Genomic DNA, 60,181 nt, shown 5'->3' with positions numbered 1-60,181 from the left:
TAGCTGCTGACCACTGGACATAATGTACAGTTATTGTATTAAATTCAGCATCATTTTTGCACATCATTATATTCTTAATAAAACTTCAGGGTCCTCTTAGAAAAAAGACCCTTTTAAATCATGGTTCTCAGGGCCAGGGAGTTGAAATATAAGATGTTCTGGGCATGTAGGGAGCTCCCAATTTCAACAGAAGCCAGGACACGAAGGTGATCAAATTTCCAAGTATTCTAGCAGCTTGTATTTTAGACTTCAGGGTCAGGCCAGCAAGCAATGTTGACAAAGCATATAGGGACTTGATGAAGACACAACATTTATAATAATCAATATTTAACTCAGGAAGAAAACAAGTTGAAGCCCAAGTAGACAGTTCACTCATGATTTTATTTTTGCAGCTAAGAAGTACTACCTTAATGAAGGTTTTCACTTGCTATTCTATCCACTAATTTAAGGTCTATGCTTCAAAAACTAACTTCAGTAATATGACTTGGTACATTTTAACATCACAACCTAACACCTCCACAAAACCATTTTCAATGACTGTATTGAAACTTTATTGTTTCTATATTGTGAATAGAGTGTCACCAGATTCATTTTTCTCAAACTGTCTGTATTATGCTCTCCAAAAATATAAACTGAAAATGTAATTACAAATGATGTAATAATAGGACATACAATCTTTTACAATTATTTGTTTTGCAAGCAGTGGGCTGTTTTTACCACTAATTTTGATTATCATTATATAAGTCATCAGTAAACCATGGCCATTTAAGCATGGGAGTTTACACATGAGTATGTAAACATACATACATATATACCAAATGCACATGCATCCAAAGATGCCTTTGCTTTTGCACTGTATATTAACTTTTGAAACTAATTAGCATGTGGTATTTAAAGAGGTTCATCCCTTTCTAAAGTATCATCCATCCATCTATCACCCTGCTCAGCAAATTTAATTAAGTGGCTCTTATGTGATAGGTGTTGACCTAGGCACTGGGTAATTTGCTTCCCATTTATTCTTTTATGTTCTTCCGTCAGAAGACTTACTAACCTTTACATTTCAACCTAACAAAATAGAACCATTTTCATAAAATTTCAGTAGAAGTTCATTAAAAAAAGGTAAATTTCATAATTGAAAATGTGCTGAGATAATTCAGTCCACCTAAAAAATTAAAAAAATCTTTAATTGCCATATAATATGTAATTTTGAATTCAATATATTAAAGATTCTGGTCACAAAAAATATAATTTAACTTATAAAGACAAAATACATCAAGTTTATTTGTGTTGAAGAACAATTTTACATGATGATGAGCTGACATTTTGTTGAAAAGGTTTTTTTTATTTCAAAAGGTTTTTCTTCTACTGTCATAATTAAATAACTGATAATAGGCTTATTTTTTTTGCATATGAAAACTATAAAACTAGAAAAAATATGGGGGCCAATTGTTTTAGAACTCTGACGACAAGTAACATAGTACATGATCCTGGAGAGAAGGGAAACTCACAGGTGAGTGACAAATTTGCCTCAGCTCCCTGCAATATTTCATTGCATGCAAATATTTCTTCAGTAATGAAAAAATGGAAAAAATATGCACATTAACTTATTTTCTATATTTTCCAAATGGTATGAGGGTTTCATGGATGACATAATCCATGGTCACAGAGCAAAGTAATGTGGAAACCAGAAGTATGTTTCTAGTTTGAAATAAAACATTCGTTTTAAGTACTTTTTTTTTTTTAACATAAAGAAGAGTAACTCTCAAAAAATTCTTAGAAAATTCACATTGTGCCCATGGAATATATACTGATGTGAACTGATTTATTATTCTTGGTCCAAGCTGAGATGACTCAGCTGAGGAGATAAAAACCCAGTTCTGGCACATGGCTATAATTGACCTTTGTGGGAGCTCTATTCGAGTTCAGTTATTGGGAATATTCCGGTGCATTCTGAAATGATTGGAGGTTTCTGGAGGACTATATATTTTTTGTCTACCTTCATCTTAATTCTATTATAAACTAGAATAAAAGAAACCTCAAAAAGAGTTACTTTCATTTAATCTATGGGTAGGTCTCCTTATGGTTCAGTAGTTCCTAAATCTCCATTTCCCTGTCCAGCAAGAACACACCTCTCTGTGTTATATGAGGAATTTATATTAGGAGAACATACGGGTGATGTCCCCGGGGTTGGTGCACTACCTAGCCTCTCCTTCAAGAAACTTGTCTATATATACTTTATTTGGAGAATTTAATAATCAGAAGCCCTAGATAAGCTGCTACTTTATAGTAAATTATGCTTATAGAGGTGGAAGGTAATGGTGGACCTTGTTTTTTTAATACCACTTTAAAAAATGCAGAGTATTAGTTTGCCAACTTACACCAACCAAAAGTAATTGCTGAGCTCCCACGTGATAAATCAGAAAGAAAGAAGTGACCTAACAGGCCAAGTTGTTCTCAAGTGAAAACTGATACCCACAACAGTATCAGTCATCATTTTCTTTGCCAGTAAAACATGTGTTTCCTGTTATATGGGGCCAGCCCTTAACATACAGGATTTGACATTTGGTAGGTACCCAATAAGTGGAGAATACATCAATGTCAGTTACACTGAATAAAATGGTTTTATGAATAATAGTGCACTGAGCACTGGCCAGTAATCACTTGCCTTTTTAAAATCCAGCATGCAGAGCTTGGCTTTCTCTCCAAATTGCCACTTGCACTGCGTGTTTGCATCGTATAACTGTCCCGGCAATTTCTCAGGATACTTGTATTCTTTCACAGGCTTTGGCTGATCAGCAAGGCATGTCGCTTGGGCAGTGCTAAATCAAAGAGGAGATGCCAAAAGAATTATCAAAGAGGTACATTCAGTTATGCCATTTCTTCTCATACAGTTTACCACATATATTATATACAGAAGAGGAAATTTTTCCCTGAAGGTCCAATATAACCATTATCTTAATTAAATTTCAATATAGGGGCCACATTTTCAGAAACTGTTCATTTTTCTTTTTCCAGGAAGGCAATTTGTTTTTTCTTAGATTACTCAAAATCTTCATGGGGAAAAGCGGAATGGAATAATACAACCAGATGTTCAATGTGAAAAGCTCCTATTACAGACCACTTTTATGTACACTTCTTGCCAGGAACAATCAAAAGATGGAAATGGGTATTGTAAAAGGCAAAACACAATCTGCCAATTTCAAAGATTAAAATGTATTTTCTCTCCCTGCCTGTTTCCCTTTCTTTCTTCCTTCTTCTCCAAGGCTAGGGGACACCTGGACAACAGATTATAGCTTCCAAAGGTTCTGTATGAACCATTGCAACACTTTCCACCAGCAATGCTCTATACTCATGCTAATTTCTTACTAGACTTCGAAGTCCAGGAGGAAAATAACTCTGCTTAAGTTTACTAGCAGATGGCTAAAGGCCAACTAATAATTCCTTCCTCCACAAATACAGTATCCCCTTCCCTACCAGAGCTGTACTTCGGTATAATGTTTGCGTTGGAGGGAGGAGGGACAAGTGTTTGCAAATAGCAACCAAATCCTACTTGTAAATTTCAATAAGCCAAAAGGGGGAAAAAAGCCCTCTGTAATCACAATAAATTAATCAACAGCAGATCTGCTCATGCATCTCCAACCTTTTCTTTGTGTGCTTGTTCACCTTGATTGGAATCTTTCTGGCCCCAGTCTTCAGGGCCCTAGTCCCAGATTCCTGTGCCTTGGAGCCCACTGATGCATGACTTCAATTAATAACCACACACAAAAAACATGAGGGATGGCACAAGCCACTCTGCACGAGACATTAATCCTACATGCAATGAGGTCAGAAGTTTTTCAGAGCAAAACAAGAAGTAGAGATGATGTTAAATGATAGGAACGGGCTATGAGTAGTGACTGGCTCACTATATGAGCTCAATAAATGATTTGTCTATTACTGTTACTCTGAGCATGATGCAAGGGCATATTTATAAGTAAAGAAAAATGAATAAAAGCATAATTAACACTTCAAGACAGGAGTGATTTGTCAAATTCACAGCTCCTCTCTCCAATGGATCTCAAATGATTTCTGTATACTAGTAAGATGTCTCAAATTATTTCCCAAAGTTTACATCAGGGTTGGCAATATTATTCCCCGTCCATGGGCAGGAAACTAGGTAAAGTCAGCTATACTGATTGGCTCATATGAGAGATTGAAAAATTATAAAGAGGTTCACAGGTTCAGGAATTTTTATAGTTTGTGTAAATGTAACTTGCTATTTATAATTCAGCCTTAAAATTGAAATCAAAGAGAACTTCCCCTTCTAACTATGGTGGACTGGCATGTATCAAATGGATCCTTCTGTGGGCATCAGAAAACTATTAAACTAAAAAGGACACAAGGAATGAAAATGTACAGAGCAAAGGGAGGCACAGAGCTGAGTCAAACACCCAGTTTTGTTTTCCTCCTCAAAAAGGGAATTTGTTGAGTCATAAGTATCTGCTAGGAAGACAAGTGGCAGAGTAGAAAGTGAAAGTTGAGGGCCTGAGGAGCTGAGCAAAGGTTTTGGCAATCTGGCGGGGCTGGGAGATGAACATTGGAACGGAGGCTCTGCCGGAAAGGAGGGGCCCTGGTACACCACAGGATTTTCATTGACAGTACAATAGGCCTAATTCCAGGAGTGAGAACAACCTCAATAGGCCAGTTTATAAAGTGAATGAGGATAAACTCCAACCACCCCATCTGCTAAAAAAAAATCATTACTTTGTCTTTAAAGGTTTCATAAACAATGTCCTCATTTATCAAAATTAGTACGTTTACTAGGAGATAAGACCAAATGATCCAAGAGAATATACACATAATAGAGGCAGACTCATAGGAAATTCAGCTACTAGTATAATCAGAAATAGAATTCAAAATTACTGTAATTAATAGATTCAAGAAAATAAAAACTTTCACCAAAGAAATAATACATACAAAAATATGCATATGGTGTATTGTAAAAAGTCATAATATTAACAAAATTGGAATCCAAAAAAAGAGAGGATAGGAATAATGGGACAGAGTAAATATTTGTAAATAAAATGGCCAAGAATGTTCAAAAACTGATGGGGCACAGCAAACCATAGATTTAAGCAGTTCTAAAATCCCAAACAGAAAGCATACATAGGTACATATAGGAATTCTACAGAAAACCCAAATCACACACAAAAAAATCAAAAGCTACCTGAAGAAAAAGAGACAAGACTGACAGCTGTTTTATCGAAAGAAATGACAAAAGCCAGGAAACAATGAAATGATAGCTTCAAATTACAAGAGAAAGATAACTGCTGAACTAGAATTCTATTCAAAACCAAAATACCCGTTACAAAGAAGAGTAAAATAAAGACAAACATGAATATGCCACTAAGAAGCCCACAATAAAACAAACAAACAAACAAACAACACTCTAATGGGACTGGTTCAGACACAGAGGAAATGCTCTCAGATGGAAAATGGAAATGCTACAAGCAATGAAGAGCAACGTAAGGGTAATTATGTTGGTTACAAAACCACAGAGAAAAGCACATGGTGGTGAGGATGAGGTCCCTGCCTGGTCAAGAAACACACAGTGCACAGACTGGGAGCCTGGAAGAACCCCATAGATGGGGAAGATGCAGGAACATGCATATCAATGCCAGGATGTAAAAGTCAGCTCCTATTAGCATCACATATGAAGAGCTGAAACTCCATGTGTTGAGCTCATCCCTTTCAAATCTGGTTAGGCTCATGCTTGGACCTGCTTGCTCCTGCCCTATTGGCCTAATCAGGTCACACAGCTAAGCCCAGAGTCAGTGAGGCAAGTATAGGGATCCTCCAGGATGTGAGTGCAAGAAGGAAAAACATGACATTTTATAAACAACCTACCAAAATATCTACAAGGATAAAATAGGTTTTGACTCTTTTGCATGCCCTGCACCAAAATCAGGTGGCTTGCATGTGACAAGCAAAACAGTAAACATTGTAGGACAGAGGTCGCCAACCTTTTGGACCTCACGGACCATCAGTGGTCCACAGACCACCGGTTGGCAACCGCTGTTGTAGGAGATCATGGGACAGACTATATGCATGACTTTAAGGTAAGCAGAGTGTTTTTTCAGCAATGCACCAAAAAGTGCTTCTACTGAAGGGGAAATATTGATAATGTGGACTCCATTAAACTTGTGTTAAAGCAAATGAGGCAAGGTCAAAGGTACCACAACATGTCAACATCCTTTTCCCACTCTTATTCATGAACCATAAAATATTAAACAGCCTGAGAGATCTTTTAGTTGTATTTCTTCCTTTTCCAAGTAAAAACTCCAGGGTCCCCAGAAAAGGTTATGTCTCTTGCCACCATCAGGACCTTCCCAGATATAAGTGATAAAGGTCTGATCAGCATGTAAACTCTGTTTCCCTCTGCTGCTCTTTCCATCACATAGTGGTACCTATTTTCCAGTCTTCACGTCACATGAGCTCTGCAGAAACTGCAACATGCTGTGACTTGCCAGTTTGTTTTTCTTAAGACGAACATTATACAGTGGAGCAAAATGTGCACTGAACTGTACTATTTCCATTAAACCCTAAAGCAAGCATAATCAACTCTACAGTCAAATCACAATTTCTCATTGACAGGGTATAGGGTATGACAGGGGACCCATGCACCCCTCAAACTTCCAGTTCTGGTCACCTTTCTCATGTACTGATTTGGACTGGTGTGGTCAGAGGGGAGGCATGTTCAATGATCAGTAGTACATGACTTACATTAAAAAAAATAAATTGAAGATGAGTCCATGTTGTCATTAAGTTTAAAATAATGAGCTAAATTTTCCCTAAATCCTAGACCTCCAGGATGCAGACATGAGTAAATGTGATGAGGCCTGTGTCTGCTCATAGGAAATGACACATTACTTTATTGACTAGGTTGATGAATGTACTTCTAACACGCAGCTGTCCTTCTTGACTCTACCAAGTAGGGAGAAAAGTTGTGCTGACAACTTTAGGCCAATTGAGTTCCTTATTATATGTTTTTTCCGTGTACCACATGCTAAATTGCTAATAAAGGAAACTAGATTCATCGTTAAGAGTTTGCATTTATCCTTACTCATTGTCGGGATCATATCCAGAGAGCCACCTAAATTGGTGGAGAATGTAGCAGTGTTTTGATTCCTTGGAAATCAGGAAGTCAGCAAACATGTCAAAGAAGACCGTGTCAGATTCATTAAGCTGATGAAAAGTCAGTGTTAACACGCTGTAGACATGTTCAATTTATAACTGGTCATCTCAAGTAAAGTAAACCTTCATAGTGAACTTGATATTGAATGTCTTTTTTTTTTTTTTGAAAATTTAATCTTCCAAGAAAACAAACTTATGAGCATGTAAACTCTTGCATATTTACTTATCATCATGGGGTCCAAGGAAATTAGAAAAGCCCCTGAAAATAAAGGCCCATTACTAATTGCAACAGAAAGGTTTTACTGATTGGCACAAAAACAAATGAAGATACTTCAGATTACATTAAACCGTTCCAATAACACAGGACAAAAATGGCTTTGAATTCCAGAACCTTAATAATCATTCTGAAAAACATATTCTGATTTGAAGATTACAACCCATATTTAGTGTCATCAAAATAAGTATTTCTAAGGATATAAATATTTTCTTTCCATGAATTTACCTATACTTTTTGGCAGTTAAAACACTTTTTCTGGAAACTTTTATGATGCTGATTTTCACTGCACATCTGAACTTGGCACCCCTTGTTTCCCAAGATGTCAGTGAGCATTTATAAAAGCTGAAAATATTTATGTTATCTTCATCATAACTAAGAGGATGAAAAAGCAATACAATTTTTTAAAAAAGACTCTAAAATTATAGAAAGAATTTGAGATATAGAAAATTCCTAATTTTTCTTATTAATAGAAGAGTACTGAGAGCCTTAAAATGAATGTTCTTTATTACAGTAAGCAGAATTCTTCACACACCCACATACACATACCCATACTGAACAGCTACAAGAAAAAGCTAAATATAATACTAACAATCCCCAACTTGCTTTCATGAAAATACTGTGTAGGGAACAACAAATGCTAAAAGGAACCCCTGTGTGTGTCATGCCAATTGTAGAATAATGTTAACATTGCCTTTTTAAATAATAAAAATAGAAAAATGACCAAGTGTATATCCCTATTATATAGGCTTATATTACCAGTATCCAGATATTGTCCACAAAATTCCCACTCTTCCTGGGTGGCATAAACTATGCAAAGCAGTCACAGTCAATATTTTGCCTGCAGTCTTAGAATAGGACTATGAGGAAGGGATCACAAGCTGAAGGCTGGAGTCCATGCAAGCTGGTGGCAGGATGCTGGCTCAGAAAATGTGTTATGAGGAGAACTGAAGGAAGAGGTAGCAATCAAGGTAAACCAGCCATAGGTTCACTGATACAGGTGGGCATGGAGGAGCAGTCCATCAATAATAGACAACAAATATTAGTAAAACTGACTAAAAGAGTTCATTACCATACCGGAATGGTGTTCTAGAAACAAGACAATGTAAATTGTGCAAAAAAAAAAGAAAGGAAGAAAGAAAGAAAGAAAGAAAGAAAGAAAGAAAGAAAGAAAGAAAAGAAATAAATAAAAGGAATTCGACTGAAAAAAAATAAGAAAGAGAGAAAAAGAGAATGAAAACCTGAAACCCAAAGTAAGGACCTCAGTGAAACTGGCCAGAGAGTCCAGTAGAACTGTGAATGGTATCCAGAGAAGCTAACAGGGATGACATACTTTTGTACTTAATTTTTAGCTTGGAGTAACTAGTTCTTAGTTTTGACCACAATAATATATGTTACGAAGACTTGGAAGACAGCTAGCTTCCTGCTAGTCTGGCACTTTTTGGGTGCTGCCAACCTGTTTTTTCTTTCATCAACTCTGATCGAGCCAGTGCCAGTCATGAGTTCTGCAGCTGCCTCCCCATGTTGTGTTGCCTGTTCAGTTGCTGGCATCATATTGTAGTAAAACCAATAAAAGTACAAGAAAAGTGTTCCTGGTGGCTGTGTAGACTGACCCAGGATGGAATCACTCCAGAGTTGGGTTTAGAGGAGGGTAGAAGTGGGAGATCACACATATGTAATCAGGTATGGAAGGGTACAGACAGGTAACTTTATATCAATGGTTTTCTTTTCTGTGTTTGTATTAATATTTATGAATACATACTATATAACATATAAATATAATTTTATTGTTAAAAATTTGTAAAATCTATTTTATATATCAAATGTATAATATATAAAGTATTATGTAAACATAAAATATATTCATAAAGTATAAAGAAACATTTTATAAGTACATGCACATATGTAAATCTTTAGTTATTTTTATATATACATATGCATAGTTCTATTTATTTTTAAAATTATGTGCTGATAAAAGCTTTGCTTTTCTTCAAATATTGATATTTGCTCTATTTTATGTTAATACGAACAGATTATATCTCCTTTTTGTTGCTTTGGTTTCTAGAAAGATCCTAGACCAATTTTAAGCTTCACAATCACAGCTAAAAATTGTCCTTTAGGATCTATAAAATTGTTTTTTTCCTTGGTCTTCATTTTTTTTTCCATTTGCTTTTCTCTGCATCTGCTTGTGAATTATACTATTTTTTGTATGCTAATCCATTCCAATTTCTTTTTTTATTTAATAATTTTTATTGTGTTCATATTTATTGTTAGTCTTTATTTCACAGAAAAGATGTAGTTGCCAAGGCATTCTAAATATATAGAATAGTTTCATTTTTCAATACTTAAGCTCTTAGTGCTGGATGATTCTTTGGAGATTGTGATTGTTTTATATTCACTCAGCCACCCAGAAAAGAACATTCACAAAGGTCTATGTTTCCTTATCCAAACCTCTGGTGTTAGCATGTTTTTAGGCTTGTTCAGATTTTAGAAAACTAATACAGTGCATATACTGTATATTATATAACCCCTCCAGCAGGGGCTAGAGCAGGACCCTGTAATCAAGCACATAATGTTTTTATAGCAAAAAAATAGGAATCATCACTTTAAACATATTCTGGAGCAGTGAGAAATTATGTTGAAAAAGATGTGTCTTATACTTCCATCTTTCTTATTGTACAGGTACTTTTCAATTACTAAAGAACTTTATTTCCCTAGGCCAGGAATTTTTCTTTCTGGATACTCTGTATTTAAAAGAAATTGTTTTTAAAAATCTGTAACTACTACATTCTTATTTTGTGTATGTAATAAAGAATATAAATTGGAAGAAATAAATCTCTCAAATTAAAAAAAAATAAATTCTTTAAATTCAAGGTGTTTATAAGCTAATGTATGTCAGCTAGTAGAGTACACATTGGTTAGCTTTAGGTAACTTTACCAGGAAATGAGTTAACCAACCCCAAAATTCCAACAGTCTCTGTAATTTTAATACAGTTTTTACAAAATGTTAACAAATAACTTCTGACTATCTAGGCAAATCAGATTGAGTCAAAATCACTTAAAATACATATGTCGTTTTTTCCCTTATTTTTTTTTATTACAATTTCTTAAGGTAAGGTGGTTTCATTTGTTAGCTTTCTACAAGAATATACAATTGAAATGGAAGTGGTAATTCTTATATTTTCTTTTACAAATCTAAAAAATATGAATGTGTTTAGTTGAGAAGTACTAGAATCAGTAGATAATTGTGAGTCTGTGGGTTGTTAGCAAGCAAACACAATTCTTCTGTGTCTGGTAAAATACATTTCTGATGAATAAACAGGTCCTTCATCCTGAATAAGAGCAGTTCTCCTTCCTGGGAGCTAAAGAAATAATAATGTTCCCATTTTGGGTGTGTCTTCCAGGAGGAACAAAGATATCAAACCATAGTCTTATCCAGGTATCACCATGGTCCTCAAAGATTGTGTTCAGAAGGGAAGAAAGGGATGGTGAGAAGTTCAGGTGGATCCAGCATCTAAATTCTTATGCCCATGTAATCAGCTGTCTATGTTTATTATCAGATATAAGTCATCAAGAGTTAAAAGCTACTTTCTAAGCAAATAAAATTCTCCCTCATCTTTATATTTGAGCCAAGTAATTTTTTAAAGAAACTACATGTAAAAACAAAATAAATGTTTTGAGTTCAACAGAATTGCTTTTCCTTGGCTCTTTAAATATATGGTTCTTGGGGTCAGTAAAGTCAGGTCTAAGGTTCAGCATTCCTAGGTTCTATATTCAATTCTGCCACTAACTAGCTGGTCCCTGCAATCTCAGCTACTTTACTTATAATGTGATTTGGGGCTGGTGATACAGCACATGTTCCTTTCTGTATGAATCCTCTTGTTCTTTTCCTCCAGAGCACACAAGTAGACATCTCTTAGTCCCACTTCACTTTGGAGGGCCCTCAGCTGAATTCTCAGTTCCAAAAATACAGCCCCTTTTCTGACATCCTCTAGTACTGTCTGTTGCCAGCCACCAGCTAGATGCAGTAGAGAACAAGATCCTAGAAGAGGAAAGAGCCACAGGGTGGAAGGAACCTGGGTCTCCGAATGACTACATGGAGCAGAGATCTCACCAATCTACACTGGCATGTGGTGCAAGTCAGAAATAGTTATGGTTTAAAGCTTAAGCCAAACTATAAATGCAAATTCATTGAGATTTGGGGAATAATCTAATGATGTTTCTTAAGGTCCCTTTCTCTAAAATTTTAAAATATAATGACTATTGTTCAGGAAGTCAAATCCTACCTTCCAAATATTCTATACCCTAAATCTGTGGTCAGCAAACTGTGGCTCGTGAGCCACATGCGGCTTTTTGGCCCCTTGAGTGTGGCTCTTCCACAAAATACCACGGCCTGGGTTGAGTTTATTTTGAAGAAGTGGTGTTAGAAGAAGTTTAAGTTTAAAAAATTTGGCTCTCAAAAGAAATTTCAATTGTTGTACTGTTGATATTTGGCTCTATTGACTAATGAGTTTGCCAACCACTGCCCTAAATGAATTAGTGCTATAATCAAATTTCCTAAAAATAATAATTAAAATAATAGACTTTTACAGGCAGGTTAAGGTTTATATATTCAAGTTTTTCCTCCTATTAAGAAATGAATTTTGTTAAAAAAATTTATGTGTGCTTTACCATTGTGTGCACTGATGTATATTTGCCAATCTTCCCATTCGAGGACTGAAATGTCTAGTTATAGACAAGATAATTAAAAAAAATAAATGTAGACAAAATATTTTGGCTTGGTATCATATGGACTTCTTTTGAGTTTAAAGGTTGAATGATGTTGGATTAACCTTTTGCACTTGGATGTCGAGATTAAAATTACTCTTTGAATGTATCAATAATTTGCAATATAAAAAAAATCCAAATAAATAAGTTTGTATGAAAAGAAACTCCAGTTTTTTTATTCTACTGCCGTGCTTTGTAAAATCTGGGGTATTTAAAAAATTAAATCCCGAGTAGAATAAAGGAATCGAGAAAAAAGCAAGTGAGTGCAAAGGGTTAAGCCTACAGGACTCCATTCTCTAAGGAAGTGTTTGGCAAACTCCTTAGTCAAATAAATATCTCAAGACACTTTCAAATGGGATCTACCTTGGGAAGTCACACCCAAAGCTTGGGGCTGCTTGGACAGGACCAGGCTGACCAGATACTGACCATCAAAAGCACCAAGAGATATACGACCAGCTTCAAAAGTTCATACCTTAAAAATTTGTGCAGGTACTGGCGGCTGCAGGGTGACCAAGAGAAGACCCCATTGCGTCCTGCTAATGTAGGGGACATTATGTTGCCCTCAGACTTTTTGCACATGTTCCCTTCTCCATCATGGATCATGCCAAAGCTACGAGAGAGAGAAATGGTTCTTTCAAAACAAAGAATGGTTTAAATTGTCTAATACACTCTAACAAGCACATGTAAAAACACTGTGAAGACTCCCCTATTTTTGTGTGCTAGTCAGGCAGAGAAATTATGGCTTTAACAGCCAAATTGTGGAGACGAGGCACAGATTCATAGACTTTTCCTGAAGAACTACCATTCACCGAGTTGTTTGAAAGGACTCACAAATATCAAATCAGAGCAGTGTCCAGATGTTGCTAAGGGCAGATGCTTTCTTTATAAAAAAGAATTTCAAATGGCATGGGTGGGCCATTTGTTTGACCTTGGTAGACCTAAAACTGTTCTATATTCCTTCATCCCCTCTATGCTCTCTTCTGCTCAGAATTTCCAGTGTTTGTCAGAAATACAGATGTCAGACTCCCCGGGTGTGTTTGATACCTAACACAATTTGAGAATTACTAGCCAATTACTGCAACTCTTGGTCCCTGCACCTACCCAGTACTGCTCCATCTAAGGCTAGGTATACACTGCCAGAGGCTGTGACAGCTGGACATTTATTGAGCCAAATACTCCCTACATCCCTTTGGAGGAAGTGTCTCTATGGAACCCCAATGGGTGGCTATGGTTACCTTTATTTCTGGGCCTTGTTTGACAGTGAACCTGTTACAGACAGAATATTAAACATGCTACCTATTTTTCTAAATGTAAAAATCACTAAAAGCCTATAACATAGGTACAATATAATGACAGCAAGACTGAGGACTTGAGAGAGGCTTGCCCAGGGTCTCAGAGTCAGGACTGGAACCTGACACTCTAATGTCAGAGCCCAGGCAGGACCCATGCGATAGTATAATCCAAGCATGATTGAAGGGTGTATCTAAGAAATTTTAGTGTGCAAACATTGTCCAATTTCTGCAAAATTCCTACTCAGTACCAAGGGTGATGTATATGCAGTCATTTCAGCCTTCACCCATTCTCTAAAGTTCTATTAAAACAATCAATCAAGGCCAGAGTAACCATACGGTAGAGAAAATGTGTCATGGCTATGGAAAGAATTCAGAATGTAATCACATATGGGTGGCTGCTTTGGGGAGAAAGTGACCAAAATGGAATACCAACATACCCACCCCTGGCTGGCCCTTGATCTGAATGTGGAGAAGACACATTATGGGCCATCAAGCTCCCTAGATAAGTTTGTCACCACGTTTGCCTACATTTCTAAGAAATCCAAAGTCACACTACCCCAGGTCTGAGAAAATCTTGGACTTAAACTTTTCATCTAAGGTATTTTCAATGATTCTTTCTAGCATTAATCTCAAACTCTGTTGTGCATCAGAATACCTGAGAAATACACTGTATAGTGTATCTATGCAAAGCCCACCCTGATAGTTTTCTGATTTAGTAGATTTTGGATTTGGGTCTGGCACTTGGGTGTATTCTAACACAGTAAGTTGATTCTGATACCCACCCAATCTGAGCACCACTATTTTAAGAGTTGTGTTTCCAAGTAGAACAACTCCCATAAATGGTACTGCGATGGATGCCAGCACATTAGCATGAAAGTGCCACAATGATCACATTTGATATTCACATTAATATAGTCATGGAAGAATGACTAGAACACATTCCAAAGATAAGGTTGGTATTTGGCAACCCAGAAATATGATTAATATTCAAATTATATATGTTGGATAAATTTTTGCTTCCATGAACCATAGTACTTTATTCAAAGTGACTACACCCCATATATTAATGCACTAAATATATACATATGTATTTTTTTTCTTTTTTACCTACTATCTAATAAATTTCTAAAGAACAGAGATTCTTGTTATCCATGCTTATAACCCCAGAGCCAGTGGGCTCACCAGTCCACAACAGGTTCTCTATTCATATTTGTTGAATGAATAAAGAACAACCTTCCAGCTTTAACACCAACTCAATTATCCACATAGAAACATAATTTCAAAATAAATTAGACAGGAGAATTATGTTCAGTGTCAGATGCCTTTAATGTCTTCTATAGTACTTTCTTGAGTGATTCAATTACATTAAGTATTCCTTCATTATTAATGACATACCCAGATGAACAGCCAAGTATATTTAGAGGTTGTATCAATTATGTCAGGCTGTTTAGATAAAAGGGGTTAAGGAAATGAGAAACTCTCTAAAGAAATCATCTTGGATAATAAATCACAACCTTGGCCTGACGATGGTAACCGCTGGTAGAACCCAGATGTCCAGAGCTCTGATGCAGGTTTTTCAAAAAGTCTCTGTCATTCATAAATGGTTTGACTTTGGGCAAATTACTTAAGTCCCTGAGTTTCAGTTTCCTCACATAAAATGGGATAATAAAAGTTTCCTCAGAATACTTGGCACCCTGCATGTCACAAACTAAATTTCAAAATTTCTATCCATTTCTCTGATTCAAACAGGATCTTGGACAAATCACTTAACACCAGGATACCATTTGTGTGTGTGTGTGTGTGTATGTGTGTGTGTGTGTTTATGTATCATATACATATCATATGCATATATCATATATATCATATATACATCATATATATGATATATATATATATATATATATATCTCCTACCTAATAATAGACAAATATGCAAATTGACCGTACCTTCGCTATGCCCGCGATTGGCCAGGAGGCACGGGGGGGGTGGGACTCGGGGTGGCAGGGGTGGCCGATTGGGCCGGCGAGATGCTGAGCTTGCGTCGCCAGCGGCAGCTCGAGCTCAGCGTCTGCGCCATGGCTGTGCTGCGGCACAGAAGGGGCTTCTGGGGCAGTGAGCTCACGTCCCACCGCGGACCATCAAAAGCGTGGGAGCTGGGTGCCCGTCTGCTCAGGCACCAGGCCTTTCAGAAGCCTTTGCCACGCTGGAGGCTTCTGAAAGGCCTGGTGCACCAGCGATCAAAAGCAAAAGCGTGGGAGCTGGGTGCCTGTCCGCTCAGGCACCAGGCCTTTCAGAAGCCTCTGCCACGCCAAAGGCTTCTGAAAGGCCTGGTGCACCAGCGGACAGGCACCCAGCTCCCCCGTGATCAAAAGCGAAAGCATGTAGGGGACCCTACACGTGCATGATTCAATCATGCACTGGGCCTCTAGTATATATATATATATATATATATATATATATATATATATATATATATTTTGCATGTATAATTGGTAAGAAGTGACCCTCTAATTGCTGGGGTTCCCTGGAGTGCAGTCTGAGAATCACCAGACCAATGATCTCTGTGGCACAGGCTTGTCCTCATAGTGTACATATCCTTCAGATCACCCAGTGCCTCCTGACCCAGCAAGAAGAGCTCTGGTTAATGACAGAGCACAGCCACAAACTGGTGGTGTGTACATATCACCATCAAATGCTCAAAAGGCATCTAACATCACCAGCCGAGTATGCTTAAAGTGAATGATATTAGCAAGCCAATTCTGCTTCTTCTGAGAACACTTTCCTCATCTTCCCTGACTGTATCTCTTATAATGCCTACAGCCCTCACTTATGTTCTCTAGTATGCCATGTTTATTTTATCTTTCTGTTAGATATTTGGGGGTTTGGATCACTAGTCCTTTTATAGAATCCTAAACAATGCTTTGCTGGCAGGATGCAAATTGTGCCTAGAGAATAGGTCCATAAATACTAAACAAACAAACAGACAAAAACAGGAAACAAAATAATAGATTATACATACTTCTGAGCACAGTAAATGTGTTTTAATATTGTTAATGGTCTGAAATGATCATGCAAATCAAGTATTTCAGCATATGTATATAATAGAGATGTTCAGCTCAAATAATATCATTGTAATTGTGCCTGCACATACCTGCTAAGGATTCCACAGGCTCCACTGGTTTGGCAGATATAAAGGTAGGTAAGGGAAGACCAGGCAATGTGCCCTGGTCACTTTCAGGCTGTAGGAGGACTACCATGTATCGGAGTCCCAGGGAGCTAACCATTAAATTACATGACTTCCCTTTTCAAACAGGGATTTTCAAATAAATGACATATTCTCCAAAATGTATAATTTGTTCCTCAATGTGTTTATGCCAATTCTTCCAAACTTGCATGTAGCAAACCGCACATCCTGTGTCATGAGATTTAATATAACCAGGACACTCTTCCTTCCCCACCTGCTTAAAAGCAATCTGACTCAATCCCACATACATACGAAGAACACACATTCTCGCTTCTGCTTCCAGTTGTTCTTCCTCCATTTTCTAACACAAGTCTAAACGCTGGTTATTAGCAATTTCTATTTTTAGGTCAGATTCCCCACTATAAACCTCAAGATGTTTTGGAGATGAAAACAACTAAGTTTAATAGAAGAAACTGTCTGGACATTAACTGAAATCTTTCTACGAGTTAAAGATTAGAAAGCCTATGGCTGAAAGCATGGGGAAGCACTCCTCCACCCTAAACAATGTCCTCTGAATGTAAGCAAAACTGAAGAGGTAAGCGTCACCTGTGAAATATGATTTTTATACAGACCTAATAGATTTAAAGTTGACTTTTAATTCTTAAAGAACCAAACTCTAAAATTGACTTTGTTTGGAGCTCATTGCAAAGAATAAAATAAAGGCATGCTGTTTATTTATGATGTTTCATCCATATAGCAAACCTAAGTCCCTTTTTCAAGAACAATAGTTATTAAATAAATGAACTGAATAAATGTGCTTGTCTTCAAATAAAATTCACAGAGTTTAATTACTGAGTCTTCTATGCCATACCCTCTCTCATTTGATATACTTTAAAATACTCCTCATTTGTTCACTTGCTCACTCCCCAACTCACTCCTCCCATGCCATTCATTCGGATTTGCTGAATATTCAGTATAGTCTGTCTGCTAAGCTAGTGAAGGAAGATGAGAGATTGTTCTGAGTGGTTTATATGGTTTGAGATACATGAAAAATTGCTCTGCACATTTATAAAAAGTGCTCCACAAAGAGAAGGTACTACAATTATTATTGCCAGTATTGTTATAACTATTATTATCACTCATTTTGGCATTTAGCACATGCAATTAATTTGCAAATCTCTTACAGATATGTCCTATTTCAATAAGATCAAAAGCTATTTCATGGGCAAATTGTCTCTTTAGAGCTTCCAGTTCCTGTATCTCTCTTGCACAATGTCCTCTAAACATCAGGTGCTCACTAAAGAGTTGATAATTTTCTGGAGGTTAATTCTATAGGGAGTGGGACTCCCCTTCATCCAAATCTAGAGCACTGTTCTTCCTTCCATCTATATTCCCTCTTGCAAGTACAAGCACTTATCTCTTGTTTGGAAGAAAGTCTTTTTCCATCTAGACCGATCCCAAGTGATAAGAGGAAACATTAACAATGGACTTGTAAGATAAAATAATAGCAAACACTGATAGTCATTGACATTGAAGACCCCAGTGTTGGATGTACCAAGTTTAGCTTCCGTTAATTCACCACCTGCAACTGCTTGCACTGCCAATGCCCATATCTCAACTGCTTATCTAATGCCGATTTGCTCAACCCTCAGTGACTTAAATATTTCTTACCTTGATTGTTTAATTAAATTCAGGTATGGTTCAGAGGACAGCAAGAGCCCCGTGTCATTAAAATAATGAGAGTTTTTGAAGTTCTAACTCTAGTAGTCTATTAAAAAAACAATTATGATGTAACTGCTAAAAGCTTTATGAAGTGTAGGTGCAATTTTCTGGGCACTGAAAAAGTCAATCATTACCTATAATGATGAAGGAATCAGTAATGGGATATACAGTTTCACTTTCAGGTCATCAGTTCATACACAGCCCAAGTCTGAATGGCGTTCGTGTGGTTCCATTACACACAAAGGTGCACATACGAATATACACACAAACATGCACATACAGATGCTTTGAACAGGTCGGGGTAATAAGTGACCTCAGTACATTTTCTAAATAGGGGATGGAGACCAAATCACAAACTCTGCCTTTTGCAAGTTTTGTGATTTTGCAAGTAAAATTGGGGTTAATGTAAAAAGGAGAAAACTTATATTTCCTGGTTGTGCATTTTCTAGGAGAAATTTCAAGTTCAGCTGCAGTATAGTAGGAAAACACCTTCATACGGTCAGTGCTCCTATGAATCATGGCAATTGTAGGAAGTTAGCAAGGGCCCGTTAAAAAAAATTAATAGATGGTGCCTCAAGGTAAGGCAAGCTTACAACATTATAGGTCCAAAAAACCTTATCCTATATAATAAAGAGGTAATATGAAAATGGTCATTACGCTGTGACACGTGACGACCAATTAGCAGAAGGGCAGGGCAGTGAGCTACAAGCAGCTGAGAGTTACAGGAGGGTGGGGCAGTAAGGTACGTGTGGCAGAGAGCTACAAGCGGCGGTGGGTGGGGTGGCCAGCTGAGGCAAGCAGCAGCGAGCTACTCACGCACAGATTTGTGCGCAGGGCCACTAGTCTAATAATAAGTTTCTATTGATAGAAATTTTTCATTCAACAGGAATAAATATAAGCTTTTAACATAAAAATATGCCACCCATTGCTGAGAGCTGCTTGTCCAGCAGCAGAATCTGTCTGTGCCAAGCTGCCAGGCTCACTGCTCACCCTGATGATGCCCCATTTCAAAACTGGCAACACTTGGAAAATGGGAACGTGGGAAGCAAACCATCTACTGGATGAAATCTTAGATTTCATCTCCCAATATCCTGTAATACTTGCACTCTTCAAACTTTGCTCAGCACACCAATCATAAAACACCTCTCCAAATTCTAAAAGCGATATGAGAACATGAACTCAAGAGTAACAAGTTAACAACAGAAGGGCCTGTTACTGCCCTCTGTTGTCTGGAGCCCCTAACAGGAGCTGACCATGGAATAGGATTAATACAGGACAGAGGAGCAGGACTGATACAAATGTCTGCAATGGCAGGTGCATGTATGAGCAGGAATGTAAGGGAAGAACAGGGTAAGGAAAGTATAAACACATGCACTGAATGTGCAGGACAAGGTATTAAAATAAAAACAAAAGAAGTACCTAAGTGACAATATTTACAGCCTGTCAAAGATATTCTCCTTGGATATATGTGAACCCCCCTTACAGACTTGACCTAATGAATCCGTATTTCTATGGCAACCAACCAAGAGGGAAAGGACCCTGGGCTCCACCCTCCCATGCACATGTACTTACTTGTGTCCAGACTCATGGGCGATGGTGAAAGCCAGTCCAAGACCTGTATCTTCATTAATCGTACAGCTGCGATATTTACTACACATTCCACTTATGGGCGCAAATCCTATGGGCATAAAGGTCAAAAGAATATATAGCAGTTTTCAATAAAATAAAGGAAGAGGGTGTATTATACAGGCTAATTTACCCTCCATCCTTTAGGGAAATTTGGTTCTCATATTCATCTGCTGAAATATGAAATGGGAAACCCTTAGACTCTTAACAAAAAGGGCTCTTAACAATGTGGGAGTAGGGGATCTGTTTTCTGCATGGAAAACTCTTCAGGGCTCTATGAAATGTTCATATCACAGGCTATGACTTGGACACAGTAGAAGAGGGATTTCACTGCAGATGGAGGAGAATTTCTGTCTTTTTCTATAATCATATGTATTCTCAAAAGACGAAATAAAAAGTGCTGTGGGGAATGGGTGTGTCAGGAAGTCCCAGTCCCAAGACCACACAGGTTCAAGGATTTGCCTGGAGGACACATATAGACCCAGAATTTGTTATATTCACAGGTATGATTTAGCATGGCAAAAGGATAGAGAGAAAAATTAGCAAAGGGAACAAGTACATGAGAAGCTTGGGGGAAGCAGGCATGAGCTTCCAGAGCCCTCTTCCAGTAAATCCACACAGGACAGGATTGATTTCCCTAGTAAAATGTCATGACAACAAGTGTAGACTGTTGTCCACCAGGGAAGCTCATTAGAGACTCAGGACCCAGGGGTTTTATTGGGGCTGATCACAGAGGCAGCCTCTGCCTGGCATGGGCCCAAATTCCAGACTCCTAGGAGGAAAGCAGGTGTTCCACGTAATTCACATTATTTGTACAAACAATTTTGTCAAAGTGAGCCACACTTGTCAGGTAAGATGGTGGGAACCTTTGTGAAATCTAAGTTCTCAGAGGCCAGCTAAGGGCCAACCTCATAAGCAGATCTTCTTAGGATAAGATGTCAGGTTAACCTATATTAAACTAAGTCCTCTCTGAATGGTTTTATAATAAAGGATCTTTCTCCCTAAAATCTTAGGGAAAATGGAGAAAAAATGTTTAGGAGAGCTCTGGTCAGGAGCACACTATGCTTTACATTAACTATTTGGAAAAAATATCAAAGTGCTACCTCTAAGATCTCTCAGCCTTATAAATATATAAAATTGTTATGATTGAGACATTAACAAAGGAATTTTTAAAAATTGGGAATATAATATAGTTGTAATATCTCTATAATATTCATAAATGTACCATTTCTGCCACATAATAAGACACTCCTGACTGTATTGACCCCATTCTCTTGGAAGATGAAATGAAAAAAATTATTTCTCAAGTTAGAAGAGACAAAAACTCTTGAATATGTTAGGAACATTCCTTTGTGAAGTAATCACTTTTGATGAATAAATTCAAACTTTTATTTTTGGCCAAAGTTCATACAAGGATGCAATTTTCTTCTTTAAAATTGCACTCAGCAGTGGCTACTACTTATAGATTGGGAATAGGGGCACAAATTCACTAAATATGGCCACAGAAGGTGCATAGCACATATGTGGTCCTCAAAACTCTGCTGGATGACCTTACCCAAAGTATCACAGGGCTCATTTTTCCAGGAGCATATGTCCAGACCGGTGAGTAAGATGGCGTGGTCATGGCGAGTTCCATCTTTCCCCATCAAACCAGACTGCCACTGGCAGAAGCTACTTAAGGTGTGATCCGCGTGATGGCTTATCACAAGCCCTGGCTAAAGAGAGCAAGACCACCACGAGAACAGAAAGAAAACAGAGTATAATGCAATTGTTACTAGCATTGGTATCACAGCAAACTCTCATTAACTTGGATATCAAATACATAGATGGATCCAAATAGCGTATGTGCTAATGCATCCATTTTATGTATTACAACACAAAAAAGTATGTTACATAAAACCATAGAGATTTAGTGTACATTTCTCTAGTTCTGTGCTAAAACAGTTGGGATGTATTTAGCTGACCCTGAATGCATTTTCAGTGAGCCATGAAAGATTATTTTTGTGTATCAAATTTTTGCGTTTAAATTCTTTGTAAAACAGTTTGCAAAATTATATAAGACAATAGAATCATTTGCATGTGACTAAACACATACACAAAACACACCTAGTCACTGAATGTTTACTTCATTAGCAACTTGAGCAAGTGGGATTTCCAACGTATAGCCCTTTTAATATTTATTATTGCAGTGTTACTAAGTCACCCCAGAGGTATCATATTCATGAGAAAGGCAGGTCAATTGGGAAAGCTTTATTTCTGGAAAATAGACTGGAACTGGAAGGAAACCACATAGAAAACATGTGACCTTATTCACATATACCAAGGTCTAGTAAAGTAACTGTGAAATATCAGAAGAACTTGTGAACACTTGGGAAATGAAGAATTTGGGAGCAGCAGGAACATCCAGAAGAACAGGCTGCAATGAGTGGTGTGAACCTTATTCATAGCAATGCTCTATTTTCCTATGATGGTTACAGAAAACCAGATCAAATACCTCAATTTTAGGACAACTTGTGTAAGGCTTTCATGACTGGAATGTTGTGTTGGAATTTTTGTCCTTCAGTCATGCAATACGTTTTCTCTTTACAAGTTTTTGTCTTTCCCAGAAAGTCAAATACACCTGAGCTAGATGTTGTATATAAAAACTGGGGCATGCCTTCCATTCTTCAGCTGGCGATTTCCAGGAACACTGCATTAATCAAAGTTAACACAGGTGTACGATCAAAAGATAACCTCTCCTATTCTTTGCAGCTTGGAGGAATTCCAAGGTGAAAACAATTTAATACAAGGAATAATTAACCTGTCACCTGAGAAACCCTACTGGCTCAGCACCCCCTCCCCAGACACATACTTACACAAAAGACAATGAGGTTGTATCTTCCTGACTATTCAGGCTAGAAATAGGCATGTCCTAGCTACCCCCACTCTGCCCAGGAAAAGAGCAGAGTCCCAGAATATTAAAGCCCATAGGCATCTTAGATCTTAGATTTCATCTAAAAGTCTTTTGTTTTATAAATAAACAAATAAACTGTGGCTAACAGGAGATTCTGCTAAGACATCAGCAATGGTGGAACTGGATGCAGAGTGCCTGACTCGGGTCTCAGGCTCACTCTTCCATGCTTAGTCAATGATCACCTTGGGCCAGAATAGAAGCGAGAGCCTTTGATGGCTGAGATGCCCCCCTATTACTTATGCCACAAGATGTTCATATGCATCCTCTTGTGAACTGAAATGTATGTCTGGACATTTAGACTGGGACTCTGGAATGGTTTTACCAAATGCTACTAAGATCCAGCATAATTTTTTTTTTATATGTAATGAGAAAAATGTGCTCAACACTTCAGAATCTTCATGAAAATAAAATTCTAGGATTAAAGGTGGTGAGGGTTAGTGGGATCAGTCTTAGGAGTTGGGAGACAACAGAGCAAAGCAATGCAATGCAATGCAACACAGTACAATTTAACTTCTACTCTATGGGACATTCTTAGTCTTCCAGCAAAAGACACAAGGGGCTCAGTTCCATGTGGCATCCTGAAAGCTCACGGTGGCTGAAGACACAGTTTGCACTTTGTCTCCCAAGTGTGTTTCCCACCCATATATTAAAGACATCTTTTCTATTCCATTTTCTCATAAGGCAATTACATGAGTACTTCTTACTACCTCTGCACAAAAACACAAAATGCCAAATAATCATTAAAGGAACTGACAAGCACCCCATTGCATAATATTAACATTTTTCGTCCACAAGGGAAGGAGAATTAAAGAATCCATATTAAAGAAAACAAAGCATTATTTTGCATTTATTTTTCTGGGAGAAAAGTTGCTGTTTTAAAGACAGAATACCTGTTCTTCTTCTAGAAGAATCAGACCTACAATTGCAATGTTGATGTTTCCTCCTATTGTTCCATCTTTGAATAAAGCAGACACCTGAAAAAGACAGGTAATCTATGTCAGTCTCCATATGTGACACCATCTTCTCCCAGCCTTCATTCTGCCTGGAGTTCTGATGCTGAAGGCCAATCCCCATGTTCCCTAGTAATGTAGTAACATTATGTATGTTATACTGCCTGACAGACAGGTATAGGAATATCTCTCCACCAAAAGACCAATTGTTGAATCCCTGTCATTGGTGCTGGGAGTGAAAAACTGAAGTTTGAGGGGGGAGGTTCTACTTCTTCTCAAACCCCAATGTAGGGATTACTAGGTCTCTGAATTGCAAAGTGTCCTCAATTGAATTGAATAGAGGATTTTTTACTCATAGTGATAACTGCATAGGAAAGTACTCCCCAAGCTCTCCTGGCAAGAGATTCCAGAAGCATAAAACAAATGCTGGGAAAAGACCAAGAGGGCATCCTATCTAATAAAAGAGTAATATGCAAATTAACCATCACTCGGCTACACCCACAAGCCACGCCCACCAGCCAATCAAGAGCAAGTATGCAAATTAACCCCAACCAAGATGGCTGCGGCCACGGAGAGAGCAGGAGGGAGGCTTGGGTTTCCCTGGCAATGGAGGAAGCCAAGCTTTCCGCACACCCTGGCTGGCCCAGGCCTCCACTCAAGGCTACAAAGTTTCAATTATAGAAGATAAATCCCAACAGAAATGGCAGCAGCCACGGAGCTAGAGAGAGCAGAAGGCTAGGGTTGCCCCCGGCGATGGAGGAAGCCAAGATTCCTGCACACCCTGGCCGGCCCAGGCCTCCACTCAAGGCTACACAGTTTCAATTATAGAAGATAAATAAATAGCAACAGAAATGGCTGCCACCACCGAGCAAGCAGAAGGCTTGGCTTCGCTCCAGGCTACAAAGCTTCAATTGTAGAAGATAAGTCCCAGATACCAGGGCCTCCACTTGGGTCACCAAGGGGTGTGGGCAGCCTGCAAATCACCACAGGCCCCTCGCCCAGGCCGCCCCACGCCCCAAGGGAACCCCCACCATGATCCGGGACACACTTCAGGGCAAAGCAGCCGGCCCCCACCCATGCACCAGGCCTCTATCCTATCTAATAAAAGAGTAATATGCAAATTGACCATCACTCTAACACACAAGATGGCTGCCCCCATGTGGTCAAAGATCCTGCCCCCATGTGGACACAAGATGGCCACCACAAGGTGGCCAGCAGGGGAGGGCAGTTGGGAGGGACCAGGCCTGCAAGGGAGGGCAGTTGTGGGCAATCAGGCCAGCAGGGGAGGGCAATTGGGAGGGACCAGGCCTGCAAGGGAGGGCAGTTGGGGGCAATCAAGCCTGCAGGAGAGGGCAGTTAGGGGTGACCAGGCTGGCAGAGGAGGGAAGTTGGGGGCAACAGGGCCTGCAGGGAAGGGCAGTTGGGGGGACCCAGACCTACAGGGGAGAGCAGTTGGGTGGGGGAGGAGACCAGGCCTGCAGCGGAGGGCAGTTAGGGCTGACCAGGCCTGCAGGGGAGGGCAGGGGAGGGCAGTTAGGGGCAAACAGGCTGGCAGGGGAGCAGTTAGGCATCAATCAGGCTGGCAGGGGAGTGGTTGGGGGTGATCAGGCTGGCAGGCAGAAGCAGTTAGGGGCAATCAGGAAGGCAGGCAGGCAAGCAGTTGGGAGCCAGCAGTCCTGGATTGTGAGAGGGATGTCTGACTGCCCATTTAGGCCCTGAATGGCAGTCGGACATCCCTCGGGGGGTCCCAGATTGAAGAGGATGCAGGCTGGGCTAGGGACACCCCCTGCGCTCCCCCCCCACACACACGAATTTCGTGTACCGGGCCTCTAGTGAGAAATAAAACATGGAAAGATGATCAAAGAGAGACAAACATTTCAGATGATGATCACAATCATTTGAGATGGCATTTGGGGTGATAAGTGATGACAATTGGCAGTGTGAAATACAATAGGGAGGTGACTTGGCACTGATATACCTCTCCCCACTCTACACTTGAGGTGTAGAAACATTAGAAAAGTTATACAGAATAGAGGTGACACTTGCTCAAATCAGAGCATCCCGGGCCCTGCTGTCCTCAGCCCTGTGGCTGTGTAGCTGTAGGTGCCTCAGTGTCACTATCTCCCTCAGTTCCCTACGAGGTCATAAACCACATGGGTCAACCTACCAAAATGACCCTAGCCATAATAGCCATGTGGCATAATGGAATATAAAACACACTTAGGGGTATTCTGTTCATTAAGATAGAACCTAAAGTAGATTTTTAAAATATTTTTATCACAAATCTTTTTAAAATATGTTTCTATTGATTTTTTTTTCTAGAGACAGAGGAAGGGAGAGGGAGAGAGGGAGTGGGAAATATTGATCTGTTATCTCCTGAATGCTCCCTACTGGAGATTGAGCCCAGAATCCGGCCATGTGCCCTGACTAGGAATCAAACAAGTGACCTCTAGGTGCATGGGACAATGCTCAATCAATTGAGCCACACCAGCCAGGGCATAATTATTTTTTTAAGTCTTTTTAAAATATATTTTATTGATTTTTTTTACAGAAAGGAAGGGAGAGGGATAGAGAGCTAGAAACATCAATGAGAGAGAAACATCGATCAGCTGCCTCCTGCACACCCCCTACTGGGGATGTGCCCACAACCAAGGTACATGCCCTTGACTGAAATCGAACCTGGGACCCTTCAGTCCACAGGCCTACACTCTATCCACTGAGTCAAACCGGTTAGGGCTTTTAAGTCTTAAAGGTTCTTACCACATACATACACAAACACAAGTAACTATGTGTTGTGATAGATGTGCTAAGTAACTTTATTTTGGTAATCATTATGCCACATTTATGTATGTCAAATTATCACTTTATACAGCCTAAACTTACAGAGTGTTATATGTCAATTTTAACTATTTTTTAAAAATACATTTTGGTGACCCAAGATTTTATCTACTGTTATATAGATGTCACTTAAGTGAAATGAACCTTAGATACCTCTTACCACTCTTTCATAATTACTATAGCTGCCAATATGGGGATAGACACTCCTTATCTGAGATGACATTCTAAAAAGCTATATTGTTTTTCTGCTTTTCTAAACAAAATAATGTATACTCAATAGCTGGACATTAATATTCCTAAAATGAGTATTTCTATGTATCCATCTAAAAAATCACACGTACAGTGGTGATAAACAGATTTATTGCACCAAAATGTCTCAGTATATACTTTTAGATTTCTGAACTGAGACTCTAGTACATCAAAACAGGTTATTGGCTTAGAGAGAGGATCAAATTCTTCATCCACCTTAATTTGTTCTCTGAAGTTCTAAAAATGGCTCTTTTGATCCAAGCATAGTAAAACTGAAGGACTTAGCACAGATAAAATATTCTATGTATGAGACATAAATCTATAAGTAAAAAGCAGAATATAAAAACATACACATACACACCCCATTAGGTATAACTATACACTCAGCCTCAACACGATGGATGTTCTTACCATGTTGAGTATTGTCAGCACATAGGTGGTGATATTTTCATGGCCATGATTTTGCATCATCTTTTTGTCGACCACCACCAATGTCTCCACATTCAGTTCTTTATTCCTATGGGACTTCAGAAGAGAGCGCTTGTGCCGTGAGCAAGACTTGTACTCATCGGGCAAGATGAAAAGGTCTTCCTTGGGAGGCTTGGGCATGTCTATGAGGGATGTACAGAGAGTGAATTAGAGCAAATTAATCACACAAAATGAGTGGTGGAACTTGTTATATAGAAACTGCATGTCCATTATATATGAACCATATAACCCGTAAAACTTTGTGATCCAAAACTTGTGTTAAAGTGGAACACAATTCAAATAAAGTCCGTAGAGTCTAGATGTCATGGAAATCATTGCTTTATTTACCTTTCTATAATTTTGTCCTGATTTAAAACAAGAGAAGGTCATTTTTGCTCTGTAGTGCCAGCATCTAGAAACATAAAGCTCAAAGACTATTAGCATAAGAATTTATGGAATGGGCTGTGCAAATGAATTATTAATAAAGCAATAAAACTAACCATTATAAGAACGAGTATTCTCTTGCATCATTTCCTTATTTGAAGGATTTTAATAACCTGACAGTTTTAAAGCTGAGTCCTAAGTCTGTACACATGACTAGTTTGTCTGTAGTGTCTCAAACAGGTTCTAAATGATTTGGGACAGATCAACCTCACTGCAGAGCTGGCTTTCCTAGAAAGCACCATAGATATTTACCTAACTTAATTAGAAGACAAAATATACTCTTTCCTCTTGAAGCAAGCCATTTAAAAATAATTATGATGCCTGGCCAGCAGAGCTCAGCGGTTGGGCATTGACCTGTGAATCAGGAGGTCAGGGTTTGATTCCTGGTCAGGGCATATGCCCAGGTTGTGGGCACAGTCCCCAGTAGGGGGATGTGCAGGAGGCAGCCGATCAATGATTCTCTCTCATCATTGATGTTTCCATATCTCTCTCTCCCTCCCTTCCTCTTTGAAATCAAAATTTTTTTTAAAGTAGAAGAATTTGTCTTTAAAAAATAGTTTTGGCATTTATAATCAGAAAGTTAAATCTAGGTTAAAAACAATTTGGTTGAATGGATGCCTTAGAAAACATGGTTAGAATTGTATCATGGGAAAGTAGACTTCAAAATATCCACAGGTACTATGGTACTTATTCTTTCATTATAGGTGCCCACTGGGTATGGGTGGTTCACTCCATTCCACAACATATATGGAACTCCTGCTCATGCCCACCTCCATTTTAGGGCACTGGGTATAGTAGTATAGGAAACCAAACAGCAGAGAAAGATGGGGCTGGGAGAAGATGGTGGACTCACGGTAGGAAGGCTTACTGAAGTGATGGTGGAGGGAGAAGCTGAAGGAAGTGAGGGAAGTAACAGAGAACACTGAACTCCTATTCTTGAATTTGTGAGAGGTTCCTACATAAAATGTAAATAACACATCACCTCCTAAATGTTCATGACAAAAAAAAAAGACTTTGATAAAGCTTGGTGATAAATTGTAGGTAAATTTATGTCTTGCATAGTCTGTCTTTTGATGTGGTGAGTCAAGTACATAAATATGTATAGAGATAAATGACCTCAGCAGGAAAACTATGTGGGCTTTAATAAATCTAGACCTCAAAAATATAGAATTACTGAGTAGACATGCCAGAGTTCTTTTGAAGACGTCTGGTGGATTCAGTATTCCTCAGCAGTGCATCATTTAATCTGTCCAGGGAACAGCTTTTTTAAAAAAATGAAAACATCTACCATTATCTATCCATCTATCATGGAGAGAGCTCTTTTACTGAACATGCAGATAATGGACTCTCGTTGGAATTGCCACTTAAGTTTAGTAATGACGGTTAATACATGTCACTTTGGGAACAGACATACTTTGATGAAAATTAAAAATATTCCATTGGTTTATGTAAATGTTAAAATCATTAAACACGTGAAGAGAATCGCCCTTACATACATTTCTTGCGTCTTCCACAGAAATGCTGCTTTTGTGGGTGCCTGAGGTCAAAGCCACCTTGCAGGTGTTGATTTTCGTGGTAGAAGAGATGGTGATTTTCCAGCTCCCGCTGCCTCTGGACCATCATGGCCTGGCGCCCCTTCTGAGCCTGTGGCTCTGTGGATCTCTTGTACAGTATGTGGGAGGGAGGCCCACCCCCGGCAGAGTCATTGAGTCGCCCTGCTAGGTGGGAAGGAAGTGGCTTTAAGAAGTAATCTGCTTCTTGTGTTCTTATCATGCCTGACTGGAAAAATAGGGAAAAGAAAGAAAACACAATTACACTTCCAATTGGAGACATAGCCAGCTCTCCAAGCATTCCTTTATATCTTTGCTTACAAGCATACCATTCCCACCTTCTGAGGTTAAGCTCTGGCGTTAGTGTTCCTGCTGGTGGGGAAAAGGTAAACTTGGTAAATTATCAATGAAGCTATCAGCACCATGGGGGGTAGACCTCCTGGGGCCTAACTGCCACCTCACAGTGGAAAGTGAAATACTTGGAATTTATGCTCTGGATCACAGAGGAAGCAGCCTCTCACACCATATTCCACATGAGTGACTTGGAAATCTTTCTTGCCCCCTAGAACTCTCCAAACTAAACTAGAGTACAATAATACTTTAAAGTGTGCAGTTCTATCAAGAAATAGCCAAGTGTGAAATTAAATAATAGCCAAAGCCAGTTGGGTTTCATCCTTTTTGCATTTAAACTAATCGAGGAATAGCAGAGCCATCTTGGATGTGTTCAACCTTGTGTAATAACACTACCCAAAGAGGTTTTGCACTCCATTGAAGGTAACTAGTTTAAATATTAAACTAAAAAAGAAAAAAAAGGAAAAGTCATTGTTTTTAAAAAATCTTGTCTGCTATACAAACAATTCCTTGCTTTTCAGATCACCGCTTGGAAGACTACCAGCTCCTCTAGGTTCTCTAGAGTGGATGGCATTGAGCATCTCTCATGCAAACCCAGTGGACTCAGATTGGCCAGATAAGGCAAACATCCCAGGTAGAATTATCAACTAATTCTACATATCATCTGTGTGATCTTGGAGGATATTTACTTAGCCTCTCTGTGCCATTTTGTCATCTAGGCAGTGGATATAAGGAGAGCTACTTTCTATGAGCTTGTAAGACTTAACAATAACATATTTTAAACCTATGACCTGCAATAAATGTGCAAACAAAATTTGCTGAATTAATAAAATAAAGAGTGTAAAATACCATACATCGCCCTGACAATTCAGGAGGCTTGGGGAGACTTTGCACTGTACACTATGAGGTCTCAAAGCCCGAGTGTTGGTGCACCCCATGACCACAGTGGCCCCAAACACATCTTTGCTTCTGGCCTGATCCGTTATTTTTATACTCTCTCTGGCTTCCTCAACTAAAACACTTGTGTTCTGTAACAGCTGTTCCAGACCCAAAACCATCCCCTGCTTTTCCCTGGGTTCAAGGCTATATTCTGGGTGGCCCAGGCTAAGAGGGACAAGATCTTCAGGCAAGAGTGACCTGTCACAGCTGGTGGATTTTTGAATTTTCATTAACAAAGTGGTCAAGCATTGTACTTGTTTCATTTGTAATTTAGTCTGTTACAACATTCTATGTTTAAACCATCTTCAATTTCATTAAATACATAGAGCATAATAACTGATAAGACATTCCTTGATAATCAATAGGTAATAAAAATTACCAAAAAAAAAAAAAACCCACAACACAGAACACGTTTACTTCATTATCTTGTTGCATTATTAGTTTGCAAGTTTATTTAAAAGATTAGGCAAATCGTGGAAGATTAATGCTTTCTCCTTATCAAAGTTTTTCCTTGTTGAGTCAAACATATTTATTTGGAAACTCATAAAATGTCTAGTGTATGCCTGCCCACAGTAACCACTGGGATGTCAGCTGGGTGGATTATTAACCAGGCTTCAGAAAAGGCTAATGTCCTCCATGCTCTGCAAAGGAGCTCTCCTGGGGCCTGCATCTCTAGCATGGCCAATTCTGTAAATCATTTCACACTGGGAAGCCTACCAAACACTCATGTTGCATTTATGAGGAAGGAAAAAATGTGTGTCATGTTAGCGCTGAGAAAATGCTGCTTTTGAGCAATGTAAGTAAAGAAAGTGTTGAAGTTTGAAAGTAGGATGTTTATTGTAATCTATGTGCGGTTATCCACAATTAAAAGTTGGTAGATTTCTATTACTGTGTATCTATTTATAGACACTATCTATAAAAGTTGCATGAATCAAAAAATAAAATGGAAATTAAGAAGAAATAGATAAATACCCAACCACTGAGTCTTTTTCTCCTGCAGTGTAAGAAGTCCTCACTGAACTGGTTCCAAGATTGTCTCAGATGACACCATAAGCTATTTTCAAGACAACTAGCTGTCAATAAACACAGTGAAAGCACGATCGGGCTCATTAAGAGAAAAATGCATTTTAATTCCCTAGTAACTGTATTTTTACTCTCCAAGTGTTATTTGTTTTGAGAATATTCTACTTGTTCTAGTCTTCTTAACGATGTCTCAGAAACACAAGACAATTTTAACATTTATAGAACTTTTATAAAAGCCAAACTCTGTTTTTTATTTCCTTATACCTCAGGGTCAAACATGAACCTGGCTCAAGGCCAGTCCATCACTTGCTAAGTGCCCAAAATCACAGTAAGTTTTGTTGCACGATTATTTGTGATACTTTGAAAATAAAAATTCAGCCAAAATCTCCGAAGAAGTTAAATAACCAAAAGGTTCTCTCTTTCCCAGAAGATTTTGCATCTGATTCCTATTATTTCTGTCCCTACTTGCACCTGGCTTGGGCACTAAGCCTCTTGCCTTCAAGGATAATGGGGCCGTGTGCTGGTCATAGGAATCACCCATCATCACAAACCAAAATCAATCCAGTCTTCAAAATTCAGTCATTTGCTTAGTTCCAAAGTTGGTCACTGGTCACGTTCCTAGTGCTCACCTACAGTTTGAAAAGGCTAACATTTCGATACTTGGATGAGGTTTGTGGGTTAAGTTAAATGCTATAAATTTTGTTATTTATGGCATTATTCAAGTCATCATAATCCACCAAAGAGGATTGAGCCTAGGTCTCTCACAAATACCAATTTCTACCACAGGGCTATCAGGACATACATGTCACACCTGAGCATTTGTTGGCACCTGGGAGGAAGAAAGGAAAATAGAGGTGGGGCTGGAGGCAAGAGAAGCAGAACTGCAGAAGGAATCAGCTGGAGGTTGACTGGAGAGTTGGCACAGAAGGGTTTGTCTTCCAAGGGGAAGACTTTTTCTATGCTTTTCCCCATTTGCATGACTCAAACAAATTCATTTACTTTGTTGAATTCTACCTGGACTGTGTGACCTGGCCAAATTGGGTCAGTGTAATCCAGTGATGGGCAACCTTTTGAGCTTGGTGTGTCAAACTTTGCCAAAAAACTGAGCATAACTCGGGTAGTGTGTCACTTTGAGGAAAAAACATTATTTCGCAAATGTTTCATCCTCAGGAGCAGCAAATGTTTCATCCTCGGCATGTGGCCGCCTCAGCGGCCGCGTGTCATCAGAAATGGCTACGCGTGTCAGCGCTGACACGCGTGTCATAGGTTCGCCATCACTGGTGTAATCACTAGCAGAGGATGGACAACAAGTGGGACTCGGATGAAGTGCCAACACACATCGTCACAGGATGAATGGCTGCACAGCTGAGCTGAGCACACCTGAGCCTTTAGCCAATCAGGCTTTGAATAAATTTTATGGCAGGAGGAAGCAGAGTTGTAATTTTAGAGTACAATTAATCATTGCACTAGAATGATCCCTGGCTACTCCAAATAATTATTCAAGACTATTCTGGAATCTATGCTTTCATCTGCTGTGTGACACATGATTTTTGTCTTAAAACCTCATAACTGAAGCTTCAAGGGTGCAGCACAGTGAATGCTCATCTTTCATCACCTTTCCTTAAAATCTGAAGAGCTCTCATATTTTGGTTTGTCATATTAATTTAATTCACTTGAACATTAAATTATCAGCATTTCTTGCCTTACCCTATGATCTAATCTTAGTACTGACATAACTTATGATTAGAGCTTAGATAAATACGATCATTTGTGACTCCCAGTAGCATGCCTGGCTGAACAACAAACCTAGAGTGAAGGGTGAGCCACTGTTGGAGGTAAATACTTCTCCCCCACTTTATCATTTCTTTAGCATGTTGGGATCCAGGAGCACTGCACTCCTTGCCCCTCACTGGTTCCTCTCCAAGGAGGAAACGCTTTATCTGCAAATTTGAACTCAAAACTGGGCATGAGTAGTATAGCCCTTTCCTCTCATGAACAGTGTCCCAGAGAAACTCAACTACTCAATGGATCTTGATCATAGGATAAGCTTAGCTGCCAGATGGGCAGCACAGGTGAGAAGCTATCCCAGGATGGTCACTTCTATGGACCTAGCACCTCCTGCAACTCAGTGCATAGGTCTAAACTGGAGCCTACTTTTAGGAAAGCCACTCAGCTGTATAAATATTCCACTTTCTCCAAACATGATTTAAAAATACATAGATCTACCATCTAAGTTACTCTTTTTATTCACATTTTGTAATTAACCGAGAATACAGGATATATGGAAAACAAAAAGGGAAAGAAAAATGTAAGAAAAAAAGGAAGCTATGTATTGGACCATCTCAAAACCCAATATTCTTTTTTTGCTCTCCAGAGGTTTATGAATTAATAGACTAATTATTATGTATACTATCCTAGCTAATAAAGAGAGAATATGCTAATTGACCCTCACACCATCACAAAGATGGCAGCGCCCACAGCCAATAAGGAGTGAATATGCTAATTGACTGTCCCACCCTCAAAGAAGGCAGCACCCACAGCCCATAAGGAAGGAATATGCTAATTAATTGTTCCACCCTCCAAGATGGTGGCGCCCACAGCCAATAAAGAGGGAACATGCTAATTGACTGCCACACCCTCAAAGATGATGGCGCCCATAGCCACAAGATGGTGGTGCCCAGTCCCCTCAGCCCCACCGAGGCAGCAGGCACACGGCAAGGCCAGGCTGGCCTGGCCGCTCCACATGCCTGCCTCTGGAGTCACCCAGTCCCCTCAGCACCCCAGCCACCCAGGGCCAGCCCGAGGCACAGGCAAGCCTCGGATGGTGGCTGCCCAGCTGATGCCCAAGGCATAGGCAAACCTCAGATGGCGGCTGCCCAGCTGCCCAGGGCCAGCTTGAGGCACATGCAAGCCACTGATGGCGGCTACCCAGCCGCCCAGGGCCACCCGAGGCTCAGGTAACCAGGCCACCTGAGGCTTGTGCTGCCGGTAATGGCAGCAGCAGCGGTGTGATGGGGGCTTCACCTTCCCCTGATCGTCGGGTCGCCTCCCACCCCTGAGGGCTCCCAGACTGTGAGAGGGGGCAGGCCAGGCTGAGGGACCCCATCCCCTCCAGTGCATGGATTTTCATGCACCGGGCCTCTAGTCCTATATAATAAAAGGCTAATATGCAAATTGACTGAACAGCGATCACTATGATGCACACTGACCACCAGCAGAGGGCAGACACTCAATGCAGGAGCTGCCCCCTGGTGGTAAGTGTGAAGCCCTGAGCTGGGCTCATGACTGGTGAGCACAGTGGCAGTGACAGTGGCGGGAACCTCTCCCACCTCCGCTGCAGCGCTAAGGATGTCCAACTGATGGCTTAGGCCCGCTTCCTGCATGAGTGGGCCTAAGTTGTCAGTCATACATCCCCTGAGGGCTCCCAGATTGCAAGAGGGCACAGGCCGGGCTGAGGGAACCCCCTGAGTGTACGAATTTCATGCACCTGGCCTCTATTTATGTATATAAATATGAATTAAAATAACAGTTACTTTGTCTTGGGCACCATCTGTGTGGCAGATAATATGCTATGTGATTTGCTCTATATATTATTCTTATCCTAATAACAAACATGTAAACTGAAGATTAATATTCCCATTTAAAAAAAAAGAAAACAAACAATTCAATTTAAAAATGGTCCAAAGATCTTAGTAGACACCTCACCAGAAAGATATACAGAGGGGAAATAAGCATATGAAAAGATGCTCCACATCATATGTCATCAGGAAAATGAAAACTAAAACAATGAGATACCACTACATACCTATTAGAATAGCCAAACTGACAACATCAATTTCATTCACTGTTGGTGAGAATCAAAATGGTGCAGCCACTTTGGAAGACAGTTTAGCTGTTTCTTACAAAAAACTAAACAAGCTCTTACTACAAGATACAGCAATCACACTCCTTTGTATTTATACAAATGAGTTAAAATTTATATTCACACAAAAAACTTTGCACATGGATATTTATAGCAGCTTCATAATTGCCAAAACTTGGAAGCAACCTAGATGCCCTTTAGTAAATGAATAGATGAATAAGCTATGGCACATTCAGACAATGGAATATTATTCCACGGTAAAAAAAAAAAAAAAAGAGCCATCAAACCATAAAAAGGCATGGAATAAACTTAAATGAGCATTGCTAAATGAAGGAAACCAAAATGAAAAGGTTACATCTTCTATGATTTCACCATATGACATTCTGGAAAAGGCAAAACTATGGAGATAATGGAAAGAAAAGTGGTTACTAGGGGTTAATATAGAGAGAGGAATGACTAGACAGAGCATAGAGGATTTTTTGGGCAGGTCAAATACTTTGTGTGATATTATAATGATGGTACATGTCATTATATACTTGTCTAAACCTATACAATGCACAATACCAAAAGTGAGCCCTAATGTAATCTATGGACTTCGGGTGATTATGATGTGTCAATGTAAGTTCATCAGTTGTAACAAATGTACCACTCTGGTGGGGAATGTTGATAATGGAGGAGGCTGTAAGTGTGGGGGGCACGGTGTAAAATGGCAAATATCTGTACCTTCTGCTCAATTTTTGTTTCTCTAAAACTGCTCTAAAAAGTAAAGTCTATTTTGAAATAAAGACTACATTCCCTATATTGTATAGGGAATATACAGCTATATAGTCAGTAATATTGTAATAACATATGGTGCCAGGTGGGTACTTGGGGAATCACTTCGTAAAGTATATGATTATCTAACTACTAAGCTGTATGCCCAGAACCAATACAAAACAATACTGAATGTAAACTATAATAAAAAATAAAAAAAGAAACAACCCAGGATGACAAAGGACACCAGGAGTGGAAGAAAGGGGGTTTCGGCTTTAGCTAGGTGGCCAGTGGCCTCATTGAGAAGGTGGCATTTCAACAAAGCCCTACATGACATGAGCTGGCTGTGAGGACACCAGAGGGAAGCCCTGTGGCTCAGGATGCTTCTGCTCTGCCAGCCACTGCTCCTGTTCCAGAAAACACACAAACTCCCTGTAGCCTCAAAGCCTTCACCCCCACTCATACAGCTTCCTGTACATACCACCACCAGACCTCCACTGGCCTGGGTCTTCCTCATCACTCAGTTTGGAGTGACATGTGAGGTATGGGGACTTGCTTGCCATCATGTTGTTCTTAATGATGGATCAGATGTTAGTCTCGGCCTTGTGGCACACGCTGTGGTGGTATAATGGCAAGCAGTGGCTCCTGAAGCAAAATATTTGGCTCAAGTCCTGGATCTGCCTCTCTTCAGAGGGTGAACTCGTGTATGTGTGCGTGAGTGTGTGTGTGTGTGTGTGTGTGTGTGTGTGTGTGTGTGTGTGTCCTAAGACCCAGTTTCTATATTTGTAAGCAGATGATACATCTACAGCTATTTCCTAGCATGGCTGTGAAGATTACATATACATATTTTTTTAAATGAGGGCAGCATATAGAAAACTGCAACAACAAAAAAAGGAGATTGTGTGAGTACAAGACTGTGCAGGTTGAAAAGAAAAAGATCAAAAGGCCAAAGGCAATGAGTCACAACAGAGCTAGACAGCCACTACCAGTGTGTCATGACAGAGAGAGTCACAGCAGATTGGGACAGCCATTGCCAGGTCCTCATGAGAGAGAAGTAAGTCACAGTCATGATGTGGGCAGGCACACATGTTTCTCATTAGAGGCCATGGGACCCCAGGGTGTTGTCACCTGGATCTATAAGCCATTGCTGAAATTATCATGTTTTTTCCACACACACTCGATCCATCCCAGTGTGCAAGCCCATGGCTTCCTTCCCTCTGGCAGTGGCAGGTTACCAGCTTGAGGCGAATTGTGCTATGAAATCATCAAGCTGACACTTAGCTCATGAGTCAGCTGTTTTTTCTATTTAGTTATGCCACTGGGTATTTCCCTTCTCCACTGGTCTTGGTGTTGATATCTAGTCTCTTTGGTGTTGTTATCTAGTGCTCTTTAAGCTGAAGGTTCCAGGAAGGTCACATCATATTCCTGTTAATCATATTAATATCATGGCATTCATTTATTGATCACCTACTATGTGCTTGCCTCTGTTCTAGGGCTGAATACCCTATTATCAATGATCCTGAAAACAGATTTGCAATGTAGGGAGTAACAGCTACAATTTTGTGGGGAAAAGGACAATCCAAATGCCCATCAACTGGTGAATGAATAAGCAAAACGTGGTAGTTCCTTATGATGGAATATCATTCAGCATGGAAGGCAATGAAGTACCACTGAACATAGCTAAATAAAAAATAAAATATCATGACAAGCAAAATAAGCCAGAGAAAAAGACCCCATATTGTCTGATTTTGTTTCTACTACATGCCAAGGAAAAAGAGGCAAAACTATAGAGGCAGGAACCAGAACAGTGACTGCAAGCTGGGGCTGGGAGCAGAGAATACTGCAGTTGGGCATGGAGTGGTGGGAGTGGTCTAAAGCTGGACTGTGGAGATGGCTGCACAATATCACTGAATTGTTCACTTAAATTGGTGAGTTTCTGTTGTGTAAATTACACCTCAGTAAAGCATTAAGAAAATAAGATGGAGGCTCCAGGAACAAGGGTGCACAGCTAGGACGTGAGGCCAGACCTGCTGAGTTTTTATGGTCATTCCCTCCACACCTGGGTGCTTCCTAGGTGCACAGTGGGATGAAGTTCATTCGAAGATGTGTTCTTGGAAACAACAGCCTAACAAACAGTGCAGCACAGACTGCAAGGCCATTTAAAGGTCAGGTTTCTTGCAAAAGAAAACAGAGACAAATAATGAAGCCAAGAGGATGCCTAAAGCCCCAGGAGCGTGGCAGCTGTCTGAGCTTCCTTCCCCTTGATTGCGTGGAAAATTGCAAGGCTGAGAAAAGTAATCTGTCCAGTCTCATTTCCACCAAGGCAACTCTAAAAGATGATTAAGATTTGAAATCTGTTCATCTCCTCCTCCCACTGCCACCGAACTGGGCAGTCCAAAAGAAAAGGACCACGCATGTACTTCACCTATGGGTGTCCAGGTGTGGGCACACAGTAGGCACTTCATGGATTCTCCCTGAAGAAGGGCCCACAGATCACAGTATTATTCACAGAGTCTGATAACCTTTGCATATCCAGCCATGATTCTCAAAACTTTCTGCCCATGAGAAGTATCTGAACAGCTCATTGAAATTCATGCTCCTCCTACCCTCAACCCTCGAATGTTCTGACTCAGCAGCTCGGGGGTGGACAGGGAGTTTATGAAAACAGGTTTGTTTAATAAGATTCACAAACCCACCACCAAGACACACCAGGGCATGAGTCTTGAGGGCCAAGGCCCGCACATCCTATGCTTAACTGTCATCTTTCACTTCCCAGCCAAGAGCGTAGGAAGAAGGACACACACAACCCCTCCATTTTTGTCAATGTCTATCATATATTGGCTGGCTTGCTAGGACACAATATGACTTGGTGTAAAGTTTGTTACTACTAAGCTTCCTTCTGTTCAAGCAATGAAGTGTGACTTTAGACATCAATATTTTCTGATGTTATGTTAGTAAATATCAACAGCAGTACTAAGTACAACACTATCCATTAAGTGCACTGGAATAGACTTAAAGATGCCTAATAATTGCTGTTGTAACATAGGGCCTGGGGATGGTCATTTATACCAACACTGTCTGTTCTTCATGACCTCTGTTAGGCAAGAAACATTCCAGGCAGCTTCTTTAAACATCTGTTACTCTGGATACCAAATTTGACCATTCACAAATTCCAGCCTCAGTTATATATATATATATATGACTGCATATACTCTCATACACATGTCAGAGTCACAAGGGGATTATAAAAGTTATGACCAGTCCTATTCCCAGGCTGCCAGATCAAATCCTATAATCATTATACAATGTGGCAAAGCATATTCAAAATGGTGTATTTTTTATTGCCTTCTTAATACGCTGTGCTGAAGAATCTATTAAGCAAATGCCATCTTTTTTGTTTGTTTGTTTGTTTGTTTGTAGAAATAAATTAGTCCAGGAGAACGTAGAGGTCTTCAAAACAGCACCAGCACAAGGGAAGAGCTCACTATTGGAAAGCTGTCGGGCAGGTCCATCACTTCCAGAGGGAAACAAAGGAAGCAAAAACAAAACAAATAATGAAAAGAACAGGCTAGGTTGGTTCCTTAGTGTGATTCACAGCTGGTTTGTCTAAACCATCACATGGCAGTCAGCTGTTACCTTTGCCCACCAGTGAGGAAAGAATTCGATTCTCACTGTGGCTGAGAGAGAGCAATTCCTAATAAGCTTGGGCTTGGCTTCATCCTCCTCTTCTGTGGCCATAAAAATAGTGTGCAGCCCCATGAGGGGTAAACAGCCATCCTGCATCACGCAAATACACGGTTCCATATTAACTGGATGCTACTGCTAATTTAGGCTCCTCAATCCATTCAACCACAAAATATCCCAAAAGATAGATGAGGGATATCTACATGATTTCTTACATATTTTCTTCAAAATAAAAATAGAATATCCTAAAATCAGTTTTCTAGTCATTTCCAAGTGAGACATTCACTTCTCTTGGTCAGCCAATGATGGCTAAGATCACAATGCTCTCTGAAGTTGCCTTTCTGCCAATTCTCACATTCATTTCTGACTCAGCCCTATGAAAGGGAGTAATGCTGTTGTAAACACTGTTGTCTTGTCCATTAGGAAGGCACAGTGCCTGCTACTGAGAATTAGGGTGATTAGAGAGACCCACCATTATTTCAGTGGGAAATTTCTGTAGCCTTCCTTGATTAGTGTTGGATTTAAAAAATATTTTAAACATATGTTCTCTGTCTTGTCCTCTCTTTCTGGTCCTTTGTCACCAAATGTTATAATCATGTGAGCTGATAACCATTAGAGCTATAAACCCAGAGCTATAAAAGCCCTCACCCACAAATTTTCTGGAGGAATCACAGTTTTCTGAGTGAGATGGTACTGAATTATTGCACAGTTGTCCCCCTTGCAGGCCTCAAAGTGATTAAAAGCACAGGTTTTGTACATCTAAGTTTTTTTGTTTGTTTGTTTTTTACTGACAAGATCCAATGTTGTCCAACCAATCAATTAGACTCCAAGGATACGGATGGCAAGTGACCCTGGAAGGAGACCAGGGTGCTGTGTGGAAAGCTCATCATTTGTTCTGAGACCCAATAGATGTGCCTTGGAATCTGGACTCTGTCCCTTGTTAGATGGCAGCTTTCGGCAGGCTACATAATCTGTCTGAGCCTCAGATTCCTTTTGACAAAATGGGAGCAGAACCTCTTCTTGTATTGCTAATAGAATGAAATGCAATAGTAATGCATGCAATTAATTTGCTTACAAAAATGCCCAGCCTGGCATACAGTAAGTGCTCATTTTAATACCAATGTTCATCATTATTTATAATGGGTATATTTTCATATTTCTTGAAATCATTCAAATTGCATCACTGACACATACTTTAACATATATCATCCTATGATAAAGAAGCAGAATTCACCATATGTTTGTTTTGTAACAACTAAACATGGACTAGATTGCAACTAAGTCTTCAAAATAATGACACATTGAGTACATTAAGCATTGAAACAGTTTTAACTCCAATTACTTGAGTACATTAAGCATTAGAGCAGTTTTAGGTTAAGAATTTTTCCCCAAAGCTCTGGTTTAGGTGTTGGAGAAAAGCGATGGGTAGGTGAGATAAGCAACCTTTGCGTGAAACCATCACAAACCTCCTCATTGTCTGGTTACAGTGAATAGCGGAACCACCATTTCCAAAGAACCACCATAACTGAAGCATGTCAAAGCCTTAAGGATGTGTTTACTTTTCTTATGACAGAAAAATATTATTACAGGCTACCTTCCTGGGCAAGAGCTATAAATGTGTGCTGTGAGATTATTGACATAAAAAACAGCAGAAAGAATATGTGAATGGAAAGTGAATCAAAGCACTATAGGAATTTGGGAAGTTAACTCATCATAAAAGAAATTCTGCATACAGGATCCAACTAAAATTATGGCAATGACAACCAGACTCCCCTCATGCATCTTTGTCTCTATGTCTAGCCAAATATAAGAATAAATGATCTATTATGCTTAGTCTATAACTTCATGCACATGTGCATTGTATGTGCAACAGCCACGTCATGGCCACTGCATCGCCTGGAGCTGGTCACACCTTTGACCAAGGGTAGATGAAAGGGCTGAAATCAGAGAAGGAAGTTGGTTGGGGTTGACTTTGAAACTAAGATCAAACAAAAGAGACATCTTGGAAGTTTCCAAATCGAATCCATTTTAAATTGCATGAGGGTGAAATTGATGAGGGTGAAATCTAAACTGTGAATAATTGCCAAATGAGATGATTAACTTGCAAACTATACAATAGAACATGATACAATGTCAAAATGTAATTAATATGGTTGGCCTTCATAGTTGGGTAAGGATATTGGCTAGAATGGATGTTAATGCCTGATTACAGTGTATATAGTAATACTTTTATTATAGCATACATATACAATAAGATATGTAATTATTGGGTATATATGTAACCGAGGACTGCCATTCAACAATATAATTTTAAGTTATGGTTCTTAGGACATTTTTACATTTAAATTGCAATCTGTGAGACTGTCAAATTATTCTCACTAATTTACTTCATATTTTAAGACACAGGTAATTTTAAACACTGTGTGTCCCCTTATACAAATAGGGACACAGGCATCCAGGAGAAGTTAGCCACTCTGGTGAGGCTAAAAGCTGTATTTGCCTTCTTTCAGCCACTCGTGCACACATGTGACACAGGCCTGAGGTGAAGCTGGATTTGCTTAGTTTAAGTAAGGAGTGCATCCATTATTCTAAGTAAATGTAAAATTTTGCATGACCCAGTCAGTATTTTGAACCCAATTTCAGAGAAAACACTTGTTTCCCATAAAGTCATTGCACTGACCACAGTCTGGGTTGCAGTCATTCTAAGACTTTAGACTTGTTCCCACCGCAAATACGTGGGTGTCAGTATTTCTTCTAAAAATTTAATAAACCAAGTGGATCTAGTCCTTCCTCCACTGGTGGAGGGTATGGCACATGTATTATTATATGTTTTCAGAGGTTTAATAACAAGAAACTCAAAAGTGGTGGGGGTTAGTGAGCTCAACTTTATTTAAATGTATAAACTCATAAACTACTCATAAAAGACAACATATTAAATTATTAGAGGCAGAGGTAAGAAATTATGATTGCAATTCAATCCAAAAAAAGTTTTCAAGTAGTAAACAAATAACTACAGTGTGCATCAAAGCAATAGTCAAAATTAATAGTGATGATACTGAATAGTGAATAAAAGGCTGCCTTATATTATAGACCTTCTTAGGGAACACATACTGACTTATGTTTCTACATATGGCACACTTACACGGCACAGCCCTTGCATATTGCAACATCTAATATTTAGTCTCCCAACTCTTCTACACATACTTGTACATCTCAACCAGAAACAGAACTGTGATATAAAACATCCTAGCTTCTCTTTTGGCTTAATTATTCTGCAATCCATCACTTTTTGTTTTATTACCTAATGATGACCTGCAAAGGGAATAGTTAAGACTCCCAATCTGCAGTTAGAGATAATCTATGCACATAAAACAAGGTTTATAGCTCCTTTGGCTGCTGCAGGGGGAATACAAAGTCAAAATGTCAGCTGTTCTGGGCACTTCCCTCATTTATGGTACTTCACTAAGCACAAAATAATCTCCCAGGTGTTGGGAATAGAAAATTTTCTATCAACCATGTGGGCATAAGCAATGGTTCTAAGAATTGCATAAACAATGCTCTTGCATTTTAAATTGCTTGCTCAAATGTTATGTCTTTTTATCATTCTAAAGTGCTTTCAATAAATCACCTAAAAGTTTCTATTGTAACCAAAATATGGTCTAATCCTTTCCCTACCTCATCTGTGGGGCTTCTCTGAAGGTCAGTGTAACTCCATCTCTTGGTTCTTTAACTTTACTTGAACTTGCTTGTATTACAACATGCACAGTTATTCTCTAATTAGATTTTAATCCAAATTACATAGCTTAATAATGGGGGTAGGAGGAAGAAGACAGATACTTGCTCAGCCCTTAGTATGCACCAAGCACTGTGCAAAGGGCTTTTAAAAATATATATCCATAGTCTAATTTAATCCTCATGCAACTATATGAGGCCAGTGTTATTTACAAATTAAGAAAACTGGACTGTACAGTGGTGAGCCATGTGGCTAGTGAGAGACATTCGATTTGTCTGACTCTAAAGGCCATTTTTTTCCCCATTGTATTTCCCATTTGCTTATTTTAAGAAGTTATTTTATTCTGTTTCTTGTTTGAATGTATAGGCACCTTTCTTTGCATGAAAAGAGTTCATGTGTGTCTGTTCTTTTATTTCTCAGAGTAACTACCACAGCCTTTAAATTATAGGTGCTCCAAAATGCTTGTTGACTAAGTTGGTTCTGGATTTTGATAAAAACAATTACTTAATATGTTTATCTTAATAAAATAAAGTAAAATAAATATGTATTATTTTTCTTATTTTATAGTGACACCTTTTTATCTCTGAAAGTTAGTACAGAATAAATTTGTTTCATCACTTTTTGTGAAGAATTTAGGGTGGTAAGAGTGCCATTTCTCAGAATTCTGAATGTGCAATAGACAACCCACCCTTGTCATAAGCTTGAGAATCAAGAAATATGTCCAAGAAATGGAGACAATGTATCTGAGCACACACTAAGATATAAAAGGCTAAGCAATGAACAAATGCCAGTTAGTTTCTTGAAACATACTTTATATAAATTGCATCATAACCTTTCATTGCAACATTTGCTATTTAGAATTTTGTTTAGAGATTCTAGCTACCCTTTGAAAAAATTGCTTATAGGGTTATGACTGGAAAAGTACTCACTTGCAGATGGCCTTTCCTGAGACCATGTTAATGTGAAGAGCACTTGGGCTGTGTAAATATGCTCCCAAGGCCTCAATAGACTGGCTTGGATCTGTGTGGTGGTTGTCTAGGAAACACATGCTTTCTAAACACAACTTATACAGCACCATTTCTAGACATGGCTATTTACAATCACTGCACCCTCTGTCTGGATACAAGGATTCTCTCCAGCATTAATGAAACTAGTATTTGAAACTATAAACTTTCATCTGTCCATCCATTCATTTATCCAATCATCCATTCATCCAACCACTCTTCCTTCTACCATCTACCCAGTTACTTCCATGGGCAAGGAATATTGTTATGTGCTGGTGGTCTGAAGGGATCATTCATTAAGTTTATAGTGCTGCCCTTAGGATGCTCACTGTATATTATGAGGGAGGGGTAAATACTAACTTAACAATTAAATTATAATAATTAATTTCAAGGAGAAACCCAAGGACAGTCATGAATGTATTACAAGGGAACCTACCCTTGCTTAGAAGAGAAGTATGACTTCTGGGAGTAATTTTCCAATTGAGACCTTTAGCCAGTTGAAGAGGGGTGGGAATTGTGCTCCAGGCAGTGAGAACAGCATTTTCTAAGGCCCAGAGAGGGTGAGGAGTTCAGCCTTATTTGGAAAGAAATAAGTTGGTGCTGCTTCAATCTAGAGAGTTTTCCTTATTCGATTGGAGTTGCAGGTAAGGGCAAACCTCCAGGGCATAGTCAGCCATATGAGGATGTAAGGGTTTACTCTGAGTATAATGAGAGCATAACGAGTAGGATAATGACAAGATCAGAACTCTGCTTTTCAACCTTCATTGGGGCATCTCTCTGGTAACTTCTTTATATATTGACAGTGAATGCCATATTGGATACATCGATTTACTGTCAATTAACTATACCAATAGACTTCTTGTCTTCTCCCTATAAATTTCCTACCTTCTCCTTGTGAACTTCCTGTCTGCCCACAGTGAACTTCTTGTCTGATTCCTATAAACTTTCTGCCTGTTCCCTGTTTCCTGTGGATTTCCTTTTGGTTACCTGTAGACATTCTGTCAGCCCTCTGGATTTCCTGTCTTCTTCCTATAGGCTTTTAATCATCTCCATTTTACTTCCTATCTATAAGGAAAGTGAAACAAAATCATAAGTTTTATAATTAATTTTCTCTAATCATCTAATTTTTGTTTACAACTAATGGTAAACTATTGGAAAATTATTTGGTCCTTTCAAGTATAAAAGTTTATCTTATAAAATGTTCCTTTGATCTATTTCTAGTGATTAATAAATTCATTTTTATAAATTTAAAATTTCTAACTATATTTTTCTTAATTAGCAGAAATTTATTAAATTATCAAGTATTTTTATTCAGTTCTCCACCCTCACTTTTTATGTTTCCTAATATCCACAAATTTTGGTCATACTTTACCTAAAAACTTTACTTTTTCTATAACTCTCTCACATGTCTTTCAAGGCTGACATATTTTCCACTGGGTATACTATCACCAGCCTTTTCAGATAGTGACACTTCTCTTTAAAGTTCATATTATCTCTTCTGAAAATCTTCATGTTGATTCTTTCTTTGTACTCCCATTTTATTTTTCTAACTCATGAATATTTTTCAGCATCAGTTGAAATTTTGGCAAAATTTCAGATAGTTTCCTAGGATTTATTGGGTGCTTTAGAGAAACTCTCAATGACTAAAGTTTCCAGAGAATCCCTGGAGTTTGTGGCTGGAAATAAAACCTTGTATAATTCAAACCAGGGTCCAAAGTAAGTCTCCAACCAAGTGAGGAAATTCTTAAAGAGACCTGAGAAATGTGGCATTTACAAGTATTCCAAAATTGTTAAAAATGTGAATAATTACATATTAGGAGAAGTGATATACCGATAGACTTCTATATCACTTCAATATAATTCTATACATTAATACCATAACTAACAATATGTTTTATGCAAGAGGAACTAAAGTTCATTCAGATTTGTGCCAAGAATTTAATATTATTATGGAGTTGAACAGTACAATATTTAAGATGAAAATTTACTACAGAAACTTAGCAATATATTTTAACTGCCAGCAGAGAATGAGTACACCTGAAGATAAATCTATAAAGATTATGCAATCTGAAGACAGAGGAAAAATAATGTAGTAAAATAAATGGAGCTTGAGAGAAATGTTGGAAATATTAGCACACCAACATATGCATAATGGGAGTGCCAAAAAATAAACACAAAGATACCCATATCAATACATATCGTAGTAAAAAATGCTGAAATACAAAGAGAAAATCTTGAAACAGCAACATAAAAACTACAGTGAGACAAACAGCTGACTTCTAATTAGAAACAATGGGATCCAGAGGGCAGTAAGATGACATATTCAAAGTACTGAGGAAAAAACATCACAAATACAACAATTCTGTCAACCAATAGTCTCTATCCTATCGAGTAAATTAAAACCACAATGAGATACCACTTCATGCTCACTAAGACAGCTATGATAAAAAAGATGGACTACAAGAATTGGCCAAAACGGGCAGAAATTAGAACCCTTGTACATTGCTGGGAGAGATGCAAAATGGTACAGCCACTGTGAAAAACAGTTTGGAACTTCCTCAAAATGTTCAACATAGAATTCCCATATGACCCATATGATCCTTAGGTATAAACCCAAAAGAAATGAAACATATAGCTGCACAAAAACTTGTAAACAAATGTTCAGAACAGCATTACTCAAAACAGCCAAACATATTCCACAGTGTTCCTCAAATCACTTATTAGAGGACTATAGCAATATGTTCCCAAACTCCATATCTGGTAACCAGAAGAAAAACTATTTATCAGCTTGGAAATTGCTAATTATAAACTACTTTTTCAAGTTGAATGATACAACATATTAAACTCTTATTTAAACAATATATTTTCACTTAAAGGTAATAGTTCCATACTACAGATGAAATCAGAAGAATGGACTATTGGTTATTTCCCATCATCAGGGATCTTGTTTTCAAAGCGCTCTCTACTAGGGTCTACAAAGGTGTGTTAAGCTACAACAAAGCAGATAAAAGAGAATTCTACTGACTCCAGACTCCCATAAGATGGCTGGGTCAACTCGAAACCCTGTTAAAACAAACAAACAAACAAACAAATAAACAAACACTTAACTGAGATCTACCAGGAACTTAATTAGAATCTGAAAGAACCAAGAACAACAACAATAACAAAAAAGACCCATCATCTAACGTAAAACACATGCTAGTTTTCTTTATATGTTAACAGATTTGGAAGATGAGGGCTGGGTAACCATCAATCAGAAAACAGATAACAGACTTGGCAGCCACAGGAGGGACATTCCCATTCAACATTTTTTTTTAATCTGGCTAAAGAGAGAGGACTTCTTTATCCTCCCTTTTTCTTCCTTAAATATGCCTTTGATTTGTCTTATCATATGGCAAAAATCCCCTGAACCTCACACTCAAAAGTCTATTTGAGGTCATGTTTGTAATGGCCATCTACAGACAAAGTGTCAGTGAAGTCGGAATTAATGTATTTGGAAGATTAATGGTGAAATCATACAGATTTCTATTCTAGTGACCAAAATATTAAATTCCAGTGTTTATTATCCAGAAGAGGCTTTTTCCCTATTCTTTTTCAATTCTTTATCTTTCATGTAATTGCAATTTACAACTTTCACTGTTAACTCTCAATGAGTTTAAAGAGAGCCAGAAATCTCAAAAATGCTGCCAGCTAAGGCAATTCATGGGATAGACTCCAGGCACAGCTCAGAGGTCCTGGGAGAGCCTGGTCTCACAGAGACCCTAGAGCCAATGAGCCTGCACCCCTGCTGGGTTATTGGGAACGCCTTGCCCAATCTCTGCAAAGGAATCCAACCATACTGAGCTCTGAAGGGCATGGCACATCTCCCTACCACACAGATGGCTTCCATTTCTGGTCTGAACCCTTGTTGAAGAAAGCCAAGGAAGAGTTATCTTCCTTTAGTGCATTATGTGAAGAGGTTAGCCCAGTAATTAAGATCTATTTTTCTTGGGAAAGCATGGAAGAAATCAGCCACACTCTCTTCATGCTTAACAAGTTTGCCAAATAACCACCACCCTATCCTTGGCCACTCCTTACTGTATCCATTCTCAAACCAGAAGCCTTTTATAAATGAAAGGAGACATGAGACCAGCCCATACCGAATTCCCCTAAAAAGCAGAAGTTAACATTTTTAAAAAATATGAACAGGATTTAGCATTTGCAAATATTCAGTACTTAAGAAGTTGGTTATGAATGCTCTTTCAGCACCCACTATTCACATACATACACAAAATTCTTCTGATATATAGTCTGATTTCCCTTTTTCAAAAAAGGGGAAGAAATTCAAGGCAGACTTAAAGCACTTTCTAGATATGTAATAAGTGTTCAAAAACCTGTTTGCCAAACCTTTAATATGGTCAAGACCTTAAGGTATTTGGACCACACATTTTCACTCTAAGTTATATCTCTGTGTGTGTCACTGATTAACTTATGCTAAGGAATCTAATAATATTTTCTTTCCTAAAAATATTAAGATATTTTAAGGAAAGTCAAAGACAAACCATTAATATTTCAGCTTAGGTCAGCCTGAAGGATACTTTCCCAGTATCTTCTCAACTTGCCCAGATGATGCTCACTCTAGGAGTCCCAGCAAAGGGGACCACATGAAGTACCTAAATGATGCTTAATGTCTCAATCTGATATTAAGAAAATGGGGGATGCACCCATAGAACCATCAGTCCGATAAGATTAGCAATGCCCTGACATGAATTCATCAACCCATTTGAAATGAACACACAAGTGTGCAAGCATGTTATCCTCTTCAGAATGACAGAAATGCTTTCAAGCAACTGATCAAATAATTGCCATGGCCAATCAGCTGAGTACTGCATTCTATTAAAAATTAGGACACTGATAATGGACCAGCAGTTAGAGTGCAGCCATCCTCAGATGTCAATGCCTTCAGAGGTGGCCATAAATTCGTAGTCACAATTTTTAAGGTGCAGTGTTTTCCCACAATTATTCTAGAACAGTAGAGGCAACAAAAGGCTAGACATGTGTGTGCTATTTTCAAATGGGCCAAAGAAGGCAGCATGACGTATTTTAAACTGATTATTTGGCTATTTTCTCCAGCTTTTCAGATCAAAGAAGTCTTCACTGCAATAATAGAAGATCGAGCTCAAATATTTTAAGGGAAATGGGTCATCTTTCCTCTTTCACACATCACTGTCTCCGCCACCTCATTGTAGGCAGCAAGAGCTGTACTCACCAAACCTTTGCAGGTTGAAAGAGCCACTGAGGAATTTTTGTGGGATCGTAAGGAGCCTTGATAAAAACAGAAATCCTCAGGTGGGAAAGCCTGCACTGACTTAATGCCGCCCTTTCCCAGTGTCTGTACAATGAATCCAGGAGCCACCAAATTGCTGGACGTCTTCAACTCCATGTGGAAGTCGTGCCTGGAGCCTTTCAGCCGCAGGTGAAGAGAGTCCACTCCAGGCTGGGCCAGTGCCCTTTTCCTCCTCTGAGGGTGTGTGATTTCGTGGGACACGTAGTTGCCACTGTAGTCAACCTCATAGGGAGACACCAGGTCATATTCTGAAAGTGGAAGAGTAATTTCAGAATTCTCAAAAAGAACGCAAAATTTTTCAAATATAACCTGTTACCAGATGACACTTTCACTCAGTACAAAATGATGGAGGAATTTTCAATATCAACCCATCCACAAGTCCCAACTATACAATGCACAAAAATCACAGATGAGGGAATACTTTAAAAGTGGCCTTTCAAAGGGAAGTCATTGCTGTTCCTAGAACCAATCCAGCAAATTCTGTAACACTTCAAAAGGAAAACAGATGGTAAGCTAAAATTAAAAAATTGACTTTGATTATTATATTTAATAATTTTACTGTAATTTTTATAGCAGTAAACATTTCTTTAGTCATATATTTCAGTCTTTTACAAACATCTTCATTGTGCTAAGAAATGTTGGCTTAATCATACCGTCAAATTTTCAGAAAACAGTTCAAAAGACAAATATGATGGGCATTCTTTGCTGCTTATTTTTTGATAATTGGTTACTAAATCAATGAACATCTAGGAGAAAAGGCAGAAGGCACACTTGCAGTTTTCCCAGATGTGAACATTTGTAAATGTTTATTTGTGTATTTGCTCCCAATGAAAACCACTGTTGATCCTCCAGTTGGCCTGGGCTCTTAGTGCTTGATCCTGTTTCACACTCCAGGGCCTTTCAAAGACATGTGCCACACTCCTCTTCCCACTGGAATGTACAGTATTTAGCCAAAAACAAATTCAAATAAATGATTTTTTTTAATCAAGAAAATTCCAAGGAGCTATCAGATTTCTGGGCACCCATATAGGTCTGCGGAGCTTCGATCACAGACAGTATTTACAATTGCACTCCGGGTACACCTGAGTCACTTCCTCTCTGTGAAAAGTACAGAGAGAGGCTTCCTAGAAATGTAGTTTTCTTCTCCACAGAGTGTCTCCCTTATAGAAAATTGCTTATTTTTATTTTATAGCCAGGATTTGTTCTCTCGGTACCATCATTAATGATATCATCTCTGCTCTCCAAAGGTCGGGAAAGTTGTTGCTATCCCAAGCAGGACAGGTCTTTGTCTAGGAAGGGGTGGCTGCATGCCAGGGGCAGCTCTCCCTGTGGGGCCATCCTCCACACTCGGAGCTGGGCTTTGAGACCACGTGAAGCTGCATTTGTCTGGCTGGGGTCAAAATTTTCTTAGTTAATGACGTGTTAGCTTGATTTACACCTTTCAGATACTTAAACAATAGTATATGTGCCTCCATCTGCATGCTAGTGATGGGCCTGCACCCGCCCCCCAAGAGGGCCTACTGCCTACCCCACATTTTTTCTAATGATCAGAAAATAGCACCTTAGCTTGCCAGCGGGCCTGAAACAGATGTTAGGCTGCAGCACTAGAGAGGGATGGGAAGATCTACCCCTGCAAATTCTTCAAAGACCTCTTGCATGCCTAATGAGACCCCAATATTAATATTCTCATACAGACTCTAATGATATATATAGATATATATATATATAGATATATATATATAGATATAGATAGATAGATAGATAGATAGATAGATAGATAGATAGATAGATATAGATATATGATTACCAATATATGCCATTAGGAGGCTGTTCTGTTAGATGCTTAAAACTGGGGCTCTTTACAGCCTTTATGTGAGCTGAGCACGGTTCTTGAAGTCATAAGATAAAATAAAAGATCTCCCTACAGAAGTGGCATTTATTCACAACTGAACAGTACTCGAGTAATTATTTATTTTCTGGAAAAAGAAGGTTTTATTCACAAATGAAACTGTCCACATGTCCCTGTGCTGTCGTGGCAGATAGCTGTGGTTACATGGAGCAGAGTGGGTGGCAGCCAGGGACAGTCAGAAAAGGCATGCCTCAGGTTTGGGAGAGGCAGAGGAAGCCAAGGATGGAGTTCCCGTGCTGAAGCCCATGACAGGTGAGGGTCTGAGGCCAGAGGGCCAATCTGAACAAGAGGCAGAATAACTGAGGCCGTGGCTGTGGTCTCTGTGACCCCAGGTTTCTGTTTCCTCTGCTCAAGAGCTTTGGTGTACGACCCCTCTAGGCCCATTGCTGGGCCCACAGGCCTGGCCCTATATAAATGAACAGGCACTTTGAGGGTGACTGATGAGATGGGCTATATGCAGATTAGACAGGCAGCAGGTTCGGGCAGACAACATGATAACCAACCATTGAAATATATGTCAAAGCAGGGCACTGTGGCATAGGGTAAAATACATGGAATCATTTCATAATTTTTAGGAGAATGAGGGAGTAAAACAAACCCAGTTAAATTGTATGCAGAAAGGGAAAACATGTCAGGATTGTGTGTGTGGCATAAGTATGTGATCACAGCCTGAGCCATTCTGAAAGACAAAAGTGAAAAGTGCATGCCCAACCTGCTTTCCCCCTCCCTGGATTTCTGGACTAAGGGGACAGGCTGGTGTGACATGGCCCAGTTATCACCTGTCATCCTGCACTCCAGGGCTCTCAGGAAGTACTATCCAGTCACTACTAGCCTGACTCCATTGCAACAGAGGCCCTGGAGTGAGGACAGAAGCACGTGGACTGCTCCAAACACTGGCTAACCCTCAAATTTATTGCACGTAAAAAGATGATTACCATTTTTAAAAATCAAATTGTTTCCAGATGATATAAGCCATATTCTCACGACCTTTATTTTGGATGGCAGATATTATCTACTTTTTTAAACGATGACTGATAAGCCCCTTTTATATGAACACATGCAATGTTGTGCTGATAAATGTGTGACAACCAGATGTCTGGGGGGGAAACAGGCTGGTTTACAGCATTTTCCAATTTCTCTGGTGTAAATACTCCCACCATGGCTGATTTTAAGTACCAGTGTGTGAAAACACTGAACATGGAGTTTAGAAGAGATGCATAGTAGCAGACCGTTACATAGTATTTCCACCTTATTGATGCTATACAAGCAAATCCTATATAATAAAAGGCTAATGTGCAAATCAACCGAACAGCAGAATAACCAGTCACTGTGATGCGCACTGACCACCAGGGGGCAGGCGCTCAATGCAGGAGCTGCCCCCTGGTGGTCAGTGCACTCCCACAGGGAGCACCGCTCAGCCAGAAGCCGGGCTCATGGCTGGCGAGTGCAGTGGTGGTGGCGGGAGCCTCTCCTGCCTCTGAAGCAGTGCTAAGGATGTCCGACTGATGGCTCCCCATGGGGAGTGGGCCTAAGCCGTCAGTCAGACATCCCCCGAGGGCTCCCAGACTGAGAGAGGGTGCAGGCCGGGCTGAGGGATCCCCCCCCCTTGCCCCGAGTGCACAATTTTCATGCACTGGGCCTCTAGTAACCTTATAAACATAGACAGACTCATAGAGAGCAGGCTGACAGTTATCTGGGAGTGTTAAGGGGCTGGGATAGGTGGAGGGACTGAACAAAAAAGAAAAATAAGAGAGAAAGAAAAAACTCATGAACATGGACAATAGTGTGGTGATTCCTGAGGGGAGGGGTGGTGGTGGGAGGTGGAGGAGGTTACAGGGGGGATAAATGGTGATGGAAGGAGACTTAACTTGGGGTGGTGAACATGCAATACAGTATACATATGATGTATTGTGGAATAGTGCACCTGAAACCTGTATAATTTTGTTAATCAGTGTCACCACTAAATTCAGTAAAAAGAAAAAAAAAGCAAATCAACGTGAAAAAGGTTATAGCTAAAGAATTCAATGAATGAACAAAATAACTATAGAATCTCATCATACATTTATTATTATTTGGAGGGCAGTTAATATGTAATTGCAGTAAACTGAAAATTCTAAACTAACTTTTCATCTTACGTTTTAAGATTATAACCCCCAAACGATTGGTTTGTGATTTTGAGAAATAGTCAATGTGATTCCTGACCTTTGAGAAACCTTTAAATAAGACCTTGGTCCTATACAGATTTTTTTTTTTTTTTTAAGAAGGAAAAATACACATGGCTGCTTCAGTCAGTACCCTGAACTACTGGATGTCAAAAGGTTTTTGACCACAGCAGCCAGCCTAGGAACACTTTGGTTTCAAGCGCAGGGCATGGGGTGTGGACCATCTGTGCGTGTGCTAGGGCCGAGCTGACCAGCTGCAGAGAGCTGGTTTTGCACACTGTCTCCTCATTCTGTGTTTAGTGATGTCACATCGCTAGCCTGAGATCTGCCATGATGGGAGTAATGACCCCATGTTAACCAGCAAACGTTCCAAATCAGAGCTCCAAAGAGCCTCTTGTTAAACATTTACACCACTGGGCCAACCTGAAGGACATTGCCCTGCCTCCCGTGATGTGAATGCTTGAATGTAAATCAATATAAACTTCCACAGCACAAGCACAGACCTATTATGTCCAATGAAACAAAGTTCTAAGGATTTTTTAAACCTTCCTAGGAGCTTAACTTACTCTAGAATTAAAAAGTTAGCAAATCTGTGATATGTCTCTGCTCTAAAAGGAGCCACAATTTTTATTACAGTGGCAAATTTGTAGGAAAAAATCATTCAATAATAGGAGGAAAAGCAATGCTAAATCAGCCAAAATAAAATGGGTGTTCCTAATGTTTGAAAATAGAATTTATCTCAATTTAGTTACCCTTTGTGGCCTCAAAGTGTGTATGGAGGCATAATTACTTCATATAGCTAGCAAAACTTGCAGTATACCAGTAGTTTGAAAATATGTTTTAAACAAACATTATGATCAAAAGAGTTATTTCAACTTACATAACGGATGCCTGGATTTCCAACAGTAAACTGACCCCAGCATCACCCACAGTGTACTCTAGCTCTGCTGTTCTCTATGGAAGCAGGTAATACTGCTGAGGAAAAAGATTATTCTTTCTGGTTCTGTAAAAGCCGCCCCTGGACACTCACTCTCTCAGCTGAGTCTGTTATAATTAAGGACCTAAAACAAATGCAGATGAGGATGAGGGCAGTTTGTCCACTAAGCTGGACTTCACTGATGATGGATTGCACCTGCCCCTTCAGGTTCTGACCAAGCCAGGTGAGTGGCTGGCATGGACAATCTGGGCTGTGACGCCCGCTAAGGTGCCCCATGATGGAGCTGCATGCCAGCCAGCTGGGAGTCCAGCTCACAGGGATCTATTCTCCCAGGGTTTGGGAAAGCACGCTTAGGCAGGATGTCTTGGCTGCTCCTCCTGGAAATAAATGGTTCTCTGTCTATAAAACTCTTATCTTAAAGGAAACTTAATCAAGTACTCTGAAAATCTCCCGAGACCTTTAGGAATTTTCATAATTTTAGAGAACTAAAGTTTTTACAAAAATCTTTTTTTTTTAAGTGTGGGGGGCCAATTAACTTCTAATGTGGGTAAGTATATTGCATAATGCATGGTAAGAGACGACTAAGGCAACCCCAAGTAGGTGAGCTTTAAATACACAGTGAAAACTGAGCTTTAAATAGTCTATATCATTTACATCTAGCGCCCTCTGGTGGTCCCGGAAAAGGTCCTCTGTTCCCGCATTCATCTGTTTTATCACTTTATATATGATTTACATCTTCGTTCAGAAGGTGTCATTAAAAAGAAAAATTAATTCTGACCCGAGGATATGTTTTTTAATTGATTTGAGAGAGAGAGAAAGTGAGAAGGAGAGAGAGAGAGAGAGATACATCAATTGGTTGCTTTCTATAGTGCACCAACTGGGGATTGAACCCAGACCTGGGTGTGTCCCGAGACCAGGAACCAGACCTGTGACCCTTTGTTACATGGAGAGGAGGCTCCAACCAACTGAGCCGCACTGTCCAGGGCCAAAAGGAGACAATTTCAACAGTAAATGCAGACATTAAATTACTATCTTTATGTAATTTTATCAAGGTGAAGAAATAACATTCAGGTATTTTGAATTATTGCCTCTTTAATTTTCTGAAATTATGCTGTGAAAATCAAAGCTTGTTCTCTCCTCTAAAAGTCATTTTTTTTTTCACATTTAAGATGACCGTTCATTGTTGGAAATGATGTGAAGTACTCACATTGAATAATCCCCAATGGATTGGGTTCAAATAATAACCATCTAGCCACTGATGTTCCACACCTGCTTTCCCATTCACCCAGGAAATGTGAAACTCCCAAATGCTGTTTGTGAAATGCTGCTTTTGAGCCGCGGAAGTAAAACCACGCATTGCGAAAGGGTCAGGTTTGTTTTTACCACAGATGGTGGCACAAGGTATGGACATTGCTTATGATGCCACACTACGCTCTTGAAGAGCGCCAACTGTGATCCTAAGATGGTAAGTGCTGAGCAGAAATGACTACCTCTGCCTCGGGTTCTGAGTCTAGGATAGAGCTCAGGTTAAAAAGCAGGAGGGGGTGGGGAGAGGCGGAGTGGAGAATTGAGTAATAGGCTCTTTATAAACATTCTCCGATGCTCACATTGATGCAACCTCTAGATTCCTCCTTGGCTCTTTCATGTTTTAAAATAAAATAGTATCCCCTTGCCTTTCCCTCTAGTGTTGGTGGTAATAACGCTGGAGAGTTCTTGCTGGTTCACACGGAAATATAACGTACGTCTTGGTGAGAGTGGACACAGGTGCTCCCTCACAGGAAGCAGAGGTATCTTAGGAGAGTTCCTAAGTGATGAACGTTCGCGGCGCCTTCTAAAACAGCGTTAGGGGTCACCAGCGGCTACCGAACCCCGCTCGCGGACTTACCGCCCTTTTTCAGCCAGGCGGGCCACTCCGCAGGCCCTGGAGGACGCCGGCTGCTCGGGCTCCCAGGTGAGGCCGCTGGGGGTCTCCAGGCGCACGCAGGTGCCTGCTGGAAAACAGCGGCGACACCTCGGTCAGACTGGGGGCTGCGCGAGGGGAGCCGCGGGGACCCTGCCCCGCCGTCGGGGACTCACCTGCACACCCACCTGCACCAGCAGCAGCACCCAGAGCGCCGCGCAGCCGGGGCCCCACATGGCCTCACCGCCCAGCGCGCCCCACGCCCGTCGCCCAAGCAGCGCCCCCGAGGGGAGAAAGCACGGCTTCACCCGGGGGAGCTCGGAAGGGTCCAGGACCGCGTGGTGGTCCCCAGCCGGGCGGCGTGCAAGTGGGCACCCAGGACCCGATCCGACTGGAGTGCAGGAGCCTTCCCCTCCGTGACGCCGCCACCCGCGAGGGGCTTTTACTGCGGCTCCGCACCGCGCGGGGGGCGGAGTGGCGACCGCGGCTCGACGGGGGCGGTGCGGAGCACCCGCCCGCATCGTGGGAGAATGGGGGAGGGTGTTGGAAGGAAGGCAGGAGAGGACAGGAGAGGGGAGGGAGAAGCGAAGAGGACGGGGGAGGGGAGCAGAGGGGGGAGAAAGGGGAGTTGGAGAGGAGGGGAGAGAAGGAGGAGGGCAGGAGGGCAGGAAAGAGGGGGAGGGAAGAGGCAGGGAAAAAGGGGTGGAGAAGGAGAGCACTGAGGGCTGGGAGGATCGGGATGTTCGCCTGTCCGAAGTCGGATCCTCAAAGGGCGCCGGTGGTCACGAGGGTGGAGAGGGGCTTGGAGACGCTGGGCAGGGAGCAGGTTGAATGGACCACCCGTTGCCCTCCAGACCTACTGTCTGGCTACTGGCCTGGCCGCGCTTAGCTTCTCCGGACCCCCTTCCTGAGGGCTTTGCCTGCGCAGAGGAAGGCGCAGACACCTGCTGGTTGGAGTGAGGCTGGACTCGCCCGGGCCCTGCTGGGTCCGCCCTCCTGCCTGGTGGAGAAGATGGGGTGCGGTCTGGGGCGCCCGAACCTTCTAGGGAACGTGTGGATCTGTGTGTATGTGCGTTGCTCTGGGGTTTGTGAGGTGATGAAGAAGCTCCCACTTCCCGCGCCATCTGCCCGGGGATGTAACTGCGCTCCTGGTCCCCGGGGCCTAGGCTGCCTAGACTGGCCTAGCCTGGAACTGCCCGTGCAGGGGCTTCTGGGTGCAGCCTTTGGATCCCAAGGAGGAGCAGGAGGTCGGCCACAGGCCTGGCAACAATCCCAACCCTGGTTCTGCATCTCTCCACAGCTTGTGTGTATACATGCACGTGTGTACGTTTCAATGTGAACGCTGTGTACATGAACTTGCGTGTGCACCTATATATGCCAATGCCCCCTTGTGTGTGTACACTTGTGCGTGTGTATGAGCTTGTGCATGAGTACACCTGTTAGTGCTTGTGACCACTTTGCTCCACTGGTTGCTCTTCATCTTTCTGACCAGTTACATCCTGCACTTCTCTGGTCTTTGTGGCTCATATTCAGTTAAGCCAAGGGGGTCACAAAGGTTCTGAGTTTCACTCAGGGCGGATTTCCCTTTGTCCTGAGTGAGTACCGGGCACTGCATGCTCAGTAAGTGGGGATCTCTAATCATCTCAATTTAGGTCAAATATAGCCTGCTGGGAGTCAGATGCTCCAAGTCTGACATGAAGACACCCAGGGGCCTCTTTCTATACATTTAACCAGATGCAACAAAAGAAGAATGGCTGGCATAAAAGGATTCAATTTTAGGATTTTTTTTAAGTAATACCAAAATGAGTCTCTTTCCATTGTGAGGAAAGAAACAATTTTTTTTTTTTTTACAATAGTGAGTGTTTTTCCAGTTCCTTTAGCTGTTCACTGAATTCAATGTTCATCCTACACCTGGAATGCCTCTCGATCACACTGACCAAAGGCATACTCCAGTCTGGGGGTCTGGATTGGGAGCTCAGATGAGAGAAACTGGTACACTGGGTGTAACCAGAACTGCCAAGAACACAGTGCAATAATGTGATTTGTGACTTATATAATAAGATACACACACACACACACACACACACACACACACACACACACGGTCTTCTAGTTGTGGCACAGGGCTCCTAAAACCTTTGGAATTTCCCAAGCGCTGAGAGCATTAAAGGTGTCTTTTGTAATGCTAATGAGATGACTTTGCACCCTAGGCTGTGGGCTAGTTGCCTGGAGAACCACATAGTGAATTGCTAAATGCCAGTCCTGAAGGGGAGCTGTTTCTACTCTCTCTTTGAGAACCTGGAATCACCTTTGTCTTTATCAATGGATCCAGATGCTTGATCTGGTTCTCTGCAGCTGATCTGTTCTCTCTGGGCCTCAGTTTTCTATCTGCACAATAGGAATGGCAGCGATGGCTTGCAGATGTGTTGGGGTTAGGTGCACTGATCTACACACATAGCAAGAAAGAGCTCAACCCTGCTCTCCTCCTCCTTCCCCAGCTATCAGGAATGGAGATCAACCTGGAGCTAAGTGTCCCCAAGGGAGAGGGTGGGAGAGTTTGACTCAAGTCAGACTGTCACTGAGGAGGGACAACAGAGCACATTTGACAATGTATTTCTGTTCCCTGCATCACAACAAAGTCAACTTGGAATAACATACGTAAACCACAGCATTTTCCTTCCAAGCACTGTTTGTGATCTGGCATTTACTTTTGCGGAGAAGTCTGGAGGCAGGTTTGATTTTGTTCTCCAGTTCAGATCCTCATAGAACCATCACTTATCCTTGCTTTTGTGTTCTTTTAAGATGTGTTTGTGCATTTTGTCATATTTTTCCATAAATGTCATAAGTATGTAGATTTTTTTTTCAGTTTTGGGAAGATATAGATACTTATGTGCTTATTATTTGGGAGACATGATATTCAATAAATGGTATTTAGTATAAAATAGACAGTTTAGATCATTGCTGACATAAAATGACAAAGATGATTACTGAAAAAGAAAGTATGTACACATGTATACATAACTAAATGAGGTCAATAGAAATAGCATGTTTCGCATTTCACAAAATATTTTCAAGGAACAGAAAGGGAAGAAAGCACAGAAAAGCAAG

The 60,181-nt window shown here is 40.1% G+C and overlaps 1 protein-coding gene across 1 annotated transcript; it reads right to left on the bottom strand.

Moving 5' to 3' along the window:
• Window positions 1-2,475: 2,475 nt before the first annotated feature.
• On the bottom strand, window positions 2,476-58,197 carry LOC307114991 (A disintegrin and metalloproteinase with thrombospondin motifs 16-like; the record flags this gene model as incomplete). Its single annotated transcript, XM_079797927.1, has 10 exons — window positions 2,476-2,819; window positions 12,687-12,824; window positions 19,985-20,090; window positions 21,594-21,753; window positions 23,882-23,965; window positions 27,440-27,639; window positions 29,437-29,719; window positions 50,088-50,413; window positions 57,059-57,164; window positions 57,934-58,197. The coding sequence occupies 10 exons, from the start codon at window positions 58,195-58,197 to the stop codon at window positions 2,603-2,605; spliced, it is 1,884 nt and encodes a 627-aa protein (XP_079654053.1). The 3' UTR covers window positions 2,476-2,602.
• Window positions 58,198-60,181: the final 1,984 nt, after the last annotated feature.

The sequence above is a fragment of the Cnephaeus nilssonii genome, assembly GCF_951640355.1.
Source record: "Cnephaeus nilssonii genome assembly, chromosome: 2".
In the NCBI taxonomy this organism is placed as follows: Eukaryota; Metazoa; Chordata; class Mammalia; order Chiroptera; family Vespertilionidae; genus Cnephaeus; species Cnephaeus nilssonii.
The sequence above is the reverse complement of the archived record's forward strand: the minus strand, read 5'-3'. Positions and strand labels throughout refer to the sequence as shown.